This window comes from Ahaetulla prasina, chromosome 3 (assembly GCF_028640845.1).
Source record: "Ahaetulla prasina isolate Xishuangbanna chromosome 3, ASM2864084v1, whole genome shotgun sequence".
Taxonomy (NCBI): Eukaryota; Metazoa; Chordata; class Lepidosauria; order Squamata; family Colubridae; genus Ahaetulla; species Ahaetulla prasina.
Window position 1 is genome coordinate 143,614,369 of NC_080541.1, and position 60,948 is coordinate 143,675,316.

Sequence of the window (60,948 nt, forward strand, 5' to 3'; positions counted from 1 at the left end):
TGAGTCAACCTTGGGCCTGGTGGGACTTGAACCTGCAATATTGCAAGCAGTTGCTGTTAATAATAGGCTGCATTAGCCTGTTGCGCCGCCCAATTTAATTATTTTGCTACTAGAAAAGTTCTAAAATCTTGTTACTTTCTTTCCTGTTTACTGTATGATACCACTGATGTTGAATTCATGAACCAGTGAATTCTGGGGTGGGAGGGGCATTATGAACTATTAGAACATTTTCATCTACACCCTATCTTGCTAATATTTCAAACAAAAGCTACGTGGTTAATGAGTCCATTAAACCTTGACATAAAGACACTGAGTAAAAAGGTTGCAAGGGGTAATTTTAAATATTTCAGCTGTATCCATTTTAAGAATCACAGCTTTTATTTAATACCAGTCACTTTTCTAGGCTGTGGGAGACATATAGGTAGTGATTAAAGCATAACCAACTAGGTGGACTAGATGATTAGTATTGGTTAATGAAACAGATAGCACATGTCAACTAAAGACCTTCAGTCTTTTTTTGTTAATTCATTTATCTCCCCTAATATCTATTCATAGTTCTGTGACAGCTACGTTAGCTCATCATCCAGAATAGAAAATTGTAGTATCTCATTTCTGTTGATTATTTGCATTACACCTTGCAATGATAAGTGAGGCTCTAGTCCTTACTGTTGTAGCCCGCATTTTGGTAACATCATCAGTGCTAGTAAAGAGTGCTGTTTGCTATCAGTTTATAGTCTGGTTCTTGCCTGTCTGTGTTGAGCCATACAAGCGGTTAAATATTTTGCCAACTGGCAGGCTGATTTCAGAGACTTGACATACTTAAATTTGACAATGTTTCATACTTGATCGAAATGAGGAGCTGGCGGCAGACCCGAACAGTGAGGAGGTTGGGGAGGAACATGGGCCAGTCCTGGAGACTGGGGAAGGCTCTGATGAGTGCTCTGCATCGGAGGCAGAGATGGGGCCAGGGCCATCCAACAGTTATCAGCTACTTTCGGAGTCGGAGATAAGTGGGGCTGAAGAACAGCTGGAGCCTGTTCCTGATGTGCACATGCGCAGAGCTACTAGAAGGGAACAATTAAGGAACAAGGGCTGACTCGGGAGTAAAGGCACAAGTGGACAGTGAATGGCCCCTCCCATTGGGAATAAAGAAGAGCGAAAGGGGAGTGGAGTTTGCAGGAGACAATTAGTTCAGTGTCAACATTCCAGAAAACCCCTCCTGCAGAAAAGACTCTGAAGCCAACAACTTTCAAAGTTCTTTTACTAGCATAGGTAAACTGGCACAGTTGGATGAAAACCGAAACTGGGGATTTCTGTTCATCCCTCAGTAATACAACCCCCAAGATCTCCACCCTCATGACCCCTCTGCCGGTCACATTCTCCAATCCTCAACCGTCCCATGTCGAAGCATCACTCCAACCACTCCTTCTCCAGATGCAAACTCAGCCTGACCTTGACCAGCAGGAAAAATGTTGTTATGTCTAATCATCCCTTGAACTACCACCCTCCTCCCCTCCTTTCCCACGGAGGAGAATGTGGCTGTGTGTGGAAGCCTTCAGCCCAGTATGATTTCCAAAGCTGACATTCATTTCATTAGTGTGAAGATCTGTTCGTGACTCTCAGAGACTCCTTGCCAAGTATTTTCTTGGACAGCATTGTGTTTGGAAGATATCGGCTTGGCAGTTCTCCAAATCTGATAAGGTCTGTGGTTGTAAATTCACCCTTGAAAGACTGTTTGCTGGGACTTTGCTGGGTGTGAATGAGAGGAATTCACATTAGCATAATAAAAAGGGTTTTGTCGGGACAAGGAGTCTGCTTCGTGTTTTTGTGAAGCCTAAGTCAGAACACTTATGAAGAGTATACAGGTAGTCCTTGACTTATAACCATTTGTTTAGTCACCATTCAAAAGTTACAATGGCACTGAAAAAAGTGACTTACGACTGGCTGGTCCTTGCACTCATGACCGTCATAGCATCCCGGTGGTCATGTGTCCAAAATTTGGGCATTTGGCAACCAGCATGTATTTATGGTGATTGGTTTGCTTTTCTTACACCGTCACTTCATCTAGCATTACATATAGGTAAAATGGAATCATTGTCATATTGCATCATGTCTGTCCTAGCTTAGAGTTAGTGGACTTTCATTAATTTTCTTCTGATATTGTAAATTTAGACTAATTTTTATAGATGGGTTGGAATATATAAAGTATTACTTCTGCAATCTACAGAATACGTGCAAGAAACAATGGGTGCAGCCAGAGGTAAGCCTATCACAATTTATCATCTAGGTGGATCATGTCAGCAGCACTTCTCCTGTGCCCGTTGTCAAGAATTGTAGTCTTAATGTAAATTATTGTTGATTTTACAAGTAGTAGTATTATTTGCCCACACGCCTGAATTGAGAAACTGTGGTTGGAATTGTGTTTTTAACAGGAAGAAGAAAGATGACTATCTTTAATAAACTCAATCTGGGCATCGCTGTGAGCAGTTTTGCTATATTTCAACTTAGCTTTCATGTGCTGAGTTCTTGGCTATCTTCACGCCTAACATCTGGTTTTAATAATCTTGACCAAAAGAAGAAAATTGAATGGAACACAAGGTACAGTTTTTAAACAACATTATAGAATTATATATAAATATTTTAAAGTTTGAAATGTTTAGGCTGTTAGCTATAGTGTACTTGTTCAAACAATATCTGGATTGTTTAGGGGATTTCCTTTAGAAAAATGTAGTTAGGATTTGTGTTAAATAATCTTTAATACAAAATTGTCCTTGGATAATTTATTTAAAAGTTATCACTTTATTAAAATAAAGTTAAATTGAATGAATAACTATTAATCTTTTCTTATTTTTTCTGATTTTTAAAAAAATGATTAAATGGTAATGTATAATATTCAGAGTACATTGTATTGTCAAAAATTGCAATCTTAATATAAATTATGCCTTAATCTAAATTCAAAGTACATTCTATCTAGGATATTCAAAAATATTGTCCTGTTTAACTTTGTGAACTGGTTACAATATACTAATTATTTTTTAGCATGATTAATGTACCACCTGTTCTATAAATTCATGAAAACGTGTATTCTTTGCTCTGCATGTAGTGTTGATTACATGGTATCTAACAAATATTTGTTTGTTTGATTGATTAATTGATTTTTGTCCCATCTTTATCACTTTATAAGTAACTCAAACTGCGAACATACATAATACTCCTTCTTCCTCCTCATTTTTCCCATAACAACAAATGTCTTGTTGAATAAATGCAGAACTTACTGAGAAAATATTATTTAATATGTTGGCATCAATGTAGAATATGTAAGGCGTGCAGATTCATTTCAAATTGTTTCAATATTTTATGAAATGCAAAACAAATAATTTAAAGGAAATGCTCAAAAGTGCCCAATTCAGGTTACACAAAATAGAATAAAACTGTATTGATTTAGTTGCTTGGCCATATCTAAAAATATAAAACTAATACAAATATACACAAAGAAAACAACAGGATACATTCATAGTAAGCCATCACTTCGACAGTTAAACCCAAACTGATCTATATATTCTGTCTCCTTTGAAATGGCCTTTGAAATAAAGAGGGAAGTGATATGCAGGTTAGTTCCCTGCAAAAAGCAAGACAACTTCTCCCAGGTGCCCCAGTATTTTTTTTTTTTTTTACTTTTTAGACAAGAATCTAAGTAAGCAAACTTTTCTGCAAAGTACAGTGTGAAGGGGTCCTTGGTGCTCTCTGAGCTTGCTTGTTTTCTTGCAAACATTTCATTACCCTAACTAGGTAACATCATCAGTGCTAATAAAGAGTGCTGTTTGCTGCCAGTTTATATTCCGGTTCTTGCCTGTCTGTGTTGAGCCATACAAGCGGTTAAATATTTTGCCAACTGGCAGGCTGATTTCAGAGACTTGACATATTTAAATTTCACAATGCTTCATACCTAATCAAAAGGAAATATAGGAATGCTGTACATTTTTCTTTCTAACTTGGAGTGAAGTCAAATGAATGGATACTGGGAGACTTGTTTTTCCTCAGACATTTTTTTATTTTATTTAGACAGACCGCATGGCAAAATATAAAGTTTTTACATTACGTTACATTTTACAATGTGTGTATCTATATTAAAGCCAGAAAGCTTAACAGCAAGGTAATACACCAAGCAAACGTGATTTCTTGAAATAATAGAACAAAGAAATGTTGTAATTCAGGAAAAGTTACTTTCTCCGTAAGCAAATAAGGGCTCTATATTAAAATCTGATCCATAGTGTAGAATTCTCTTCCTTATTTCAGCCAATAGACCTGCCCAGAAAGTTCAATATTCTTGTTCTTTTGGAAAAGCAAGGACATCAGTCTGGCAACCAAATATAAGTTAGTTCATTGTGCTCCCTGTAGCTATCTATGGTTGTGAAATTTGGACTTTTAAAAAGCAAGTCAGGAAGAAAACTTGTTTGAGCTGTGGTGCTGAAGAGGCATATTCTTTGGACAGCAAAGTTGACTAACAATCAAGTACTGGAGTGCATAACACCAAACATGTCACCAGAAGGCAAAATCATGAAACTGTGTCTTACTTTGGGAATTCATTGGAAAAAACAACTCATGTTTGGAAGAGTTAGTGGTAAAAGGAAACCAGGCTGTCAAAGAACATGGTGGTTGGACACTATCAAAGCTGACACCAGCCAGAACATAGAAAAACTCAAAGAAATGGTGCAAGATTGGAAGATGTGAGAGACTTGGCCCATAGAATCGCTTTGACTGAACGGACAACATCATCATAATCTTGATCTTTGTAGATTCCAGATATAACCAAGAAAAACATATGCATCATAAAGCAGTTGATCCAGAATCATAATACCGTGTTTTCCCGAAAATAAGACCCTGTCTTATATTTTTTTGAACCCCAAAATAAACGCTTGGCCTTATTTTTGGGGAGGTCTTATCATTTTGGGGCACGTGGAGCAAGATGGGACTCCTCTTGCCATCTTACCTGATTTTCAGCTCTGTGTTTAAATATTTTCAGGGAGGGTTTATTTTCGGGGGGAGGCTTATTTTAGTGCATGCGCTCAAAAGCCCGATTGGTCATATTATCAGGAGATGTCTTATTTTCGGGGAAACAGGGTAACAGTTGGTATATCGTAAATTGTAACAACAAATTTGGCAAGGCAAAAACTATATGGAGCAAATGTCTATGGAGAGTCTCAGTCATCCAGGTCATGGTTGTCCCAAAGGTGCTTTTCAAGAGGCAACTGGACTTTCTGGTTTTTCTTTGAAGACATTTAACTTCTTGGATGAGAAGTGAAACATCTTCAGAGAAAAACCAGAAAGTCCAGTTGCCTCTTGAAAATATATGGAGCAAAGTTTCAATATAGAGTTACAACTGTAGTGTAATTGTAATCAATCCACATTATTTTTATGAGCTATTTAGTACATAAGAAGCATTTAAATTGTACAAATCTCATTTTAAGATCATAGGAATTTTTTAATTTTTTTCATTATTGTGTCACCAAATTAAAGGTAGCATATACTTAATGGGATTGCTTTTGTCTTTTTAGGACAGTATCTACGTTCCATGCCTTGGTGGTTGGAATATTTTGTGTGTATATTTTATTGTATGATGAAGCTGTTAATGCTGACCGTGTTTGGTAAGAAATACCTTGGTTTGTAAATCTCATTTTCTCTGTCCTTTGTTATTTCTTTTGCTGGTCAAATTATCACTAAATTTAATTTTTAAAACTTAGTTTTTTTTAATATATATATCTATTTGCTATTCAAAGCTTTCTGAAATTACAGTTATATTTAACTATAACGTTGGGGACACTGGGGGCCTTTGCTTCATTAAAAGAAAAAAACTGAGGCAGCCTGACCCCAACTATTACTATATGCAAGTAGTTCCGACTTACACCCATAATCGAGCCTGTCCATTATAATAGTAGATCACGCTGATCAAAAAGAAGTTATCACATGACCAATCTGATTTTACCACTTTTTTTGTGGCAGTGTTGTGTCTTGCCCGCTCTCACCGCAGCCGGGGTCTGCTTATCTGCTTCCGAACGCTGAAGAATGTCCTCCCGGCCCCAGCCCTGGCTCCATGCCCAGACAGGCTGAGGAGGGGGCATCTCCCGGCCCCAGCCCTGGCTCCATGCCCAAGCAGGCTGCAGAGGAGGGAGCACCCCCCGGCCCCAGCCCTGGCTCCATGCCCAGGCAAACGGAGCAGCTAGACCCCTCCCCCTCCTCCACAGCATGTGAGCCTGAGGAAAGTTTATTTCCAACAGCTGCTGATTGGAGTGACCCTCGCATCAGAAGACTGGATAGGCGGAGACAACAGAAGGAAGGGAGGGGCAGGCCTTAATGAGTGCTGAGTCATGGAGCCACACCCCATGGCCTATATAAAGGATCTGCTTTCTGGCAGTCTCTGAGTCAGGCAAAGTCGAACTTATCTTGCTGAAGTCACTTTCTGGTCTCCTGCCTGCTCTGAGGACTTTGCTAGGACTTTGGGCAGAGCTGCAGAGGCAAGCCTGATTCGGATTTCCCTGACCCGGCCGTCAGCGGAGGAGTGGGACACGACAGGCAGTTAGTAAGTGAATCACCATGGACCATTAAGTGAATTCACAGTTGTTAGGCAAACTGATTGTTTGCTATTGGCCATTCTTGCTGAAAACCAGAAGCAATGGTTTTCAGTAAAACTCTCGTATATCAAGATAAAGTGACTGTGGGCTGATTGAGATAACCTTAAATGTGGACCAATTGCTGAGCACCCAAAATATGGTAATATGACCACGGAGGGGTCGGTTGTTGGAATTTTGGAACCACGTCAATAGTACCTTTTGTGGGGCGGGGGGATCCGTTGTAATTTTGAATGGTCTCTGCGTGACCAGTTGTAAGTTGAGGATTACTTTTACTCACTTCCTTTGGATCACTTCCTATGCTGGAATGGAGATATTTTTCCTCCTTCATTGAAACTGAGATAGAACAAAAGTACCAACCTAATTGGCTGAATAATGGCTAATCCTCTCAATTTTTTGTCTTCAGAATATTATACGTTAATCTTCTTAAATATGTCTGTCCAGAAGCTTTTCTCTTGCCTGTTTGCCATTTACCAGAGTTGTTTTAGGTTCATCTTACCAGATGTAGTGTCTCTCTCTTCCAACATCAAAAAAAGTGAACCATCATATGTGGGGGGGAAATAAAAATAAGCAAAACGCAAAATGTTTGCGTTGTGTAACATTTAATGTAATGTCGTTCCTTGCATGTCTTTGTTTGCAGGGGCGATCCTTCTACAGTGCAACTAAATCTTGCTGTCACCATAGGCTACCTCATTTCAGGTAATGTGTAAAGTATTACGTGTATAATTTATTGTAAGTCATCTGTTTTGAAAGAACCTTTTAACAGAAGATTTAGCAAAACATGGCCCTCTTTAGGAAAGTCTGTCTGTAGGAAGCAGACCATATTTTCCCTCACACCAAAAATTGTGCTGCAAAAATGTGATTATTTTATTTCATAACATGACAGTATTGTGTTAAATATCAAAATATTTCCTTCTGTCAATTTCTCCTTCTCAAACCTGAGTAACAAGAATTACTTTTTTACCAATTTTTCTTCCTGCTTCCATAGTACTAGCTCCAATTTGGTATCAAATTATATATATATAATTTTATATATATAAAAACAAAAACCACTCATGCATTAATCACGAAATCTCCAGAACTGAAAAGCCTACAAACTTGAAATTTGCCATGTATGTTCCACTTGGCTTCTAGGAATTCACTAAGAAAGGATTTTTTGAAATGACCATTAGAGCATTAGTATGTCCTATATTAGTATTAACACGCTCTGATGCTAAGGAGTTGTACTTCCCCTCCCCACCTGAAAAGAAATCTGTTCCAAATGCAAAACACAAGCAGAGGAGTTTCACTTTCAGTTTTACTTTCATAGCAGCAAGCAGCTTTACTACAGAACAGTTGAGCTAAGCCACGCCCAGCCTCCTTCCTGTCTCTTTGCTCACACAGCAAATAGTGTTTCAGTTTCCAAACACCCCTCAACTCTCTCACACACTGACAGGATGCTAGCCAGATGAGTACCGATGGATGCTGCAGGCTGGGATATTCTACTCCCCCTCCCACTCTTTTCCAACTGCCAGTTGCATTATATTAACAAACTCTGATGCTACGGAGTTTCACGTTCTACATTAAGTTTCAGGCTGCAAGTGTCAATTATCAAACCTGAGCACATAGTTTTGTAGCGAAGCACAGGCATCCAGCTAGTAATTCAATAACCATAGAAAAATAACTAAGGGAAAATAAATGAGGGCTGTTCAATAAGGGAAACTTAGCTTCCTAATTACATGTCTTCCTCTGAGTTCTCCTTGAGATGGCCATTGATTAATCAATGGGAAAACATATTGTTTTGTTTTGAAAGTTCAACTTCTTCACCACTGGTCCTCAGTTTTAAAAGGCTACTTCAGGACATACATGAATACAGCTCCTGTTGCATGTCTTAAATAAAAACTCAAATATTTCTAAACATAAGATGGGAGGTGATTACTTGAAACATTAGGCAATTTCAGGACTAGATTTTATAATAACTTCCTATGGTGAGGCAAATTTGATATTTATATCACTAGGAACAATCAGTGTTACATGGTAAGAAATCATAAGCCAAACCTTGTGGTTCTATTTTTGATGATATTCTGGCAAGGGCCACTTGGAAATTTTTATCCTGATAACAGAAAAAGAGTAGTAATTTTGTCTCTCTGCCTTGCAACATTAGAAGTTTTAAAATAAAATATAATAATTGTAGTATTTTACTCACCTGTTCTTCATTCCTTTTTAGATTTGTTGCTTATTATTTTGCACTGGAAGGCAATTGGGGACATATTTTTTGTAATTCACCATGTACTAGCTCTATATGCATATTACTTTGTACTGGTAAGTTCCATGTTAATTTTATAACAAGTATACATGTGTTTTAGCAAAAATGAATTTTAATAGACTTACCATTAAGATTAATGGCTCATCTCAAGAAGACAGTAATTGCTCTATGAGGCTTTTGAAATACAGTAGGCTAACACAGGAAAGGAATAAAACCTGATATGTAAAAAAGTGACCAATAGCTGTCATTTCAGGACTGAACTAATTTATCAAATATGTAGCTGTTTTATGTTATTTTGCTTATGGGAGGTGACAAAAAAGTGACCCATCACTTTGTTGTTTGAATGTACACTGAGAGCTTATGCACCAGAGACAAATTCTTTGTGTGTCCGGTCACACTTGGTCAATAAAGAATTCTATTCTATTCTATTCTATTCCATTCCATTCCATTCCATTCCATTCCATTCCATTCCATTCCATTCTATTCTATTCTATTCTATTCTATTCTATTCTAGTGAATCACTTAAGTTACAGTTATGGTGTCTCATAATCAATACATCCTGTGTCCATCAATAGCCCTTCAATTGATAAGTTATGTCTTTTATACTTGTCCTCCTTCAAGTTTACTTGGGATTAAGAGAATGAAGCCTTAAAGTTAAACAGCAGTATCCAGAATTTAACCTAGATGCAAATTTGACAGTTAGTAGACCATACAGAAATCTGACTAACAGCAGAAATCAGTATTGTTGATAGCATACTGAACCGTTGCAGATTTCAGTTATATATACAGGTAATCCTTGACTTACAACAGTTTGTTTAATGACTGAAGTTACAACGGCACCGAAAAAAGTGACTTATGACCTTTTTTTCACACCTACAACTGTTGCAGCATCGCCATGGTCATGTGATCAAATTCAGACGCTTAGTGACTGACTCATTTATGATGGTTGGAGTGTCCCAGGGTCACGTGATCCTGTTTTGAGACCTTCTGAGAAGCAAAGTCAATGGGGATGTCAGATTCATGTAACAACCTTGTTACTAACTTAACAATTGCAGGGATTCACTTAACAACTGTGGCAAGATGGGTTATAAAATGAGGCAAAACTCACTTAACAACTATCTCCCTTAGTAATTGAAATGTTTAGCTGTATTCTGGTCCTAACTTGAAAACGATCTATAGAATGCACAGCAATATGGAAATTCGGAGATCAGGGCATTGACCACAGTAGCCTTTATCCAACAGTAGTAGGATCATGATAGAATAGAATAGAATTCTTTATTGGCCAAGTATGATTGGACACACAAGGAATTTGTCTTGGTGCATATGCTCTAAGTGTACATAAAAGAAAAGATACATTCGTCAAGAATCATAAGGTACAACACTTAATCATAGTCAAAGGGTACAAGTAAGCAATCAAATCATATTAGGAAACAGTCAGTATAAATCATAAGGATACCAGCAACAAGGTTACAGTCATAAGGTCATAAGTGGGAGGAGATGGGTGATAGGAACGATGAGAAGATTAATAGTAATGCAGACTTAGTAACTAGTTTGACAGTGTTTAGCAGAGTGATGGCGTTCGGGAAAAATCTATTTTTGTATCTAGTTGTTCTGGTGTGCAGTGCTCTATAGCATTGTTTTGAGGGTAGGAGTTGGTCAAGGATGCGAGTTGATCAAGGATGCGAGAGTCTGTAAATATTTTCATAGCCCCTTTTTGACTCGTGCAGTATACAGGTCCTCAATGGAAGGCAGGTTGGTAGTAATTGTTTTTTCTGCAGTTCTAATTATCCTCTGTGGTAGGATCATTTATATTCTGTGTGGATAAAATTTAAATAAATTTGAACTGCTGAAGTTATCCTTGTGAAATGATTTTTCTTATTAATTTTTAATAATATAGCAGATGGATCTTTACAATAATTTCTAGAAGATGCGTTAAGTGGTATACTAAATTCATTAGAGAAAGGATTGAAGAACTTGGTATATTTTCCTAAACAGTATTCTATGTGGTTAATTATCCAGTCTACTACTATTACTTTATGTTAAGATAATAATGTTGATATTTAGAAGTTTTATATTATGTGTTTATTTTTATAAGACTTAGAACTGTGATCCCTGGTTTGTTTTTCTACTTTTCCTAGGATAGAGGAATATTGGCATATTTTGCTAATTTTCGTCTGCTTGCAGAATTGTCTACCCCTTTCGTGAATCAGCGGTAAGTCATATTTTCTATAAGTTATTTTTACATTATCATTTAGCTTGCTATTTGTAATTCAGTCACTACTGACCTAACAAATGTGCAATGTCTATATACTATGATACTCTACCACTGTTTTCTAAAGTTAAAACCTTGTGGTCATTGGTGTTTTAGCAAAGGGTTAATGAAAATGACCTAAATATATTAATTGAGGTTTTTTTTCCAAAATGTATAAAGGCTAGGGGACTTAATGAATTTAATTATTAATTATTTTAATTATGAAATAATATAATTTCTATTAGCAGACAATGTTCATAGTTTCTAAAAAGATAACTATTCAAACTAAAACCAATAACCATATTGTTATTTATCTTAATATCCATTCAGGGTTCTTTAAAGCAGAAAGAGACTTTTTATTTAAATAAAAATGTTACGATTTTTTTTTCTTTGTGCAATGATTCTTGGAATAGGTACCTTACTTAGAAAAAAGGTCAACTTTTAAGTTGCATGTATTCTAAAAATTGTGTGGTACTGTCTCTTGAGAGTTTATTTCATTCTTGTTTTTTATTTGTTTATTCATATCTGCTACTGTATTATATAATCACTTCTGAGATATGTCAAAGACTTGTTAAAATCTAAGTCAAAAGCATGATCCAGCTGGGTACCAAGAATGCCTTATAGTGAGATCTAGAAATTAACTTTTGAAATTTTCTAAAGAGTCACATTATTGCCATACTGTTTATTTAATTTCTATATGTCCCACAAAATAAGAGTATATATTAGACTACCCTGCATGACTATGTTTATAAATGGTATTTTATATAACTTAAGGTGTCAGCCTCCTTCCTTCCTTCCTTCCTTCCTTCCATCTAGAAGATCACTTCAGAGGAGCCTCACTGTTTGTTTTTTAAAAAATAAAATAGATGATATGCTGCAAATACAAATTAACCCCTAAAATTTGTCAGAGGCCTAATGCATTTGGTTTTATATAATGATCTTTAATATGTGTATAGGGAGTTTTGAGGAGACATGAGACAAAATTCAATGTTTTGTTAGATCTTGCTTTAAGTTTATTTCACTTCCTATGTCTATATCAATAGGCAGAGAAGGAACTATATTACCCTTTTCTTTACTTCTATCCATTCAACTGTAGAATGCAGAAACTATACTGGAGTAGTAGGGACAATGTGAACAAAATCACATAGGGAAAGGAATATTTCCCACTTTATTAGAATAGATGACTTTGAGGAGAACTAAACATAATAAGATCTAACAGAATACTGAATTTTGCCTCATGTCTCTTCAAAATTTCCTTTAATTTGAGGAGAACAGCTACTGTGCCCATTTCCAAAATTTAAGAATATATTCTGTGAATGTGGCTTTTGTCTGTTTACACAAAGGAAGATGAGAGAAATGATACAAGACCCCACTTTTCCTGCATCTATGCATTCTTTAGCATCTATGCTAAAATAGAATATTTTTGTCCTGTTGTTGATTTATACATGTCTATTGATTAGAATTAATGGCTCATTTCTGTACTTCTGTTTATTCTTATTTACCACAAAGAACAAGAGTAGAATATATTATCAACTAAAAAAATATACTTTTAGGTCATAACTCCTCTGCATCTGAGGCAGCCCTAATGCGGATTTAGAATCTTTATTCTACTAGCTCCTACTATTTTCTCTCTTATCCTTGAGACATATGTGGGCAGTGCCAAGTGTATTGATGCATGTGGGGGAACATGTCCTGCACTGACAATCTTGTGGTTCCATTTGCTGCTGCTAGTTGTCTGTTGGATCACCTTCTTCTATCTAGTCTCGGATCTGTCTCCTACCCTTCAGTTCTCTTTGGGCTGTTAGGTAAACTGGAACCCTGGCTTCTACAGTCACTCTGCACACACCCTTCCCCCATTGGATTAGTCAATTGGTTGATGGAATTTCAAATCCTGAAATTGACTAACCTGTTCTTGGATTCTCACAGGTAATTTGGAAGTGTAATGGAAAGAACTTATCTTTTAAATTTCTGTAGCTCACCTGACAGGAAATTTTCTTCTCAATAACTACAGTTTGCAAGAGCTTTGCTCCTTACTACCTCTCTTCAAGTAATATTCTTAGGGAGCTTACAATTCCCCACAGCTAAACCCATTTCTCAAACTTCACATTTTCATCACCACCTATCCAATTGCTGTCCAAATCCAGATGATCAGTACACTACAAAGATCATTAGATGGCAGCAAAGAGATACAAAACCTTTCACTATAATCAGTACAACTCATAGTTTCAAGGACTTAAAACAAAACAGAAGAACAAACAGTTCAATTAGTTGACGATATGACAGAAGAAACAAAATGATTGCAATTCTGGAGTAACCAAACCATTATGTATACAACTTGGAGGGGGCTTTTCACAGGTTGTTGAATGGGGCTGGAATTTCAGCCAAAGAACTGCCTGTCATGCACCTTAGCAAGTTACACATCATTATGGCAGTGGCCAGATTTTAGGGGAGCAAAATTGCTTGCCCGTTCTAGGCAAAGCAGATATGCAGATCTGGTGTCGGTCTTTGCCGAGATAAATTTAATGCTACCATACCTTTCTGGTTTTGATTTCTGTTAATTCTTTTTCTCTTATAGGTGGTTCTTTGAAGCATTGGGGTATTCTAAAGCTTCAAAAGCCAACATCATCAATGGACTGCTAATGACCATCATGTTCTTCCTAGGGAGGATCATAGTCATTCCAATTTATTACAACAGTGTGGCTTCCGAGTTTGGAACAGAAGCCTACTACAGATTAGGATTTGTAGCTCAAAGCGCCTGGTTCGTCTCCAGTATCGCACTGGATATTATAAACTTAATGTGGATGGTCAAAATTACACGAGGATGTTACAAGGTTATTTGTCTCATCGGACAAGAAGAAGCCAAAGCTCATAAAAATGGCAAATCTGACAACACGAAGAAGAACTTTTAATAGCAGTTTGGGGTACGTTAAAAGAACAATGCCATAAAAAGTTCCTCTTAAAGAAATATAAAGTTACCTTTCTTAAATTTAGCATTTCCGATAACACACTGCCTGGATCTCCAAAACTTTTTCATCTGAAGACTTGGATTGTGTGGAGTCAGAAACAGCAACAACATGCTGCATATGTTGAATTTGGCAGGGTGACCCAAGCATTGAGCAGTCGGCTAAATCCCTGAAGGATCAACCTCTTTTAGCACTATATTCCTGTGAATTTTCACTCAGGTTTCTTAAAACAATACGTTTTTAATGCTTGTGAATGTCAGGTTGTTTACGTTCTGCTAATATGGCAACATTTCTGGCATGTTTCTTGGCTTTCCTAATATTTGGTGTTCATATCTTATCTGCATTGCAAATTACTCATTTCAGATCTGTACATTTTACTGCTTTTTCTACTGCCTTACATGCATGAACAGGATCTTTAAGATTCATTGACTAGTTTTACATACAAATATGAATTTGAGCTTGAAGATCTTTTTTCTTAAATGAGTTATTTTTATTGCTTCTTACTGTATATAATAATAGTATAGATGTTTTGAACTTTTTAAATATCCAAATTTTAGCATCTTTGCATGGCAAACAGTAGGGACATTTTTAAAAACGCGCCAGTATTCTTCTTTCCCTGACACAAGTATTGGGACTTCAATCTGTTTTCAGCGTTTTATCCTGTAACAGACAAATTTTATGCTATAAAAACTTCTGAGAGACAAAGCATTAATGAATTTTGGACATGTGGATTGTCACAAGAGCCTCTACAAGTAAGAAAAATTACTAAATCAGTTCATTTTAACTTTTCTCAATTTTTCTTTAATACAATTTAGGAAAATGTGCTTCTCCAATGAGAAAAATCATCCTTCAGCTCTTGACAACGGCCACTTGCAGAAACATCGCTAATATTTATTTATTTATTTATTTATTTATTTAGTCATATCTGTGCTGTTTTAGTTTTAGCAACTCAAGATGGTCTACAGTAACCTCAGTATGATCAAAATAAAAGTTAGACAATCACTAATTAAAAAGGACATTACAGTAAATAGTCCAGTTTCACTATCTTCGCTGAAAAGTGTTTGGACCAGGCTGGTCTTAATTTTTTTGCAAAGAAAAAACCAAGTAGTAGGCTCTGCATCTCAGGGATCAAGATATTCCACAGAGTTGGAGAATACACACTTCTGGTACCTACTCCTTTCACTTCATGCAGATGTGGGACCCTTTGCCACCTTTTTAGGAATGCTATTACAGGATGACTGATTCTATTCAAGAGAGGTGTACAGGGGCTGAATTCTGTAATATATAAGTTAATGCTTGTATCTCGAACTGGACCCCGAAGCCTATTGACAACCAACAAAGTGAGTTTGGGTGTACGCTATTAAATCCACTCCTCCTTTTTATTAGTAGCTAGGTTGATGCAGTTTGGCTCAGTTGCAGCTTCCAAGTCATTTTCAAGTTCACTCCCGCATAAAATATATTGCAGTAGTCTAACTGTGAAGTAACAAGGGCATGAATCATAGTTGCAAATACAAAGTGAAAAGGGAAAATTTGTAAGAGAAACAAAATAATTGGAAATCTGTTGTTTACATTAACTTCACATATGCTTTCTATTATTATGGGCTCAAGTTTATTTTACATTGTAATATATTAAATTGAATTTACCAAATGTCATCTAACGTATTTTAATGATATTTACCACTTACTCATCTAACACATATTTTGTTTTGAGTAGTATATATCTTAATTTACTGCTGATTTGTTTATTTGCATATTGGGAGATTGCAGAGAATTTATTCTCCCCATCAATGCAACTTAATTATGTTCTTGATATTCTAGAATATTATATAAGCACAGAGGTACTGTTGAGCAAAAGCTTATTCATAGGTTGATGACTGTAATAGCAAATGTTGATTTGCACATCCCATTTTAAACTCCTCAGATATTTCAAAACATGTCAAACACAGTAAATGAAATCTGACATATCAGATTTACACTCAGGAACCATATTTTGTTGTTGATTAGGTGGCTGGTGAGAAGGGAAATCTCCATGTTTCATCAGCAAGAGTTACAGTACTTAACTTTCCGCAGTTGAAATTCCATATGCAATGTATGAATGGTGGCAGTTCACATATTCAACTGTGAGATTTTAAACATAAAATATTAGTATTAATTTTTTATCTCAAAATGAGAAAAAAATGGGAAAGCTTTAGAAAAAAAGGTTTATTTATTCCCAATTCAGTTATAAATAAATACAGTAATTTATTTAATCTCATTAAATTTAATGAATCTTAATATTTAAGCAAATGGTATCACACTTATCTTAATATATTCTGCAATTGTCTGAGATGTTTTGAAAGTTAAAATTCATTTTCTTTTTTTTTTGTAAATTTTTTAAAAAAATTTAACAAACACATAAAATCATCTTCGATCCAAATACATTATGTCGGTGGGTTGATCTCTGATCTTGTGTGCAACTTGGAAAGTTAAAATTTATTTTCTAACATAGCAAACAGTAAACTGTCCATTTAACAATGTTGAAGTTAATTAAACAGAGCCACATTATTTTTTAAAACATCTGTTTAAATTACTGATCAGTATACCCCAGGGCTGTCAAACTCCCGGCCCATGGGCCAGATGCGTCACGTGCTGGTCACACCCATGTCTGGTTTAGCGAAGTGGGGGAAAGTCCTGATACGTCACATAATGCTGCTGTGACGATGTGCGTTTGACACCCCTGATATACCCTGAAACAATTGGTGCTATCAAGTATGGAGCATTTTGTAGCATTATCTACACAATGTGCTCCATAAGACAACCTTCTTGCCCTAATTTTAAAATATATAGTTGGATCTTAAGAGAATTTCACAATACAGTTTAGCGCACTTTTGCAGTGTCAAGAAGTAACAATATTAAAAGATTTAGACGGACAAGAGCCAATTACTCAGTACATTTAACCATTGACATAATTTCTCCGAATCTCCCTGTCCTATGGGAGACGGCTGTTTGTCCTAAACGTACTTTCTGACTTTAATACAGAGGATAAGATGGAGCATGATTAAACTGGAAAAAAGGGTATTGCCTAACAACTTATTATTTTCTTATATAACCCGAGAGTAAGTAGGTGTTTGATATACTTCAAGAAAAAACACAGCCAAACCTCCAAGTAGCTTGATGAGAATTCGGTTTCTTAAGCTTTGAAAAATGAGCTTTCCTGTCTTGAACGAGAGAATGCACAAAATAATATATTAGTACCCAGTGACCTCTCTATAATGCATGCTAGTAACTATAAATCAAATGTTAAAAAGTTACCCAGCAATTTATTTAAAGTTTGAATTGAATTAAAGTTTTAATGACTGATCCCGTGCCCCCACCCACCCAGACTACATCGGAGCTCTTACCTAGAGAAAACGTATCTCTCCTAAAAAGGCATTAAAAGCTGCGGTGGTTGGCTTTTTGAAATAATTTGTTTGTAAAGTGCCATCATTACCTTACAAATTGATAATGGTGACTTGTATCTTTTTAGAGAGGAAAAACAAATGTGTTCATTTGTGGTGAAATATGAAAAGGGACTTACATTAGCAAGAGCATAATCCCTCAGCTATTTTGAGAAACTAATTACAAAGGGAAATCAATTGGCTTATATAAAGATTCAGGATAATACTGTTTGATTATATAGAAAATCTTATTGTTAACAAACATTTTTAATCTGCTAAGAAGGCAGTAGAAGGCAGTATTAAAATTTGTGCTCCATTGGACTGCTGAATGAGATAGGCAATATAATTATCTTTACTCTTAAAATAAATCTCACAGAGCCCAATATAATTTACTGCTTAGCATGCATATTACAAGTTGTAGCATGTACAGTGCAGCCTTCTCAACAACTCCCACCCATTTCAGAAGACTTTAACACTGCAAATACTGATAATATCAGTGTTACCGGTAGTAGGATTAATATCAGAAATCTATTATTGTACAAAAGTAACCATGATTAAGTACAGTAACGGTAACACAGGTTTTATAAGTCAATCTCTCAATCCTGTATTTTATTTTTAAGTAAAGATTAAATATGAATATACTAATTTGTTTTATTATTTTAGCAAGGATAATTTTGTTATGGAAAATTAAAAAAGGCAACATGGTTAGGTAGTTTATCTTAGTTAGTTTCTTCCTTGTAAACTGTCATGGAGTTCATAGACTATTTTAAGGAAGACACTCACCTGAACCTTAGCATAATTTAAGGAAATTTATGAAAGGGAAGATTTAGAATACCATTTTTTATCTGAAATCATTCGTGTACACCAAAAAGCTGCTTTGGAGAAACAAGGCTACCCTGAACAATGTGGGATTGGAGGGGAGGATTTGTCCGAAATTATATTTGGTTCTCAGATGTCAACTTAAGGAAGGTAAGCGAAGGAAAGTTCCTTTGTCAAATTCAAAAGCAATCTCTGAAACTCCACAGAAAATAAAATGGATTTCTGGGAAAAGAAAGAAACAGGATATTGTCTTTTCACGGGTTTCCTTAAATTATGTTAGGGTTACTGTGATCAAAACTGCATAACATTCATGTATTCATTCTGATGCTATTCTCACAACTTTTCCGTGCAATATAAAGAGAATATGTTAGCAAATAAACATGCAAAAATAACTACAATGGATTCTATTTCAAAAGTGAAATGTCAGTTATGGCTAAGATTTCTCTGCCCACGTATATTTACGCATACATCCTGCCCCTCCCTATCTGTATTGCAGAAAGGATTTGAACTTGCATTTAACATCAACAAAAGTGCAGTTGAAGTGAAGGCGGTGGTTATCTATTAATTCCTGCATGAACTGATTATTTGCAGGACTGCCTGTCTCTAGTTGTATTGTTCCATCCCATGTCCTCTGCCAAGTTAGGCATGTTCCAGGTCCTGTCATTTGGCTGGACCCAGGAAGAATACCACTTCCATGGCAATGCCTGGCTCTTGAATGATCTTCCCTGAAATTCAGTTGGCCCCGATTCTGCTAGCTTTTCACAAGGCATTAAAAAATTGGCTTTCAGGCTGGATGTTAGATGTGTTCACTTTGGGAGATAGTATGATGTGGATTAACAGCCAGATTGTATGTTTTGTTGTTATTGTTGACTACAGCTAACCATGTCTTTTTAGCTGTTCCTTGGCAAGTTGACAGACATATAAATTGATTAAACATCTCCTCTTCAGAACTTGAGTAACTATTGTCACTTTGAATGTACACCAATCAGCATACATTAAAATGAAATTTCATTGCATACAGCCCTCAAAGGGTCATCCCCTCCAATACATACCACCACCACCTCCTCCTCCTCCTCCTCCTCCGATAACAGAAGTCTTTAACTTTTCCTATTTCTTCCATTGGAACCAAGGGTTCTAATGACCCTTATTTATTTATTTATTTATTTATTTATTTATTTATTTATTTATTTATTTATTTATTTATTTATTTATTCGATTTGTATACCGCCCTTCTCCCGAAGGACCCTTGTTAACTCCCTATACTCAATGCTTAATATCTAGACATAGTACCATGCTATGTATTCCAGTAATAGCTTGGTTCCCCTACCTGCTTCATGGGAAGATAAAGCATTAATCTCATGCAATTTTGAGGAGGGTGAGATAGAGTGTCAAAATCATACTTATTGCTAATGTATGGAATCTCATTGATTTGCTGAAATGAAATCCCCATTAAAATTAATCCCAGTGTTTAGAGTCCCAGAATATACAGAAGCAGCAAAATATACTGTCATCAATATAAGTTGTGATTGATGAAGCATTTTTTCCCCAAAATAACCACATACTGTACTAATATTGTTGTTTTTTTTGTTCAACAAACATGCTGATTTATCTAATAAAGAATGATTGCAGGACTTGTCTCAATCTACAAATGGACCAGGTTTTTTTTTTAGTCCAGTAATAAAAGAGTACAAATCCAGCCAGTGATCTTATAACTGCTTTTTTGATATGGCCTTACATTGCTGAAGTTTAAATACAAATATTTCTAAATTTTAGCAATATATGCTAACATTTCAATGATTTGATCAATGATATTGATAATCCAATATTGTATTTTGCTGTCTCTTATTCAACAGATCTCCTTAGATTAGACCTCCTTGTGGCTGCCGTGTCTTGGCGTTTTTAGTTATCTTTGAGAAAAATCAGAAGTCAGATCCATATTTGAAGAGTGCACATTTTGCCTTTGCTATTCCCCCAGTGAAATCACACATAGCCCCATCAGAGCAGGAAAAACATAGGAACTTAGGTCTTGTAAGTTTTTATTTGTGCTCACAAATTGCTTTTGAAACAGCAGATTCTCAGCAAGAAAGCAGTCTTGAGAAGCATCAGGGCCTCCCAAAGAGGCTGTTTAATTAGAAATCTATATGAGAAGATGCACCTGAAGGGCTCTGACCTTCTAACTAGTTTGAGTGGATTCCTAAATAAGCATGGAATTGTAGCAGTTTAAAATTAGATTTTTTTATTAAAAACATAGAATACACATGAATAATGGAGTAGGTTTTGCCTCTTTGTAAAAAAAATAATTGCTGCTCTTTAGATGACATTTGTAACTGATTGTATTCAGGAACTTAGTGACAAAATCACGAAGTGAAATATCTATATTGTACTTTCTGCATTGGTGCTTACATATTTTCATTTATAAAGCATTTTTTAAAAAAGCATTATGAGATGTAATGCTGATTTACAAATTCCAGGAGACGTAGGGTACAATAAAAGCCAAATAGCGAAGCTTTATTGAATTACAGCACAAAATATAATAAACATACTATTGAAAATAATTACAGGAATGAAGTGGGCACTTATTTTCCTGGACTAAACGGAAATACCGCAGCTACATTGATTGGGTTGCCACCCATCACAATGACAATGGCATATGAGATAGGGGCAACACTGATGAAGTACTTAGTGAACATTGACATAGTTTACCTACCAGCTGGAGTATATTTTTATGTTGTTTATGATAAATGTATATAACTGAGTTTGCACTTCACTGGCTTTTTAAAGTCTTGCTGTTTGTATACATTTGTGTAGACTGATCTTGTCTGAAGTACATTCAATAATGTCTAAAGCAATAAGTTGCATGTGGACACAAGGCATTGGTTAATTAGAATAAAGGAAAAGAATGCAGCTGTTTCTTGTATTTTTTTCCCTGTTAAAATGGTGTCTTCTATAATTGCTATATTTAATCAGTAAATGCAAATACAATAGATGAAGAGAACTTGGTATTCCTTAGTATCTTTGGAATGAGTAAGTTACTTATTGGCACAGCCACAAGATAAACCTTTTTTTTCTTAGGAGGACACAATTTTAAAAAATTCTACTTATAGTAATAAATGTTATAGTTAAATAAATTAAGATGACTCATGCACACATTCCAATTGTGCTGCAACAAAAGTTGAATGTAATTAAAAGACATCAGTTGAAAGTTAAAGCTTTTTACATAAAAATACTAAAGTTTTTTATATAGAAATATTTCTATATTTCTATTCTATATTTCTATATTCTATATATAAAATATTTTGTATAGAAATATTTATATAGAAAAGTGATCTTTCACTGTACTGTCACATTCTACATATATATTGATAATGGAGTATGATTAAAAGCATGTTTCATTAGACAGCTGTCATTTCCACATTTAAGCATTTCAAGGACAATATCTTAGAAAGTGTATATTAAGCATTCATTTCTAGTAGGTCTCTCATTTCTCTACTCAAGATCTCATATAAACAGTTGTCATGTTTTCAGTAATGTACAGAAGATGCCGTAAATCTCTGTAGAGCTGGATTGCAAAGAATGCTGTCCCCAAAGCTTTTATTGAGTACAAAAAAACGTGGGCCATTTTTTCATATTTGGATTTTAAAAACCAAAATGTGACCTCAGCCTACAATATAAATTGACACCATTCCTGTCATTAAAGGGCCGTAGTGGCGCAGTGGTTAGGATGCAATTCTGCTGATTGCCAGCAGTTTGATTCTGGGCAGCTCAAAGTTGACTCATCTTCCATTCTTCTGAGGTCAGTAAAATGAGGACCCAGATTGTTGGGAGAAATATGCTGACTTTGCAGACCACTTAGAATGGCTTGTAAACCACTATGAAGCAGTATATATATATACTGCTTCATAGTGCTTTACAGCCCTCTCTAAGCGGTTTACAAAGTCAGCATATTGCCCCCAAACTTTCAATTCTCACTTCTTCAAAACTGAGATTCCACTCATATTGCCAGCCTAATCGTTCCATCTCTTTTCTAGTGTGCATAAAGCTACCAATATTTTAGGAAAATTGTTTTCCCCAGTGGCTATACACAATCTTCCATAGATCCTGGATGTAAATGAATCTGAATTTATATTAAGCTTTTTTAATGGTTGTTTTTTTAAATGTTGAATTTACAATTGAATTCTGACAGTGTACCTGCTCAGAGCTCAAGTAAAAGAACACTATTGGTTTTGATTATTTCTTGGTTCACCTGCAAGATGATAAGAGCGCGATAACCCAAAGAAGACCAAGGACAAAACGCTAACTTGTATCCCAGTTCCTATAACAAATAATTTTGATTATGGATAAAAAGATTTGGAGGAGAGAAAACTATTCTTTTCCCATCCATTTCTGAAAAACATATTCAGCAAAAGTTCTGAAATACTTAGAATTACGATGCAACTAAAACAATTGTAATTTTAACAATGTATTGCCACATGGATAGCGATGTATTTTATATGCTAGTTAGAACTAAGAACCAGATGTTTTCCAATAGAAATTGTGGAATATTGTAATAGTGCCTCGGGCCCAAACTGTATGGCTTTAATAAATACTTATATAAACTCAACCCTGGCCTGGTGTAATTGGCTATGAAACTGCTGGACTGAAGGCATTTTGAAAATAATAGGAACATATGGACGATGGGAACCAAATGTTCAGATTTACTCTACTATCTGTTCCATCTGACCTGGCAATTCTCTTATGGAAAACTATGGTAATCTACAGTATTGTGTGATGGTTTACATAGGACACTTAACAAAATTTGCTTAATAAAGATTTGTTGAGCAAGCCCTGGTTGGCTTGGTTCAAACAACATGCTGTTCCATAAATCATAACTGATTCATGCAAAGTGAATCTGAAAATAAACTTTATGTTTTAAGCTGATATAGTAACTGTAACGTGCTATATTTGAAAATTAAGTTATGTTACTGCCATGCCTTTGATTTAAAATAAGGACTCATATCCAACTTTACTGAGAATTAGAGAAGACCCAGATTACATAAATCAGTTATCTCATGTATGGTCTTGTATTCTCCGCAAACTGAAAAAAAAATTCTTGAGAACAAATATTTGAATAGAATAGAATAGAATAGAATAGAATAGAATAGAATAGAATAGAATTTTATTGGCCAAGTGTGATTGGACACACAAGGAATTTGTCTTGGTGCATGTGCTCTCAGTGTACATAAAAGAAAAGATACGTTCATCAAGGTACAACATTTACAACACTATTGATGATCAATATATCAATATAAATCATAAGGATTGCCAGCAACAAGTTATAGTCATACAGTCATAAGTGGAAAGAGATCGGTGATGGGAACTATGAAACGATTAATAATAGTGCAGATTCAGTAAATAGTCTGACAGTGTTGAGGGAATTATTTGTTTAGCAGAGTGATGGCCTTCGGGAAAAAACTGTTCTTGTGTCTAGTTGTTCTGGTGTTCAGTGCTCTATAGCGTCGTTTTGAGGGTAGGAGTTGAAACAGTTTATGTCCTGGATGCGAGGGATCTGCAAATATTTTCACGGCCCTCTTCTTGATTCGTGCAGTATACAGGTCCTCAATGGCAGGCAAGTTGGTAGCAATATATATTTTGTAATATATATTACAAAAGTATCTAGGCATATCTAGAGATAATTTTAATAAATTTAAACATTGCTTTGGAAATGGTGTCATCAGTGAGATAACAGGAAAATCTACCCAGAAGGTAAAAAATATTGTAAACCTAAAATCTATATGAAGGCCTTATATTTATAATTTAAATAATATATAAGTAACATGTTTGTGGGGATTTTTCAACACCAAATATAAGACAGTTTTCCTGAAGTTTGCACCTTTCAGGTGTGTTTACAGCACAGACCTCACTAGTCTCAGGATGTTTGGCTTTGGATCAAAACTAGTTTTGAAGTAAAGTGGGAAATATCTTAAAGTAGAGCAAGTACATGATACTAAATGCCCTTGGAAATAAAAAAAAACATGAAGAAAATGTGGATATTACTCTCCCATTAAAATGTATAGCATTTTATCTATTGTGTTGAAGACTGAATTCATGAGTACATCATGGTACTTTTCAATTTTTAGTAGGTAGTAACTGTCTAACTTGATTCATTTTGGTGAACTCAGACATTCTATATTCAAATTGTACCTGGAAAAGTAATTACCTTTGTAGCAGACATACTTTTTTTTTTTTTACATTTTAATTAATTGAAACATTTTCATTCCACTCTAAAACTGTAAGGGTTCAGTCTATAACAAATATAATAGCGGCCAATTAAAATTCATATATTGAAGCAATTAAAATCATAAAAAAATATCATTGACAATCAGGACTAAAATATGAACATGAAAGAAATAAAAACAAGAAATGTATGGAAGAAAGATTTTGCACTTTTGAGATTCAGCAGGGTTGTGAAACATTGTTATCATGGATGGTTGTACAGCCAGCCAGATGTTTACATTGGATTTGTTATTTTTGTCTACCTATTGGATCCTTCCCAATAGGGATAGGCAGATGGTGTTGCTTAGTAATATTAAAGACATTGTTCCAGGAAGTAAGCTGTTCCAAGTACATATAGCCCTTGCTTAACTACCACAATTGGGACTAGAATCTTGGTCCTTGAAAAAAGCAGTAGTTAAGCAAGATGTCATGATTGCTTTGCTCAACAAATGCAATCCTAGCACTCCTGCTTGTGGTCATTAAGTGATCATGCAGATCATTAAGCAGATGGAGTCCCCAGTAAGGAGCGAGGGTGGGAGACCCTGGAGGCTCTGCTCAGGAGCTGAAAAATCCAAGCAGGATTTTCAGACCCTAAGGGAGAGACATTTGCACAGGGCCTATGCAGGCTAATGCTACAGCCCCAGCCCGCTACCCCCAGGAACCTCATATTCTTACCTAACTGCCCTACCTCTACACTCAGGAGCTGAAAATCCTCCTCCAAAATCCAAGCAAGATTTTCAACCGCTGAGTGAAGAGCTAGCTATGCAACCTGCACTGGGCCTCCCCATCTGCCTGAGGTACCTCACAATCCTTATCTTACCAGGCTGCTTCTTTGCTTACTGCTAGGATTTTGGCTTCCTCTCATCTCTGTGCACTGAAGGGAAAGCCGGGATGAAGAATCAGAGCCCTCCTCCCCATCAAAGAAGGAGTTCAGCTCTCCTCAGCAGGCAGCTCTTTCATTCAGCCCCCAGAGTTGAGAGAGAATCCCCTTGATAGGCGGCAGCAGCTTGCAAGTTTCCTGCTGGCTTCCCTATTGACTTTCTAGGAAAGCTGGCAGAGAAAATTGCAAAAGATTATCACAGGATTGTGGACACTTGGCAAGTAGTTGTATATGCAAACAGATTGCCAATCACCCAGGTCACAATCACATGACCATGGGTGGAGGGGGTTGCAACATTGTATGACGGCTTGCTTTTAACAAGCCAGAAAGCACCCTTTTCTGAGACCATTGTAAATGGTTGTTAAATGATTGGTCATTAAGTCAAGCTGCTTGTTGCAATTGACAATTTGGTCAGTGGTGATGGTGTTCAAGGGGTGCTCACAATGTTTTGAGATTCACCCAAGGCACCTATTAGTTTGGTACTATCTTTGCTTTCTTTTGCCACAGTCATTCCACTTCTATTTGCAGGTCTTTATATTTAGTGATTGTCTCCAGTTCTTTTTCTTCTACAGGTAGTACAATTTACGGCCACTATTGAGCCCAAAATTTATGTTGCTCAGTGAGAAAATTTGTTAGTGGGTTTTGCTCCATTTTATGACTTCCTTGCCACCATTGTTAAGTGAATCACTGTAATTGTTAAATTAGTAACCCAGTTGTTAGGTCAGTGGTTCTCAACCTGTGGGTCGGGACCCCGTTGGGGGTCGAATGATGATTTGCCAGGGGTCGCCTAAGACCATCGGAAATATGGGAAGTATACTTGCGAGTCGAAGAATCGCGCGCCAAGCCAGCTACAGGCTCTTCAAATCGCTAGCCGAATTCGGCTTCAGGCGCGATGAATTAAAAAAGAGAGAAATCTTTGCTCTGATGTCTCCCTCTCAAGCCAGCTGCAATCACTCCCAATCGCTAGCCTAATCTGGCTTCAGGCGCGATAAACTTAATAGGGGAGGAGTCTCCGCTTTAATGCCTCCGTCCTCAAGGCAATCGCAAGCAGTTCAGATCGCTAGCCAATACGGCTTCAGGCGCGATAAATTCAAAACGAAAATAATTTTACGGTTGGGGTCGCCACATCGTGGGGAATTGTATTAAAGGGGTCGCCACATTGTGGGGAATTGTATTAAAGGGGTCGCAGCACTATAAAGGTTGAGAACCACTGTGTTAGGTGAATCTGTTCTCCCCATTGACTTTGCTTGTCAGAAGGTTGCAAAAGGTGATCACATGACCCAAGGACCCTACAACCATCATTAATGTGAGTCAGTTGTCAAGCATCTGAATGTAAATCTCATGACCATGTAGATGCTGCAACGGTCGTAAGTCTGAAAAATGGTCAGTCACTTTTTTCAATGCTGTTGTCACTTCAAATGGTCACTAAGTGAACTGTTAAGTCGAGGACTATCTGTATTTTGCTGCCTCCAGGTATTGCAATGTTGTCTTTCTTATTAATAACTGTTAAGTCTGGGGTGTTATTTGGCCAATGGTTGTCTAAAGACCCAGAGCATCTGTTTTTTTCATTTTCTGTTACTTTGTCTAATTTGTGGTGCCACAAGTTATTTTTCTTCTTTTTAATATCATTATCCCTCCTTTTAAAATATGGTTTGATTAGCTCAAGACAGCAAACATAAAATACCAGGGGTGAAATCCAGCAGGTTCTGGAAAACCGGTAGCGGAAATTTTGAGTAGTTCGGAGAACTGGCAAATACCACCTCTGGCTGGCCCCAGAGTGGGGTGGGAATGGAGATTTTGCAGTATCCTTCCCCTGGAGTGGGGTGGGAATAGAGATTTTGCAGTATCCTTCCCCTACCACTCCCACCAAGCCACACCATGCCCACCAACCCACGCCCACAGAACCAGTAGTAAAAAAAAATGGATTTCACCACTGCTTAGTACTCCTACTTCCTATTTTCCCCACAAACGACCCTATGAGGTAGACTGGGCTGAGAGAGACTGGCCCAAAATCACCCATCTTACAATTTACCCCACCGTGCAGTTGTATATGTTTTTTCTAAATCAGGAAAACATATCATAGTTTTAAAAGCCACCAAAAAACAGTCCTGTAAACGAGACATTTTTGTTGATTCCCTTCTTTGATTGACTGACAAACAACAATTTTCGTGGAAAGTGGCCAGAAAGCAGAAAAAGTGAAAGGCTCTGCTATTTTTTTCCTTTAAGAACTTCATATACTGTATATCTTCATTCTATTATTGGAAAGCTGAGCTCAAATTAAGTCCTTTCTCCTCTCTCTAGCCTAGAATAAGTGGAAATGGACAAGAAAACACCCCAAAGTGCTTTTTCAAAAGGCAATTGGACTTTTGTTTGGGAAAAAAAAATACAAAATCCAGTTGTCCATGGAGATTCTCAGTCATCCAGGTCATGGTTGTCCCAAAAGTGCTTTTTCAAGTGGCAGCTGGACTTTGTGATTTTTTTCTTTGAAGACGTTTCGCTTCTCATTCAAGAAGCTTCTTCAGAAAGAGTTGAAGAAGCTTCTTAGATGAGAAGAGAAATGTTTTCAAAGAAAACTGAGAAAATCCAGTTGCTTCTTGAAAAAGCACCTTTGGGACAAAGTCCAATTACCTTTTGTAAAAGCACTTTTGGGACCCTTGGATGACTGAGAATCTCTATAGACCAGAGGTCTCCAACCTTGGTCCCTTTAAGACTTGTGGACTTCAACTCCCAGAGTCCCTCAGCCAGCAAAGCTGGCTGAGGAACTCTGGGAGTTGAAGTCCACAAGTCTTAAAGGGACCAAGGTTGGAGACCCCTGCTATAGACAACAAGAAAACACCTTACACTCCCAACCCACGATTTTGCGCAGCCGCGACTCAGCAGCCTAAAGCAAGCACGTTCTACGGTTACCGTGGAAACGAACTACAAGGTAGTTCTCCTTCTAACCCGCCCTCTCCTCCGACTGGCGCTCTTCCAAAACCCCGCCCAACACCTCCTTCTCCTCCCCCTTTAAGTCTAATTCGCCGTTTGTTTTTTAAAGCTCCGCCTGACCGTAGAACGTCCCTTTCTCGCGAGAGGCGTGAGGTGAGTTTCTGAGGGAAATCGGGCTCCGGAGATTACAGTTGAGGTAGTTTAATGCGCCTCGTCTTTTTTTTTTTTTTTCCCGCCTCCCCGCGTGAAATGGGACAACGAACGCGCGAGGAGAAGCGCGTGCCACCGTCTCTTTTAGCGGTTTCTTTAGCCGAGTTTGGGAGGGGTGGGGGCGGGCGGCAGGCTTTCTTCTGTAATAGATGGAGGGGAGGGCACAAGGAGATAAAACCACGATACAGCTGTCATTCGGGGTTACACTTTGGCTTCAGTTCTCCCTTCCGCCCCGAAACCCGGGCCAGGAACCGGAGCTGGTGGACGTCCTCCGCTGAGGGGAAAGGGACCCGAGAACTCTTGATAAGAGGGGATAAAATGGGCGAAAATATCTAAATTGCTAGAAAAAAAACGCAGTTTTTGAGACGGAAGCTGGTGGCCGGGTGGATTCCTTTGTGTGTCGAATTGATTCGCCTTACATAACTATTCAAGATTTACGTCAAGCTAGAAATAGGCCTGTTTTAACAATGTGACCTTGGGTCGACCCAGCTCAGGCAAGAAATGAGATAATTTTTCCTTCACTGTTACACAAGTACAGGTAGTCCTCAACCTACGACCACAATGGAGCCCAAAATTTATGTGGCTAAGGGAACTTTTGCCCCATTTTATGATTTTTCTTGCCGCCTCGGTTAAGTGGATCACTGCGGTTATTAAATTAGAAACATGGTTGTTAAGTGAATCTGGCATCCGCACTGATTTTGTTCTTTAGGCGGTCGCAAAAAAAAGGGGAATCACATGACCCTGGGAGACTTGCCAACTGACTAATGTGAGTCAGCTGGCAAGCATCTGAATGTAAATTGTGTAACCGTGGAAATGCTAAAATGGTCTTAAGTGAAAAATGGTCATAAGTCACTTTTTTCAGTACCATTCAGAAAGCAAACCATTGTAAGTCGACTACCTGTATAAGTTGCATATCCAAGCCTTTGAATGTGTTGCTATGTTGTGAGATGAGAGGGGGAGGGTTTTAGGTGTTTTTATACGTGGGTTAAAAATAGGGATAAAGGGATTACTTAAAAATTCTACTACAGTCTCGATGTAACTATTTTTTGATGCAGATGTAGACCCCTCTTCCCTCAAATCTGGCTTCTTCTTCATTTTAATTTTTATATTTAATTTCTCATAAGTACATCTACTACTGCCTTCACTTTGTGTTTCATACACACTATCTTAGTGAATAGTTGTCATGAACTGCCTAGGATTGTCCAGATTTGGACCTCGTCTTTCACATGTTTCAAAATACCTAATTGGATAATGATGATATTGAGTCAAGGTTGACTCAGCCTTCCATATTTCTGAAGTCGGTAAAATGAGGACCTAAATTGTTGGGGGCAATATGCTGATTCTCTAAATAGAATAGAATAGAATAGAATTTTTATTGGCCAAGTGTGATTGGACACACAAGGAATTTGTCTTGGTGCATATGCTCTCAGTGTACATAAAAGAAAAGATACGTTCATCAAGGTACAACATTTACAACACAATTGATGATCAATATATCAATATAAATCATAAGGATTGCCAGCAACAAGTTATAGTCATACAGTCATAAGTGGAAAGAGATTGGTGATGGGAACTATGAAACGATTAATAGTAGTGCAGATTCAGTAAATAGTCTGACAGTGTTGAGGGAATTATTTGTTTAGCAGAGTGATGGCCTTCGGGAAAAAACTGTTCTTGTGTCTAGTTGTTCTGGTGTGCAGTGCTCTATAGCGTCGTTTTGAGGGTAGGAGTTGAAACAGTTTATGTCCTGGATGCGAGGGATCTGCAAATATTTTCACGGCTCTCTTCTTGATTCGTGCAGTATACAGGTCCTCAATGGAAGGCAAGTTGGTAGCAATTATTTTTTCTGCAGTTCTAATTATCCTCTGAAGTCTGTGTTTTTCTTGTTGGGTTGCAGAACCGAACCAGACAGTTATAGAGGTGCAAATGACAGACTCAATAATTCCTCTGTAGAACTGGATCAGCAGCTCCTTGGGCAGTTTGAGCTTACTGAGTTGGCGCAGAAAGAACATTCTTTGTTGTCCTTTTTTAATGATGTTCTTGATGTTAGCTGTCCATTTGAGATCTTGCGATATGATAGAACCCAGAAATTTGAAGGTTTCTACTGTTGATACTGTGTTGTCAAGTATTGTGAGAGGTGGAAGTATGGAAGGGTTTTTCCTAAAATCTACCACCATTTCTACGGTTTTGAGTGTGTTCAGTTCCAGATTGTTTTGGTTGCACCACAAGGCTAGTCGTTCGACCTCTCGTCTATATGCGGATTCGTCATTGTCTCGAATGAGACCAATCACTGTTGTGTCATCTGCGAACTTCAGTAGCTTAACAAATGGATCATTGGAGATGCAGTCATTGGTATACAGAGAGAAGAGAAGTGGGGAGAGCACACAGCCTTGGGGGGCCCCTGTGCTAATTGTAAACTGCTTAGAGATGGCTGTAAAGCGGTATATAAGTCTAAGTGCCATTGCTATTGTGTTTCCCCAAAAATAAGACCCTGTCTTATATTTTTTTGAACCCCGAAATAAGCGCTTGGCCTTATTTTTGGGGAAGTCTTATTATTTTGGGGTGCGTGGAAGAAAGCAGAGAAAATGGGGACTGGCTGCGCATGCATTTAAATATTTTCGGGAAGAGCTTATTTTCAGGGGGGATTATTTAGTGCATGTGCTCAAAAGCCTGATTGGGCTTATTATCAGGGGATGTCTTATTTTAGGGGAAACAGGGTATTGCTATATTGTTTAAGTCATGTCCAACTCTTGGCAATTTTATGGGTCAAGTGTCTCCACGATCTTGCACTGCTTCTTTTGAGTTGTTCTATGCTGTGCCTGGTGTCACTTTTGATGGTGGCCTAATTGGAAAGGAAGCATTATTCTGTGTTTGGGAAATTATTTAACAAGTGTTCAAATCTGATTTGTTCAATCTTTGAAGCTTCATGTTATAATTCTAGTAATATCTTAGTATCCTGATACTTTTCTGGTGTTGCTTGAGTTTCTAATACTGGTTGAAAACATATGTGTAGTTACATTTAACAAGTTCTACTATTTTAATTAATTTAAAATACTTTTGTTTTCCATTTTTTTCCTTGGGAAAATCCATGGGAGCTAATGGGGCAGTCATGAAATGGGAATTGTGCTTTATTTCAAACTGGAGAGTTACTTGACTGAAGCATTCAGAAGGATCACAAAGTAGTTTTATACAGAAAGTAGGAAAGTAATATTACACTTCTCCCCATTTCTTCATGTCCTGCACACAGCCCTGTCCTATTCAATTTTTACAGGGTTTTCCCTTCTGCTCGTCCACTGTTACCAATATTCATGGGTGGCATATCTATCTCACAGGTCCACCTATTCTCTGATCTCCCAATACCTTTCTTTTCTCCCTTGCATTCTGTCAATTATTGCTGCCAATATCCTGGCATATCCTACCAGGATGCCAGCACCCTGAATTGCACAGTATTTTCTTTTTCTCCCTCCTTTTTCTCCCTTATTTGCTGTTTCCACCCCCATTTTCATTTCCAAAGAAATCTATAATTTTGCCTTTTTTCACTGTATCCTCCCAATTTCTGCCTGGAATAACTGTTTTTTTGATCCTTATAACACTTTAATACTGTATATGGATTAAAACAACCAAAACGTGCATGTTTCTGTTTATACATAGACCACCAAGTCTAGTTACTTAATGGATGGAGTGGTTCATGCATGGAACATTTTGTACATATTTTCTGGCTAAGTATAATACATTAAAACAATTATGAGATTTCAGAAAAATATTAGAAACTGTGACTAAATTGTATAGCCATTAACTCAGCTTATTAAAAAAGCTTTTAAAGAGAGTACCAATTAATCAAAAAGTCAATTGCTAATGATCTGAAAGCCTTTCTAAAATGAAGATAAATGCCTTGATAAAAAAATTCATCTGTCCTGTATGTGAAAATTAATAACAATAATTATTCAGTAAAGTAACGAATAATTTCCCTTTCCCATGAGTACATTCTGAGAATAGTACCTGAAAAATATATATGTAAAGTGTCTTCAGTGAGGTCTGAGCTAACCATTGATTGGAAAAGAGATCTTGGGTCATAGATAGCTTGATAAATGCATTGGCATAGTTTGCTTAGGAAAAAGATTTAAAGGACTTAAAAAGTACTATCATAATGGCATAAAACTCTCAATGTGGCCCATTTTGTACACTATGTACTGTTCTGATTGCTGCACTTTAAAAAGATTATAGAGTTGAAAGAAGTACCAAAAACAGTAGTTAGAGGACGGAACTCAATTTAGCCCCAGTTGCAACCAGTCGTTAACAATTAAGCTTAGTGTTTTTAGAACTTGATAAAATGTGATGTGATGTAGTTTAAATCAAATTATGTAAAAAAGTGAATGAAATTATGCAAAAAGTTTTTATTCTGGACATATCTGTTTTCTGTTTTGTTTACAATCTGTTTCCCCCCTTCTCTGCCCTTATGTAATCCTTAAAACATTTCTAAAAGTCTTCATGCAAATAATCATGGATACATGATAAAGTAATGCTTAGGAAATATTGTAGCCCTTGGGATTTTTTAATTTAGGGAAATATGTTTAAGATAGCTGATATTACTGTGCATTGTGTGAAGGAATTGGACTGCATCTGAGATCATCCAGTGAAATTAAGTTTTGGGACCTACATTAACGTAAAAGGAAGCTATTCTTCATACTGTGTACTTGAGTTACAGAACTAATTACACCATGTAGAGATGACAATCAACCTAAATGCCTTTGAAAGGACATTTATTTTGATTGATTTGATACCTGTAGAAAGATAACTTTATGTATCTGTTTTAGGATTGAAAGTTTGTTGAAAGAAGCTAAAATGGCCAACTTCTTAAATGTATGTAGTAAAACATTAAATGGATGATAACCAGTGGTTGGTTTCAATTTTTTTTACTACCAGTTCTGTGGGTGTGGCTAGGTGGGCGTGGCATGGCTCGATTGGCATGGTAGGGAAAGGATATTGTAAAATCTCCATTCCCACCCCGCTCCAGGGGAAGGTTACTGCAAAATCCCCATTTCCTCCCAATCAGCTGGGACTTGGGAGGCAGATAATAGATGGGGGCCAGATAATAGATGGGGGCCAGTCATGTGGTATTTACCGGTTCTTCGAACTTCTCAAAATTTCTGCTACTGGTTCTCCAGAACCGGTCAGAACCTGCTGAAACCCACCTCTGATGATAACTGAGTACCAACAATAAAAAAGTGACAAAAACAAAATAAGTGCATTGAAGTTGTTTGATGATACAGAGAGAATGATTGAAGATAAATTGTGAAAGAAACATGGAGGAAGGCTCAATGGACTCAGCAGAAGAAAAGGTTAAAAAAAGTGGAATGGATTGGATCTTGAAAAAGAAATAAATTGGGAGTTTAAGGAACAAATGAAATATTGGGGAGGATTAATGTATTTACTTACGATGGAAATAGTTTAGAATATTCTAAAATATTCTAGTATTTTAAGGGAGATCTGTTTTATAATTGATACAATGTTTTAAATATTCCTTTCGTTAGACATTATTTGTCTGTAAGTGTTTTGTTGTTGTCTGTAAATTATATTGATTTGAATTTCAGATGATCTATCCAGTAATTTAAAGTAAAGCAGAAAGTCAAGGTTGTCATGGGTTTATCTGCATCCTCTCCATTAACTACAATTCAGACAACTGTGTCAGAGCAGCCTCAGAGTGAAATCTCACAATGTCCCATGCATCAGAAGAACATGGAAGGTGACTGTTCACTCTTATTAAACTAACTAGTATTTTTTCAGGAATAAAGATCTTTTTAAAAAAACAGGAGCAGTATATACATTTTCATTATAAGTATTTAGCTACTGACTGATAAGCGTGAAAAACTCCATCTTCCATCCATTTAGTTGTAGAAATGGGTTAGAATTGCTGCATAGTACTTCTTTATCTCTCTTTCATTTAGAGGAAAGCTAAATTTGGCCATTGAAGTCATATAGCTAAGAGGCAAAATTTCTGGCTTGTTTCTAACGGTTTGGAAGAAATGGGTACCATAGGTCTTGCTAATCTTTTTTTATTTTTAAAATCCTTCTGAAATAGAGACAAGAAGTTGCGCTACAGAATTAAGTTTTTACTCCTAGTATGTAGATTAACAGCTGGAGTTTTAATACCTTTTTTCTGTTTCAGCCTCCCCAATGAAATCCGGTGACAGTTCCAGTGAGAAGCAGAACCCACCTGTCCCTGCACATCAAGAAAGAGCATATGAATATGTACAATGCCCTGCTAAATCTCCTACAGAAGAAAAGATTGATCCTAGGAATATGGTAACTTCAGTCTTGTTCCTCCAGTGCACTATCAATTACAAAAGAGATGTTTTGTAAGATTAGTGTTATTTTGCTACTACTCCTGTTTCTGCTTTCAAAATAAGTTCTTAAAATTTTAATGCTTTCATTTGTCATATTAGAACGGAGACTAAATTAAACTGTTTAATCAGTATCAAAGATGAACACAAATTTTCCAGCTGAAAACATTGTATCTGGCTATCCTTAGAAATGATCCCGATATATGCCTTTCTTTATATTTGCTTTTTTCAAAACACAATTAGCATAATTTTGGAAAAACTATTTTTCAAGTAATTGTTATTTTGCCAATAAGTTTAGATTTTTGTGACAGTCCCTGTATTCATTTTTGAATAAGAATTTGGCTAGTTTTTAATGATTTGGCTAGGTGACCTCAGAGATTGATGAAATGTTATTAGTTTAACTTGAGAGGTTTATAACATGAAATTCTAATGTTGCAAACAACTTCCGAAAACCCTAAGTGCAGGATTACCGTCCCTTCAAAATTATAATTTTTAATATGAGAAAAAGGAGAAATTATTCCTCTCAAGGTGGAAGTGCAGTCTTTCAGTGCCTTTTTTAAACTAAGAACATGTCACAGCTGTTTTAACAGTTTGGCATCGGAGATACTCTAATTATATTCAATAATGTATAACAAGTATATAGGAATGTAGCTTCCATATATTAAAGCTTTCAGCATTACATCATTTTTTTCTATTCCTAATTAAATTTTAGTTAGGTTTAATTTCAATTTTCATCTCTACTGATCCCAATTGTTTATATTTCTTGCTAATCTTTAAGATATGTTATAGTTCCAAAAAAGCATCTCAGTTGAAAAGAAGGGCATACACAGAATTGTTAAGAATTGGTCTTTGATTCTCAGAAACCTATCTACAAATATAGAAAGTATGTAGTTGAAAAACTGCAGCTAGATAAATTAGGCAATCTCAGAATTAGGTAAAATCTGGATGGAGTACTAAAAGACAAACATGTTGGTTCATTCAGAATATTTGGCTTCTAGTCAAAATAACATACCAGAATTAAACTTATTTTTCCTAAATTAAAAGGCAATGAAGCAAGTTGATAAATGAGAAAAAATACTTGTTACTAAATATACTGTATTTGCTTCTCTAACGTTCTGTTTTTAATATTTTATTTAGATGCCACCTCCTAATCAACAACCATCCTCTGGGCAACCTTTTCAGTTATCTACAGTAAGAGAAGAGTCAACTATTCCTAGAGCTTATTCAGAACAAAAATGGGTTTATCCCTCAGAACAGATGTTTTGGAATGCAATGCTTAGAAAAGGGTAAGTGAATTATAAATTTAGTTTTATATTAATTTTGCAGAACAATGATATGTATAGAAACAAAAAATATTTCTCATATCTTTCTATTGTAACATTTGACTGAGATTCTCACAAAAAAATGATTTTTTGGAAACACCTTTACCTAAAAATGGTGAGAAGGATTTTTTTGGTAAAATATGAATAGAAATGACATATTTACTGTCATTCAATTACACTTTTGAAGATTACAAAAGGTATATACTCAAAACAGCATATTTTCATATTTAGAATAGCAGTATATTTGGTTAAAATAATTTTTGCATTCCTTCTTTGGTCCAGATTCTTTGGCTGCTTCAAACCGCTGCAGTTTATTAGAGATTGCTGGAGGTTAAACCCACAATTCATTATCAATTAAAAATTATAGAAAAATGGTTTGGACGATATACAGGATTTTTGGAATATATAAGAATTCTTCAGGTTCATTGGACTTTCCAGAAGTCAGAAAAATTGGTTGTCATTTATCTTAAGCTGGAGATGCAGTAGTTTTGAAAGTATGCTGAAATGTTCTTATTATGGAGCACCAGAGATTTGAGGTTAACGTATTATGCTGTTAATGTATTCTTAAATTTCAAAAATCTTGAGTATCTCCTTTTATGAATTTATACTTGGACAGTTGCCAAAAAGATTATTTGAAAGCAAACTTGAGTACCAAAAACTAAATTCATCAAATCTTAGCTTTTGAACTGGCTCTTTATTGCTGCAGTTTGATTCCAGGGTAATTTATTTATTTATTTATTTATTTATTATTTAAATTTTTATACCGCCCTTCTCCCGAAGGACTCAGGGCGGTTTACAGCCAGATAAAATAAACAGTACTATTGCAAAATAAATACTATTAAAATACCACTAAAAAACTTATTCAATAATAAGTAATCAAGAGTTACCTTGTTTTAAAATTGAGTTGTAATTTTATATATAGATAGTAATTGCTATGTTAGTATTAGTGTTGTAATAATGTAGCAGCATTGGATTTTTTTTCTTTTTCTCCCTATTCATGCCCCAACCTATCTGGAATTGGGGCAGATTTGCAAGGTAAATGTTAATTGGCTTTGTTATTTACATTTGTTAAGTTTAAAAAAGCACCTAAAATCTTCTTTTAAATGTGTGTATGTGTATGTGAGTGCATCTGTGCATGCCTTCAAACCTATGTTGCCTCTGGTGTCTGCCTGGATGGCTCCTGCAGTTTTCTTGGCAAGATTTCAGAAGTGATTTGCCATTGCCTATTTCCTAGGGCAAAAAGAGATGGTCACCCAGCTGGCTTTGTGCTTAAGCCAGGACTAGAACTCACAACTCTTCCAATTTCTAGCCTGATACAATAACCATCATACCAAACTGGCTCAAAATCTTCTTTAGTACTTTCTTTATGTGGCATTATTTATGAACTTTGTACTTGCTTCCTAAATTGTGCAACCACTTATTGTATGTTTAGTAAAAGTAGAGTAGGGAGAAGTTAATCTTGATTCAATGTTTAAGGTTAGTGCAATTTTCCCCCCAATTAGAGTAAAAGAAGGAGGAGGAAACTGAGATATATATAATATTGTATTTACATTCCCGCTTTCTTCAGGGAGTGGAAGATTATGTAATACTGCCTCTACACAACAGCAGGGTTGAGAAGGAGTGAACTAGCCCAAAGTCACTCATCAAACTCAGTGGTCAAATGAAGACATGAACCTGGATCTTTCCAGTCCATCCCAACATCTTAAATCTTACATTATACTAGCAAATACCACATAAATAGCTCACCCCTTTGTCTTGCTAACTTTTTCAGTATTGCTTTTTGTTAGCTGGAGATGGAAAGATGATGACATGAGCCCAGAAGATATGTCTAATATTATCAAAATTCATAATCGGAACAACGAACAGACTTGGAAAGAAATTTTAAAATGGGAATTACTTCATCTTAGGCAAGTATATATACAATCTTAAATGATAATGCTTTCTGATTTGCATGTCTGAATTTGTTCTGAAAAAAATAATAGTACCAGGAGTTATCAACTTACGACCACAATTGAGTCCAAAATTTATGTTGCTAAGTGAGAAATTTGTTAAGTGACTTTTGCCCCATTTTACATCTTTTCTTGCCAATTCACTTGTTAAGTGAATCATTAATCTGTTTTACCCATTGACTTTTCTCGTCAGAGGATCACAAAAAGGTGATTACATGACTCCGGGACATGGCAACTGTCATAAATTTGAGTCAGTTATCAGGCATCCGAATATAAATTATGTGACCATAAGTGTAAAAAATGGTCATAAGTAGCTTTTTTCAGTGCCGATTTAACTTTGAATGGTCACTATGTAAACTTGTAAGTCAAGGACTACTCGTATTCTAATAGTAGAAATGGGAAACTGATAGAAATCATTTCTGGAACATTCTAAATGATGGTATTTTTTTTTCAACCTATACAATGTCAAGAGCTATCCTTTAAGTCAGTACCCTTGAATCAGTGTTGACTATTGGTGACTGCTTGGCCTAGTTCTTGCAATCTTCTTTGCAGGATTTCAGAAGCAGTTTGCCACTTAGGGGTGTTTCTTAGACTGTGAGAGTGTGTCTGCCCAAAGTAACACAATTAGCTTTGTGTCTAAGGCAGAACTTGTACTATCCTGATTTCTAGCCTGATGCTTTAAGCACTTCACCAAACTGACTTAATTTAACTTCCCAGAAGTTAAACTGTCTTTAAGTACAAGTATTCCTCAACTTATAACAGTTCATTTAGTGACTATTTAAAGTTACAACAGCACTGAAAAAGTGACTTATAACCAGTTTTCACACTTACGACCATTGCAGCATCCCCATGTTATGTGATCAAAATTCAAATGCATGGCAATTTATGACTGACTCAGCCATAAGTCAAGGACTACCTGAATTCTTAACAAACTGTTTGACTGTTTATACTGTCACTAGTTCAATAAGCATACTTTTCCTCAAAAGATATGTGGGGGCATGGCCTTCATCATTTCTTGCCAATATGTAAGTGAGATATTTGTATTATTCAGTTCTTCACTGCTCTATCCTTACATTCTAACCAGAGCTGTAAAAGCCAGAAGAATGTTTTTAAAAATGTAATAAAATATTTTTTTTGGTTTCTATTTTTTGGATAAGTATTTCCATCACTATAATAAAATAATATAAAAACTAGAAAATGAAATTGATTACATATACTGCTGCTTCTTTGGAAACCATAAGCTTCCTATTAACAAAAATGATAGATATTTAATTTTCCATCAGATTTATATTAAAATATCCCTCCAAATAAAATAGTTAACATACATTTCTTTATAGAGAATTAATATAATAATAATAATAATAATAATAATAATAATAATAATAATAATAATAATAATAATAATATTTTAATTTGTATACTGCCCTTCTCCCGAAGGACTCAGGGCGGTGAACAGGCAGATAAAATACAAATACACACAATAATTAAAAACATCCCTTAAAAAACTAATTTAAATGCCCAAATGTTAAAAAACATACTCCCCCATAAAATCACAAAATTTTAAAAACCCATCCAATAAAGATAAAAATCAGGCTAGTCCAGCCATACGAAATAAATAAGTTTTAAGTTCGCGGCGAAAGGTCCTAAGGTCAGGTAATTGTCGAAGTCCGAGGGGAAGTTCGTTCCACAGGGTCGGAGCCCCCCCAGAGGAGGGCCCCCCCCCCGGGGGCGCCAGTCGACACTGTTTGGCTGACGGCACCCTGAGGAGTCCCTCTCTGTGGGAACGTACCGGACGATGGGAGATAGAGGCCGGCAGTAGACGGTCCCGTAGATAGCCCGGTCCTAAGTCATGGAGCGCTTTAAAGGTGGTAACCAATACCTTGAAGCGCACCCGGAAAACAACAGGTAGCCAGTGCAGACTGCGCAGGATAGGTGTTATGTGGGAGCTCCGAGCCGCTCCCTCAATAACCCGCGCAGCCGCGTTCTGAACTAGCTGAAGTCTCCGGATGCTCTTCAAGGGGAGCCCCATGTAGAGAGCATTGCAGTAGTCCAGGCGAGAGGTAACGAGTCATATTATATTATGGTCATATTATATTATATTAATTAGGGGGATTAATATAAATATTAATCCCCCTAATTAATATAATATAATACGACCAGTCATAATATATATTACTCTCAGAGGATTGCTTTTAATTGTTATTTCTTGTGAGGATTTTGTAAAACACAATATTTTAGTCTCTGAATTGGGAATTTTTGCTATGACTTTTAAACCATAGTTATGCCTGTGTAGGGCTGAAATGTCTGTCTTGGTTGGACGTGTTCAGTTTATTTTTCTGCATTGCTTTTTATTTCACAATTCTAAACTTGTTTTTAGGGACTGTCCATGTGGACCAACACTTGTACGATTTGGAGGTAAAGCTAAGGAATATTCTCCAAGAGCTAGAATACGATCTTGGATGGGGTATGTTGATTTTTGTTCTATTTAAAAGGATAAAAATCTTAAAATTAGGGTTTTTTTTTGTTTTCAACAGAAGACTCAGTATTGGTAATATGGTACCCCCTGTAATTAGAATTGTAAATGTGAGCTACATATTATATATTTAGGGAGAACTTAATTATGATTTGCATTTCTTTCCAGTTACGAACTTCCTTTTGATAGACACGATTGGATTGTTGACCGTTGTGGAACACAAGTCCGATATATTATTGATTATTATGATGGAGGAAATGTAGATAAGAACTATCAGTTTACCATTTTGGATGTTCGTCCTGCTTTTGATTCCCTGACTGCTGTATGGGACAGGATGAAGGTGGCTTGGTGGCGCTGGACTTCATAATTGATTTTATATGATGTGAACAGGACTATATTATTTCAATCTAGTGTTATTCTGACAGTAAATTTTAATAAAGTTTATGTTACCAATGCTTCTATTTGATGGTGTGTATTTATGCTCGAAGTCGGGATAATGGAAAAATGAATTATTTTAAATGCACCTAAATAGTTTTCTATTTCTATTTGTATTGACCTTTTAGTTGTATTTTACCAGAATACTCAGAGATTCCTCATGTATCAAGACCATTTAATTGGATTAGTTGTTAGCAGTATTGCTTTGATATCAGTGCCCTAAATCTACAGTTAAATATAAATTTGATTTTGCTTTGAAAAGAGAAAGAATAGAATAGAGTAGAATTCTTCATTGGCCAAGTGTGATTGGACACATAATGAATTTGTCTCCGGTGCATAAGTTCTCAGTGTACATACAAATAAAAATGCTATTTAAAAGGCTGCTTAAAATCTAAATTATTAAATGTAGTAGAATGGCTTATGTAATGAAGGCCCCTGAATTTGTTGTTCAAAATGATCATAGTCATAAACAAACCATGCTATACTTACAAATCAGTGTATAATACCTACTATAAAGTAGTCAGAAATCATTTGATATGATAATTGACAGGCATGATTAGGTACAGGTACTTCTTCACTTAGAACCACAATTGGGCCTCAAATTTATGTTGCTAAGTGAGAATTTTTTTAAGTTGAGTTTTGCCCCACTTTTCTTGCCACATTTGTTAAGTGAATCCCTGCAATTATCAAATTAGTAACATGGTTGTAAAGTGAATCTGGTTTCCCCATTGACTTTCTCAGAAGGTTGCAAAACATGACCCTGGGACACTGCCACCATCATAAATGTGAGTCGGTAGCCAAGCATCTAAATTTTGATCACACATCCACTGCAATAGTCATAAGTAAAAAACAGTTATAAGTCACTTTTTTTAAGTGCTGTTGCAACTTTGAACAGTCACTAAGCGAACTGTTGTAAGTTGAGGACTACCTGTATCTTATAGGTAGTACTTGGGTTATGACCACTCGTTCAATGACTGTTCAAATTTTTTTTAAAAAGTAAAGGTTTCCCCTGACCAGTTGTAGCTGACTCCACAATGACATGATTGTGATTCAGGTGCTTGGTAACTGGCTCACAGGTATTTAACAATGGTTGCAGTGTGGTCATGGGACTGTCCTTTGCAACCTTCTCTGCCCTGATGGTTCCCACAAGCAAAATCAATGGGGAAGCCAATAAGTTGCTCCTTCTCCTATTACTTTTTCTCCCGAGGCATCTTCAGGCAGCAAATAAGATTATACTCATTCATGGTCTGCCTGACCTTATGGCATGCTGCAGCAACCCATCTCCCCACTTGTGCCACGCTGTAGCACCTGCCCTCTTGTCTACACTTGTGCCACAGCAACCCCAGTACCCATGCCATGCTGCAGCCTTCGTACTGTGCTACAGCCTTCTTACCTTGCATTTGTACTGTGTTGCAGCTCCCCCTATTCCACACTGCAGCATCCACTTCACCCACCTTCCTGGATTTGCATTTAGCTGTAGCGCTAACCCCTATTCACCTGCATGGCCTGCTTGCAAATCGCCTAAGGCAGGGGTGTCAAACTGGCAGCCCGTGAGCCAGATGTGTCATGCACAGGCCACACCCACCCCAGCTGTGCAAAGGGAAAAACCATCACAATACATCACATAATGCAACTTACGCCACACGTATTACACTCCTGGCCTAAGGAAAGGTTTGTTGTGACTGGGAATTGCAACTTCCTATTAGCTTTAATTCTTCAGCAATAAGATAGAAGTCACATAGTATTAAATATAAATCACAATTTACACAATGTTTCATCTGTTTAATTTTTCAGGTATGTTTACAAAACAATGTACATGCTATGCAATGTCTATTATTCTTAGATAACTTTATGTATGGTATAAAGTACACCCAGAGATGTACACTATAAATTGCTGCATTCAGTTATGTTTTGGTAGAATAATAGATATGATTATTACATTTTAATAAACTTTTTGCTTTATCTCATTGGTTGAAAAATGTTTTATGTTAATTATGTTTTCTAAAGTACTGACATTCTGTGTATTGCTTTCTTCTGAAAGAAATGATTTAGCAAAACACTTTTGTTTACATGACATGAAGGATTGAGAACAGAAGCTTTAGGGTACAGTTTGTAGAGGCTGCATAATATGGAGTATCTGGTTCCTCTTATAATCTTCCATCACATCATCATTTACTCTTCTAGCCAGCATCCAGTAGTTTAGTCATTCCCAGGACCTCATTATGTAAGTTCTTGGCAGCAATAAAACTATGCCAAAGGCCTGGAGAAGGCAACAGGATCAGAAAATAAAATACTTCTGGTCTGCAAGGAAGAATGTTGGTTAGAAAAAAAAAGCCAGTAAGATAATCAGAAAATGGAAAGTCCAGCATTTTGTGCTGATAGGCTAGCAAGTTAGTAGCATAATCACACTGATACAAACTTGAAATTTTAGATGAGTTGATGTCCAAATATCCAGAATTTTGGAATTGCCTCTTTAATACCTTCTTTCAGTTACAGCCCTACCCACCCTACACTGGGTCACCATAAAACTTGCTGTCATAACATTTAATGTCCTTGTTGTCTATTCTTACCCTGTTCTTATTTGCAGCGTATTGACAAATTGTACTCTTCCAATTTGGGATGGTAGGTGTTACGGTAGGCAAGGGGATTTAAACATAAGATTCTACAAAGAAACCATCCTGAAAAAGAGTCAGACTTTCATGATTATGCAACTCCCCAGATCCAATAGAACCTGAATATGCTGGAGGAGCTTTGATTTTGGGAGAATTAATGATGTGTTTTAAAGTAGCTAATAAGCAACGAAAATCCAATTTCACTTTTCTTTTCAAGACACAAAAATGTGGAAATGCAATCTAAAAGTGAGGCCACCCAACTGACGCCATGTTTACAGAATAACAAAGTTAGAAGGGACTTTGGATGTCTTCTAGTCCAATCCCCTCCTCAAACAAGAGACCCTATACCAGGGTTGTCAAACTCCTGGTCTGTGGGCCGGATGCATCACGCGCTGGCCATACTCACGCCTGGTTTAGTGAAGGGGAAAAAGGTCCCGATATGTCATGTGATGCTGCCTGACACTGAGTTTGACACCCATGCCCTATATCATTGCAGACTAGTGGCTGTCCAGTCTCTTAAAAGCCTCCAGTGATGGAGCACTCACGACTTCTGAAGGCAAGCTGTTCCATTGGTTAATTGTTCTTAGTATTAGGAAGTTTCTCCTTAGTTCTAAGTTGCTTCTCTCCTTGATTAATTTCCATTCATTGTTTCTTATCTTGCCTTCTGGTGGTTTAAAAAATAGGTTGACTCCCTCTTCTTTGTGGGCAGCCACTCAAATTTTACTGTTGTGCACGCCTATCTTTCCCCAAGTAAATAGAAGAGATCAGCTTTTCTTATGTTGTTGAAAGCCTAGAGATAAGTTTGTTTCAGGAACAGGAGGATGAGAAGGTGACAGTATGAAAGAAAGTCTGGAAACCAAACGCTAAGAGGGGAGACAACTGGGAGAGAAATTACTGTGGTATTGGATGACTAACATTAACAAGGAGCCAGTTCAGTCTAGCGGTTAAGGCACCTGGCTAGAAACTAGCAAACTCTGAGCTCTAATTGCACTTTAGGTATGAAAACCTGCTGGGTAACCTTGGGCCAGGCCCTCTCTCTCAGCCCAACTCACCTCACAGGGTTGTTGTTGTGGGAAAAATAGGAGCAAGAATCAGTGTTATATATATGTTCACTGCCTTGAGTAAAAGTAATAAAGGGATAAAAATGTAAAATAAAATGCTTATTTAATTATTTATTTTACTGCTAAATGTCTATGGCCGCTCATCTCCCTTCAGACCAGAGGACTCCCAAGACAATATGGTAGGTGGCAAGATTTAACATACTCAGAGCTGAGGGAGGGACACTTCTTGACTTAAGGCAAAAAATAAGTTCTGGTACAGGAAGTGATGGCATAAGGCCTCTTCCCTCAAGGGATCCAATGAAGGCCACCTTTGGTGAGCAAAGGGAAAGACTTGGATTGTGAAGCGGCATAATGCAGTTACCTAATAATTCATTATGAAGTGACATAATAAGCTGAGAACGGCACCCATATGTGTAAATTGTTCCCGTCCTCCTCTTTTCAAAGGCAACTTAATAGTCCCAGTCTGAATGCACAGCGCCATCAGATTCAAAAGCTGTATCTGACTGAAGGCTGCATCAGCTGTCTGTTTTGTTGACTACAAAGCATTTCCCTCTGCTGGATTTAAGCTGAATACAGAAAACAAAGCAACATGTGAAATACACACATACACACACACTGTTAGTTGATGATCGGCATTCACAGACTAGGAGAGGGATTCTGAAAAGCTTACTGAATATAACCAGTTGCAGTACAAGGGGAAAAAAGGGGGAATTATCATGCCAGAAATCATTAGGCAAAATATTTGATAAGGACATGTCCGATATAATAAATATATGGAAATATATGGAACAATAGCTATAATTTTTGAAGACTGGAGGAGTTCCCATAAGAGGAAAAGATCCATTATTTATGGCTTTTTATAGCAGCAGCAAGATGGAGGTGATAGAAGTATGTAAAAGTAAAGCAAGGAACAGAACCTTTTCCTTTTTTCCTGTTTTAAAATTCTACATATCATCTGGTCTGCGGCTACGTAACGTAAAACATTGGCTTAGATGGCAAGATTGCATAGTGCTTTGGAATTAATTCTGAAAAAGTTTAATTCGATGGGGATGCAAATGTAGCTTGTACCTTTAAAGCAGCGGTTCTCAACCTGTGGGTCGCGACCCCGTTGGGGGTCGAATGACGATTTGCCAGGGGTCGCCTAAGACCATCAGAAATATGGGAAGTATACTTGCGAGTCGAAGAATCACTCCAGTGGTTGACTCCACAAGCCAGCTGCAGGCTCTTCAAATCGCTAGCCGAATTCGGCTTCAGGCGCGATGAATTTAAAAAGACAGAAATCTTTGCTCTGATGTCTCCCTCTCAAGCCAGCTGTAATCACTCCCAGTCGCTAGCCTAATCTGGCTTCAGGCGCGATAAACTTAATAGGGGAGGAGTCTCCGCTTTAATGCCTCCGTCCTCAAGGCAATCGCAAGCAGTTCAAATCGCTAGCCAATACGGCTTCAGGCGCGATAAATTCAAAACGAAAATAATTTTACGGTTGGGGTCGCCACATCGTGGGGAATTGTATTAAAGGGGTCGCCACATCGTGGGGAATTGTATTAAAGGGGTCGCAGCACTATAAAGGTTGAGAACCACTGGTTTAAAACAATTGCATCTTTAAAGTATCATTTCTTGGGTTCACCTGACAGGGTCCCCAGTAGCAGACGTGGGTTTCAACAGGTTCTGACCAGTTCTGGAGAATTGGTAGCGGAAATTTTGAGTAGTTCGGAGAACCGGTAAATACCACCTATGACTGGCCCCGCCCCCATCTATTCTCTGCCTCCCGAGTCTCAGCTGATCGGAAGGAAATGGGGATTTTGCAGTAACCTTCCCCTGGAGTGAGGAGAGAATGGAGATTTTACAGTATCCTTCCCCTGCCACACCCATCAAGCCACGCCTACCAACCACGCCCACAGAACTGGTGGTAAAATCTTTTGAATTCCACCACTGCCCAGTAGCTGCCATGTGATCTTGGAAAAAGACATGGCCACCTAGAGCTGGCGCCAGGTGTTACTTTTGCACACTTTTCACGCACTAAAGCAGCATTTCTCAACCTCAGCAACTTTAAGATGTTAGCTGAGGAACTCTGGGAATTGAAGTCCACACACCCCTATCTTAAAATTTTGAGATTGAGGAACACTGTACAAAAGCACCTTTCTGGAACAGACTGGGATATGCAATTATATTGCTCTTTGTCATAATACAAAGGGACACATCTGATGTTGTTATTTCTAGGGAATGGGGCTAGATTTCTGTTTTATCTCCAGTATCCTCCAGAAGGTGACAACAAGGGGCTCATGCTGAATAAAGTAACATTACAGTGCTATAATCCAATGAACAGATAGTCCTCGACTTACAATTTCATTTAGCAAAGTTACAGTGGCAGTGAAAAAGTGACTTACGCTTAGCAACCATCGCAGCATCCTCATGTCATACGATCCAAATTTGGGCACTTGGCAATTGTTATCTGTTTATGATGTTGCAGTGATTGCCATTTGCAACTTTCCCAGCTGGTGTCTGACAAGCAATGTTGAGCTTGCTTAATAATGGCATGATTCAGTGGTTTGTTTAACAACTGTGGCAAAAGCCATAAAATTGAGTGCGACTCAATTTTAAACAACTCTCTTGCTTAGCAATGGAAATTCTGATCCTAACTGGGTTTCTAATTCAAGGGCTACCTGTATGATCCATACACTCAGTATCCTGTGAGTGTGGTACGGTGGCCTAGAGGTGGAGCTCTCACCTCACAATCAGGAGGCTGTTAGTTTGATTCTAGGTAGAGGCAGGTATTTCTCTATCTGGGTATACTGGGGATATATCTGCTGAAAAAAGCACTCCTCATTGGCGAAGGGAAGGGCATCTGGCCAGTAAACACTCAGCTCCATTCAGTTGCCCAGACTCCACCCTGCAAGGGATTATAGAGTCGTTAAAAGAGGATAAAAGAAAGAGCTCACCGCGAGCTGAAGACGTATTTATTTACTCGCACGGGGTTGGCTTAAATTTTAAATTCTAAATTTTACATTTTTTGGATGTATTTTAATGGGTTTTAAATTTTAATATGTTTTAAATTTTGGCCAATTTTATAATAAGTTTTTTAACTGTTTATTTTAAATTGTATTTGTTACTGTTTTTATTTCTGGCTGTACACCGCCCTGAGTCCTTCGGGAGAAGGGCGGAATAAAAATCTAATAAATAATAATAATAATAATAATAATAATAATAATAATAATAATAATAATAATAAAAAAAATAATAAAAATAATAAAAATAATAAAAATAATAATTCAATATCCTGTGGACTCTGGTGTCAATCCCTGAGGTCCTACAGCTTTGTCTGCTTCTCTTTGGCTTCAGGAAGTTGCCATGAAGTTCAAATTGATGGGAAAATCTACAATACTTAGAGGCCCATGTGTACCTGCCTTCTGTCTATAAATGTAACTGCACCTAACATGATTGTTGGAGCCAAGAATATGAATGATTATAATTAGAAGTGTAATTTTCTGCAATGGCATTTGTCATTTGTCACAACACTTCGGTTTCCTTGTTTTTATATATAATATGAAATGGCATATTGTTTTTTGAATTCATAACTTCCTTTGTAGCTTCCCATCAAAAAATGGAGTCTTTTGTCACACATATTTAGGGCATTAAGGAATATGTTAGCAGCTGTGTGCCATTTACTCAGAAATAAATGATTAACTCTACCTTACAAAATTAAGGAACTCTCTTCCTTGGTGAAAATGACAATTATGCTGCTTTTTTTTTTTAATGAAATGAAACCTCATGTTCATGAAGTTGCAAATGGTCTTGACTTAAATCTGACCTTTTTAAAATTATAGACATGAATTATTTCCTCAGGAAGATGCTATTGTGATCACATTACTACCAAAAATGTCATAATAGGCCGTCATATATTTAGAGTTCAGAAGCCACACAAAAAACGTTAAAGCTATATTTACAACCTTTAAATCAGCTTTAACCTTATACTGTAGAGTCATTTACCCTCCACAAAACATGCTGGTTGCTTGTATAATTGTAATTTTTTAAAAAAAAATTGAGCAAAACTACTTTACCACATAATGGTTTATGTAACGTGGTTTCAAAATGCATTCAATCTTTAAAAAATATTCCCACGAAAAGTGTCTTGATATACCAGACATTGAGGTTCATCTAAATATGATATTTATGGATTCACATGCTTACATAAATAGCAGTGTGTACATTTCTATGGCATTATGGCAATCCTGGAAAACTGCAGTGACTGACTGACTGACTGATTGGTGTCCAACCACATAGTGATCACATAGATCAATTTTCTCCATGATGATCTATCCTTAACCTGGTCTTTCAGGTTTCCTAACTGGACACCCATTGCTTCTATAACCAAGTCCATCCACCTTGCTGCTAGTCTTTCTGCTCTCCTTCCTTTCACCTTTCCCACTATTAGAGACTTCTGCAGAGAATTGGGTCTTCACAAAATGTGTTTAATGTAGGATAATTTGAGCCTGGTCATTTGTGCCTTAAGTGAGAACTTTGAATTGATTTGTTTCCTTGAATTGATGCATATTCCTTCTGAGAATATATTTAAATATTGTAGTTCACCTTTAATTTAAACCAGTGGTGAAATCCAATTTTTTTTACTACCCGTTCTGTGGACATGGCTTGGTGGGTGTGGCAGGGGAAGGATACTGCAAAATCCCCATTCCCTCCCCACTCCTGGGGGAAGGATATTACAAAATCTCCATTCCCACCCCACTCTGGGGCCAGCCAGAGGTGGTATTTGGCAGTTCTCTGAACTACTCAAAATTTTCGCTGCCAGTTTTCCAGAACCTGTCAGAACCTGCTAAATTTCACCCCTGATTTAAACTTAAAAAGAGAACCAGTTTGACATAATGTAAAGGTGCTGGTTTAGAAACCAAGAGACTATGAATTCCAGTCCTGCCTTGGGCGTGAAAAGAGGTGACTTTGGGTCAGTCATTTTCTCAGCCTAACTCACCTCACAGGATTGTTGTTGTGGGGAAAATAGAAGGAGGAAGGAGTATTACATATATGTTCACTACCTTGACTTAACCTATAAAAGTGACAAAGGTGGGCTAAATATCAAACAAATAAATGAATATCTTATTTTACACTCAATTAACTTTAATCAGTTATTAATTTAATTAACAAAGTATTCTTGTACAATTTTATTGCTTTTAAATAAAACAGAAAAAATGGAAGAAAACACAAAGATGCATAATAAAAAAAGTACATAACAAGTACATAAAATAGAAAAAATACAACAGAAAAAACTGTTATGGAGTATAATATCTAACAACAATAAATATATAATAAATATAATACAAACATATATGTATGTGCATTGTATATATATATTCCTAATACAAGTAGGGTATTTGTCTATCCTGCTTTTTTAACCCTGCTGTACTTTTTATAAAGAACTCCCATATTGTACTTTCTTATATTTATCCATACAAAGTCTTACTTACATCTATAGGCAATCTGTTCATAAGTAGAAAGTGTAATCAGATCTTCAATCCGTTGAATAAATGGGGCCATACATTTATCTTTCCCATGTTGCAGTATCAATTTTTTCAATATAATGTCACAGAGAATCTATTTACATTGTCCAGTTGTCAAATTGCATGTACCATGGTATGTAATTCAAGAGAATATTATCCTATGAAAATTTTAGCTTTTGTTGCACATTTATATAATCCACTGTTTTCTCCCAAACAGTAGGGTATTGAAAAAGCATGTGTTTTAAAGAAGGATTATTACTACATATCCAACAAAATGCTGTCCTAGACCATTTTTTAAATACAATTATAATGGAATCCAATACGTTCTAAATATTATTTGTGTTTACTAGATTTTAGGGTTCCAGACGCTGCCACATTTTTTCCCCTGAGGGGAAGAAGGGGGGTTGAGGGGTATGGTAACATTCTTCAAGCGGTCAAGGTCGGATGGTGTTCACATCTGCAGGAGGAGTGGCGAGAAGATATTCGAATGTACTGGGAGAACGTGGGACCATCTGACCAGCAAAGGGGTTAGGGGGGTGGGACTCTTGGGGTTTGTATAACTGGGAAAAGGATCCGGAAGTTCAGTTTTGGAATTTCACTCATCATGTGCCAGTTTCCTCATGCTAGTAAAGAACTCTGAAAGACAATGGCTTCTGAGTTTTTTTTTATGCAGAAGAGGTTTTTCTGGAACCTTGACAATTTGTGGCAGTATAAGTTGTCGTTTAAGGTCCATTGATACTCTAGGGATAGAAGTTAAAATACTTTTCCATTGTCTAGGCAATATAGGAACTCTAATTCTTTATTCCAGTCATTTCTTTACAGAAATATATTCTTTTGCCCTGGCTCTGCTTTTCCTTTGACTATTTGCATTGCCTTCAACTCTTACGGCTCTGGAAGTAATTGCACAATTTGGATATGCTCCATATCAAACCGAAGATAAGGAATAGAGCTTAGCTAACAGCTAAGCTATTAACAGTTCCTGAATATCTTGATTACCTTAAGGGGGAAAAAAAAGACAGGGTGTGTGGTGAGAATATAGATAGACCTTGACTTATGACCATAATTGAGCCTGTAATTTTGATTGCAAGGAGTGACGGTCATAAAGAGGGTCACCATGTGTGACCATGCCTGATTTTATGGCCTTTTTGAAAGTGGTCATAGAGTGAATGCCATGTTTGTAAAGTGAATACTGCAGTCATAAAGTAAGCACTGTGGTTGTTAAACTAACTCATTGTTCTCTGTGAGACTTTTTTTTTTTGCTGGAAACTAGAAATAGATGTTGGTTTCCAGCAAAAACAAAACAAATTGCAATAATATAACCACAGGATGCTGCAAATGGCTGTAAATGGGGGCCGATGGCCGAGCACCCAAAATACGGGGAGAGCCTGGGTGTAAGAACTAAACTTTCTTGTTAGAACCTGTTTGGTCTACTGGCTAAAGCACCAGGCTAGAAAGCGGGAGGCTGTGAATTCAAGTCCCACCTTAACCATGAAAGCCACCTGGCTGACTTTGGGCCAGTCACTCTCTCTCAGAAGTATTTTAAAGTGGAATCAGAGGGGTTGGAAGGCAGAAAGGCTGATCAAATATTCCATGTATATAGCCAATAGGTCCCATCGATTGTCAGACATCATTACATTATATTACATCAGCGATCCCCAATTTTTTGGCACCAAGGACCGGTTTCATGGAAGATGATTTTTCCATGCACTGGGGGGGAGGGGTATAAGGGGGGAGAAGAGGAGCACATGACCAGGATCCCGCACATGAGCAGCTTCTCTCGCCTGCTGCTTGCCTCCAGTTGTGCGGCCCAGTTTCTAACAGGCCATCAACCGGTACCGTTCTGCAGCCTAGGGGTTGGGGACCCCTGAATTATGTACCTTATACTTTATATTACACTATATGCACCAGTTTGATCTAATGTTTAAGATACCAGGCTAAAAACCAGTAGACTGTGAACTCTATTCTGCCTTAGGCATGAAGTCCAACTGAAGGAATTTGGGCCAATCATTCTCTCTCAGCCAACTCACCTCACAGAGTTGTTGTTATGGGGAAAATAGGAGGAGGAAGGAGTATTAGGTATGTTCACCACCTTAAGTTGTATATGGGAAAAAAAGGTTGGATTAAAAAAAAAAAGCCCCTGTAAATAGATATAATTAGTAGCCATTATGCTGGTTAATTGGAATCATGGAACACTGCAAATGGCTGAAGCAATGCTGGCCAGATTACAGAAAACACACCAAAAATAGGAATAATAAGAAGAAAAAGACTGGGTCAGTACATGAGTAGAGGATGTCAACAACGCAAGGAAAGTGATAGAATGGATTGTCAACAACAAACCTGTCTCAGATTATTACAAGGAGCTGATAACAAGGAATGTCAACAAGAAAGAACGGTTTCAGAATGTTGTAAAAGAGAATGACAAAAACAATAATGAAAACAGTGTTTGCTCTCGTATTGAAAAGGGAAATTTGTTATAATAAAAGGTTTCTCTCAGACAACAATAGCAACGGCAGATTTCTTACAACAAAAGACAAAGCTTCCCACAACAAACTGTCCTTTTCCGGCTGCCAACAGGAAAAACTATATATAGTCAGAAAATAAACTCTTTAAGAATTCATCACACCATCAGAGGAAAAGCTCCATTTATGTGTACTTGTGCATGAGCTCATATTTTTCATCTGACCTCATACCTGCTTTGCATTAGCAACCCAAAAGTGTAGTGATGCAAGCATTATATATCTCTATAATTGTCTGGTTTGGTTCTGCAACCCAACAAGAAAGACACAGACTTCAGAAGATAATTAGAACTGCAGAAAAAATAATTGCTACCAACCTGCCTTCCATTGAGGACCTGTATACTGCACGAATCAAGAAGAGGGCTGTGAAAATATTTACAGACCCCTCACATCCTGGACAAAAACTGTTTCAACTCCTACCATCAAAACGACGCTATAGAGCACTGCACACCAGAACTAGACACAAGAACAGTTTTTTTCCGAAGGAATCATTCCCTCAACAATGTCAAACTATTTACTAAATCTACACTACTATTAATCTTCTCATCGTTTTCATCACCAATCTCTTTCCACTTATGACTGTTTGACTATAACTTTTTGTTGCTATCACTGAGGGTTGCAACCTATGACCATCATTTTGTTGTAAATGTTGTACCTTTGATGAAGGTATTTTTTTTTCTTTCTTTTTCTTTTTCTTTTCTTTTATGTACACTGAGAGCATATGCACCAAAACAAATTCCTTGTGTGTCCAATCACACTTGGCCAATAAATTCTATTCTATTCTATTCTATTCTATTCTATTCTATTCTATTCTATTCTATTCTATTCTATTCTATTCTATTCTATTCTATTCTCTTTCTCTTCTGTTCTTGATGAATGGGTGAAGGAAAAGGAACTAATATTTATAATTATGATTACTCTGCTTATGAGAAAGCTTACTCGTGCCATAAAGCTATCTTTATCAAAGCTATTTCAGTTTAAGTCTCTGTATGTTGGGAAGGGGGCATGATGGCTCAGTGGTTAAAGATGCTGAGGTTGAGAGCCCAGGTTCGAGACTTGAGCGCTGTGTGACAGGGTGAGTTCCCATTACTTGCCCCAGCTTCTGCCCACCTAGCAATTCAAAAGCGTGTAAATGCAAGTAGATAAATAGGTACCACTTTGGTGAGAAGATAACAGTGTTTCCTGCTCTTTCATGTATAGTCATACTGGCCATATGACCATGGAAATATCTTTGGACAATGCTGACTCTTTCAGCTAAGAAATGGAGATGAGCACATACCTTAGAGTTGGACACGACTGGACAAAGAAAACCTTTACCTTCACTTTTATGTTTGGAAACAGCAAGCTATGCTGGAAGTGGGGGAATCAAGCAAGGGCCTAGTTTGGAGTTCTTGTGCAGCTGCAAAAGGCATAAGCTTGACTGCTCCCAAGATCCATGAAGCTTTATCTGGTTGTTCCCAGGGAGAAGTCTGGGAAGTTTCTTATAATTTAAGTGGAGAATAATAAAGTTGCTTACTTTAGCTATTTATGAGTGGCTCTGGTTGCTTGCACCTGGCATTCTACGCTTTATATGTTTAGAAATAAAAGGTGTATATATAAGGGGAATGACTGAAGTTGCATTTGGATTGCTCAAGACCTTCTTTATTGATCCGGCATCATATATTTAATCACAGTGCCTTGCCGGGGGATTAAAATAACATAAGTGACCTCTGGAAGGTATTAACAGCATTACTTCCATAGGGAAAGAGGTGCTTCCCAGACATTTTCTGGGCAAGACTGGAAATATTGTTTTTCACCGTTAATCCTCTATGCCCAATTTCCTGTTATAGACACATCAAATACAGGTACTGACACAAGTAAATATGGCCCGGTAATGAACTTATGTACGTTTCTTAGATGTATTAGTAAGGTTTACTATCAAAGACTTTAAAAATATCTACTTGTGGAAATTTTAACTGATTACCCTGAAACAACAGTACTAATCTTAATGATAGCAGGATTTGAAAGTTTCCAGGTGTGGAAATCGTGATATTTTCTTTGAAAGAAATGATTAAGTAATGAGACTCAGGTTGCAAATAAAGCTACCATTGCCTAAGCTTACCATATGTTCTCTAAAATTGTCTTCAGCAGCAAGTCTCCATTAATTTTTTAGGGTTAGCAGTAACAAAAAGTTAATGTGATAAGCACACATTTGATTAAAATGGATGCTTATGGGTAGGTCTATAAAACAGTAAAAAGTTTTCTAGTAGAATTTTAAATCTTGTCCAAATTGTACTTACAACAGCAATGTAATGAGTAAATTACCCCACTGTGTATTAGTAATAAAATCTGATGCAAGGCTACTCAGGAGAAGATGCAATGAGGTTTATTCCCAAGTACAAATATATATAAGATGGAAGCCTAAATTATTAATACTGTATGAAGTATTACTTATGGCAACTTAATGGTAGAGACAGCATTCTATTAGTTTTAAAAATACTAATTGCATTTTACTATTCACAAATCAATGAGCTTTTTAATTTCCTCTTGCAAAACACCCAAATATTTAGATGAAGATTAAAATATATATTTTAAAAATCCATTATATTTACCAACACTTTTTTTAAAAAAATAAGGGAACTATCCTCAGTCACATTCTTTGGCTTTTGATATATCAAAATAAAACAACAAGTTTTGCTCAGTAATAAAAATATGTAATTATGATAGATAAAAAGTAAATTCTTCTCTGAATCGATCCTGACTATATGTGTATGTTTACATAGTTGTCTTGGTAAGAATACCAAAATAGTTTGCCATTATCTGCTCTAATATAATCTCGTCTCATGCTAGATCACCTAATTCCTTGTGAATTCACATTTAAGTACCGTGTTTCCCCGAAAATACGACATGTCCCAAAAATAAGGCCAAGCCTGATTTTTGGGGTGGGCATAAATATACGCCCTCCTGCGAAAATAAGCCCTAGCGAAGAGGTGGGCATGGCTAGCACAGGAGGCAGCCCTTCTCTTCCCTGGTCACCTCTGAGCTTCTCGGTCCCTTAATCGGATCAGCTGAGCTGCTCAGGCCACCATGCACAAAACAGATGATTCACGGGTGCCGCTCAGTCTGCCACCTCCAGCAAGCACAGCTGCTTTTGCAGCCAATTGTGGCTGCAAAAGAAACTGGAGGCCAAGCGACACACCCCACATGCCTCACACCCTCCTTACCTAATGGTGACAGTCACAGCAGGCAATTCCATCCACGGAACAGCTGTCTCATGGGTGCCGTTCCGGCCGGTGCCTCCAGCAAGCGCGGCTGCTTTTGCCGTCGATTGCAGCCACTTCTGCAGCAGGAGGCCAAGTAATGCACCCTATGTGCCTCATGCTGGCCTTCCGAAGGGTACTGTAGCAGCAGCTATCCACAATTTTTTTACCCTTATTTCGTCCCAACTGTTGTGGGCCATGTGAGTTGGGACGAAATAAGGGTTAAAAAATTATGGATAGCTGCTGCTACAGTACCCTTCGGAAGGCCGGTGTGAGGCACGAGTCTTCTGCTGCAGAAGTGGCTGCGCCCAAGGAGCACTTTTGGGAGAGAAGGCAAAGGGGAAGCGATTGCTTGCAAACTCCCATCCTGCTCCTGCCTCTCCACTGGATGACACCCGGCAGACCCAGACGGCCAAAGCCCGCACCCGTCCGACTCCCTTTTCCACAGTGCCCGACTCTTTATTGAGGGGGGTGGCAGGTGGAGTGGGAGAGACGTGAGACGCGTGGAGTGTGGTGGGGCTCCTCTTGCCGTCTCTTCTCCCCCACCCCTTCGCAGGTCATGGCAGGGTTTCTCGTGTCTCCCTGGCCCACCCCTCCTCACCTGCCACTGCCAAATTGCATCTAATATGGGCAGGGATTCCCATCTTTGGTTGCCCCAACAAACAGCTGTTGAGCGGCTGTGTTACGCTGTTGTGGCAGCGCAATACAGCAGCAGCCATGAGGTGGCCATGCTTGTTGCCTCCTGCACCCCCAAAATAATAAGACTCCCCTATAATAAGGCCAAGCCCTTATTTTGGGGTTCAAAAAAATATAAGACAGGGTTTTATTTTCGGGGAAACACAGTATTAAACAGGTCTCATTGTACTCTTTATAGCTTTTATTAGCCATGATGTTAAGTACTGTTGTCTACAGTGACAAATATATATACTCTTACGCGTTGGCTATTGTGTATATCCAGAATATATCAAAATATTTTGGCTGGTATCCCTAAATTGTAAGATTACAAAATCCAATTCAGCAACACAGATAGCTCTCAACATATAACTGAATCATCACATGACCAGACCCAGTTTTCGTTTTTTTTTTTTGGTGGCAATTGTTAAATCAAACACAATGGTCGTTAAGTGAACCTATTGTTTGCTATGGGATGGTTTTTACCAGAAATTGGAAGTAAATGCTGGTTCCTGCAAAAATGTCATAAATCATGCAAACAGCTGTAAACACTGGATGGTTGCTGAGCAACCAAAATTGGTCACATGACCAGAGGAGGGTTTGATGTCAGAACTTCAAAAAACAGTTGTTATGTCTCTTTTTAAGGAGCCATTATCACTTTGAATGGTTGCTAAGCAAATGGACTACCTGTAATAAACTGAATTCAGGAAACATGGATAGAATAAGCCATTTTCTTCTGGATAACATTATGTGATGACTTCAGAATCCCATGCAATAGGATTAATAGTTCATAGGAAGATCCCCATTTCATATTTTGTAAAAAAAAAAACCCATGTAGAACAGGGGTCTCCAACCTTGGCAACTTTAAGACTTGTGGACTTCAATTCCCAGCTTTGCTGGCTGAGGAATTCTGAGAATTGAAGTCCACAAGTCTTAAAGTTGCCAAGGTTGGAGACCCCTGATGTAGAAAGTGAGGATTTGGGGCTGACAAGACCCTCATTTTTCTGTGAAGATGGTTGAAAGGAAAATATCTCTTTCTGTATATTATAAAAAACAGCAATATCTTGCATTATAGGATTTGGTGAGCCGGGCACATACCATTCTGACAGGCCAGCAAATTGAACTGCTAATAATATTAGGGGAATTATTATTATTATTATTTTAATGGAAAAGGGATTTTGACTTTATTAAGTCTGGTGTCCGATACCAGGAAGAGTCCAGTCAGGAACTGCTTTTACAACTTTATTAACCAACGGAATAACAACAAGAGAACTCTGACTAAAAAACTAGGAAACCCTTGACAGCTCTTATATACCGGCTGCCAGAGGGGCTGCACCAATGACAGGGCTCCAAATCTCCCGCCTTTCTTGTGGCGCGTCTCATCCAATCAGCGGACGCCTGGCTGTTGCCAGGCTAGAGACGCGTCGTAACTCTGAGGACTTTACACCCTTCCCCTCCTGGACCGCGCATGCGTAATCGGCCAAGTATGTAGGCCGACGTCGGCTCCGCCCAGATCTTCTTAGTGCAGGGGCGGTAGCTGCCGGAGGAGGAGGAGGAGGAGTGGCTGAGTCCTCTGATACTTCTGCTGGGAACGACAACTCCACCCCTAAAGGAGGCCTGGCCCACGCGGGAACTTCAGAAACTTCAGGTACGTTTCTCGACGAGATCGATCCGCGTCTTGAGGGTTGGAGTCCCTCCCCGGCCTGCAAGTCCGGAAGGCCGGGTTCCCGGAACGGGCCGGCATGGTCGTGGTTTCCTTCCAGGGCTGGTGGCCTGGGAGGTGGAGCTGGAGCGGCCAGCTCCGAGGTTCCGGGGTAGTCCTGGTCATAGATGGGCCCCTCCGTGCTGGCTGTCCGCCGTCTGAGTTGGTTTATATGGCGGCGCCACTCTCGTCCATCGGCCAGCCGGACCCTGTAGGAATAGGGCCCGGTTATTTGTATAATGGTGCCTGGCACCCACTTGGGTGATGACCCAAAATTCCGGATAAACACGGTGTCCCCTCCTTTGAACCCCCTAGTTATGATTGAATTGTCTGGCCCCCGCTCTGTGTCATATTGGGGGTGTAGCCTATCCAGAGTCGTCCGCAACCGCCTCCCCATCAGTAACTCGGCCGGGCTGAGGTTGGTGACCGGGCACGGTGTCGAGTGTTGTGCCAGCAGGTACCGGCAGATCTTGTTATGCCAATTCGTGGGTCCCATGCGACCCAACGCCTCCTTGGCCGATCTAACGGCCCGTTCTGCCCGTCCATTCGCCGCCGGGTGGAACGGCGCCGTTGGTGCATGGCGAATGCCATGCTTGGCCAAGAACATCTGGAAGGGTGCCGATGCGAATTGGGGCCCGTTATCGGTAACCACAAGGTCTGGTAGCCCATGGGTCACGAACAATCGTTCAAGCACCCTAATGGTGGCTTCCGCAGTGGTAGATGACATGTGTGCCAACTCCACCCACTTGGAGTAGGCGTCAACTACCACCAAAATTGACTGCCCTAAATATGGTCCCGCGTAATCCAGGTGGATTCGAGACCAGGGTGAGTGGGGGGCCTCCCATTCCCTGACGGGTACAGCTGAGGGCGCTGCCCGCGATTGCTGGCAGCTCAAACACCCAGCCACACATCGTTCGATGTCCTGGTCTACCTTTGGCCACCACACATAACTACGGGCCAAAGCCTTCATTCTAACAATGCCCAGGTGGGCTTCGTGGAGCGTTGTAAGAACGCTCCCCCTTAGCTCTTGTGGGACTACTATCCTATTCCCCCACAGGAGACAGCCTTTTAATGCTGACAGCTCATGTTGTCGGCGCCGGAACGGAAGGAATTCTTCTGGAACCGGGTCCCTTGGCCACCCCCTGCGCACCCAGTCCAGAACCTGGGACAGGATCCGGTCTGAGGCAGAGTGGTGCGCAATATCTGAAGAGGATATTGGGGACTGCCATTCATCAATGAGCAAGACTAGCTCTGCAGGTGCTGGGTCTTCAACAGGGGTAGGTAGGGGGCACCGGCTCAGGGCATCAGCGTGCCCGATCGCCTTCCCCGGCCGATAGAGTAGCTTGTAATTGTAGGCGGCCAGAAACTCCACCCAGCGTGACATTCTTGGGGATAGGATTTGAGGGGACTGTTTGTCCCCGGCCAGCAGGCCAAGGAGCGGCTTATGGTCTGTAATCAGCGAAAAAAAACGGCCATAAATATAGTGGTGGAATCTTTTGATTCCTGCCACGGCCGCAAGAGCCTCTTTGTCCAATTGACTATAATTCCGCTCAGGCGCCGAGAGCGTCCTGGAATAATAGGCAATTGGCGCCTCAGCTCCACCAGGCAGAACATGGCTCAGGACCACGCCGATGCCAAAAGGGGAGGCATCACACGTCAGGGTGACCGGTAGGCGCGGATCATACTGGACAAGAACTGCCTGGGAGGTGAGGAGGCTCTTGACAGCCTCGAAAGAGGCAGCTGCCTCCTTCCCCCAACACCACGGCGTGCTAGCTGACAGCAACTTGTGCAGGGGCTCCGCAAGGGAGGCTTTATGAGGCAAGAAAACGGCATAAAAGTTTAGGAGCCCCAAAAAGGCCTGGAGCTCCGTTTTATTCGTGGGGACAGGGGCCCCACGTATAGCTTCAATCTTCGAAGGGGTAGGGTGAATCCCCCGAGAGTCCAACAGGAATCCCAGGAACTCCACCTGAGAGACCCCTATCTGACACTTCTGCCTCTTAAGCCTCAACCCAGCGGTCCGAAACCGGGACAAGACGGCCCTCAACTTCGCGGCCAGGTCCTCAGGACTGGCAGCGGAAATGAGGACGTCGTCAAAATAAGGGACGACGCCCTCTAATCCTTGTAGCAACCTCTCCATTAAACACTGGAACAACCCGGGGGCTACACTGACGCCGAACTGGAGTCGGTTACACTTAAACGCCCCCCGGTGCGTAACAATGGTCTGTGCCAGCACCGTGGCATCGTCCATCGGCAACTGCTGGTAGGCCTGCGCCAAGTCAAGCTTGGCGAAGATAGAGCCCTGTCCCAGGGAGTGGAGCAGATGCTGCACCACCGGGACAGGGTATGGGTTCGCCTGCAGCGCCTTGTTAATCGTGCCCTTGTAATCTGCACATATTCTAAGTGAGCCGTCCTGTTTAAGGGAGAGAACAATAGGGGTCTCCCATGGGGAATAATCCACTGGCTCAATGACCCCTTGAGAGAGGAGTTTATCCAACTCCAAGTCGACCTTATGCCTCAATGCGAGGCACCTTC

At 38.2% G+C, this 60,948-nt stretch overlaps 2 protein-coding genes across 2 annotated transcripts in view; both read left to right on the forward strand.

Annotated features, from left to right (window-relative positions):
• Positions 1 to 15,738, forward strand: part of TLCD4 (TLC domain containing 4) — a 23,930-nt gene extending 8,192 nt beyond the window's left edge. Inside the window, exons 2-7 of the mRNA XM_058176950.1 lie at positions 2,433 to 2,598; positions 5,556 to 5,645; positions 7,267 to 7,325; positions 8,833 to 8,927; positions 11,010 to 11,083; positions 13,698 to 15,738. Coding sequence (XP_058032933.1) covers positions 2,444 to 2,598; positions 5,556 to 5,645; positions 7,267 to 7,325; positions 8,833 to 8,927; positions 11,010 to 11,083; positions 13,698 to 14,031 — 807 coding nt within the window. The 5' untranslated portion in view covers positions 2,433 to 2,443 and the 3' untranslated portion in view covers positions 14,032 to 15,738. The remainder of the gene's footprint in view (positions 1 to 2,432; positions 2,599 to 5,555; positions 5,646 to 7,266; positions 7,326 to 8,832; positions 8,928 to 11,009; positions 11,084 to 13,697) is intronic.
• A 12,729-nt stretch (positions 15,739 to 28,467) lies between these two features.
• On the forward strand, positions 28,468 to 41,130 carry LOC131195408 (holocytochrome c-type synthase). Its single transcript, XM_058177275.1, has 7 exons — positions 28,468 to 28,576; positions 34,182 to 34,333; positions 34,757 to 34,893; positions 36,069 to 36,217; positions 38,041 to 38,160; positions 40,580 to 40,666; positions 40,844 to 41,130. The coding sequence occupies exons 2-7, from the start codon at positions 34,228 to 34,230 to the stop codon at positions 41,040 to 41,042; spliced, it is 798 nt and encodes a 265-aa protein (XP_058033258.1). The 5' UTR covers positions 28,468 to 28,576; positions 34,182 to 34,227; the 3' UTR covers positions 41,043 to 41,130.
• Positions 41,131 to 60,948: the final 19,818 nt, after the last annotated feature.

Excerpts from the sequence above, each read along its gene's own strand:
- LOC131195408 (XM_058177275.1), top strand. The coding sequence starts at position 34,228 with ATGGGTTTATCTGCATCCTCTCCATTAACTACAATTCAGACAACTGTG. Across the intron at positions 38,161-40,579 it reads TGGGAATTACTTCATCTTAG|GGACTGTCCATGTGGACCAA; the intron begins GCAAGTATATAT and ends ACTTGTTTTTAG. Across the intron at positions 40,667-40,843 it reads AGAATACGATCTTGGATGGG|TTACGAACTTCCTTTTGATA; the intron begins GTATGTTGATTT and ends ATTTCTTTCCAG.